The sequence below is a fragment of the Chiroxiphia lanceolata genome, chromosome 2 (genome assembly GCF_009829145.1).
Source record: "Chiroxiphia lanceolata isolate bChiLan1 chromosome 2, bChiLan1.pri, whole genome shotgun sequence".
Lineage (NCBI taxonomy): Eukaryota > Metazoa > Chordata > Aves > Passeriformes > Pipridae > Chiroxiphia > Chiroxiphia lanceolata.
In genome coordinates this window covers 37,017,955-37,080,623 of record NC_045638.1, presented here as the reverse complement: position 1 = coordinate 37,080,623, position 62,669 = coordinate 37,017,955, and the positions used below count along the sequence as shown (strand labels likewise).

Genomic DNA, 62,669 nt, shown 5'->3' with positions numbered 1-62,669 from the left:
CATAACTGATGCTTACTGACTTAGATGGATTCTTTATCATTTGTCCAAAGGGCAAGTGTGCCAGATACTTGAAACAGCTCTTAATATATCATTCACACCACAACAATGCATTTTCTGCACTTGGTAGAGTAAATACATATCTAGATGTTAATTTGCCTTCTCCAGGTCTATTTTATAACTGCAATTTTGGTTAACCATAGCTTCTTAGAAAATGAGCTTGGCTCCTCCTAAATACAACCAATAGAATTCAAGCAGCCTTATAAAAATCAGAAACGAAGTTTCTACACCCTAACCATGCATTTTAATTGTTTGACTTATTTTTATACCAATTCTCAGTACCACTCTGCGAAAACAAAAATATTTACATTATTTTGTGGTTTGTGATATGAGTGGTAGGAAAAAGGACCTGAGATCAAGCTTCCACACACCCCTCCCTTTATTATAAAAGGGGGTTCATGTCCTGTTGAGCAGAGCTGACGCTAAATCAGCACAACCCTTGATTCTAAGTGTCAGTCCAGCAAGAATGATCGGAAGCATGAGGTTGTTTCGCACAGAAACATCAAGAGGCTCAACACTCTTCAGCGGGCTAGCAAAAGGGTGGGATAGGGAGTGGGAGATAACCCTGAAATGCATGTTTGGTGGCACCAGCATGAGAATGGAATAGAGATACATGAAAGTCATGGTTCAACTCCAGCCAGACCAGCCTGTCAGTCTGAAACCATACCAAACCAGGCACTTCAACCATATCCTCCTGCCTTGGAAATGAGCCTTAGGCACACAGGCAGCTCCACAGTTCTCTTCTGAAAACACTCCCCTGTGTAACACAGCCCGGAAGGTGTTTATTAACTTGAATTTCACCTGCACTTGCACCGAGACCCTGCAATGACAGAGTTAAGATCCCAAATGCTCTGAAAATGTTTAAATGAGACACTGCACGCAGTTTAAAGTGAATAACCAACACCTCCACATTTGGTGTACGTCCAAAAAATGGCACACATTAATGGCATCACAAAGGGGATTACCAGCTTCAGGTAATAGAGAGGTTGAGGTGTATGAGATGGCACAAAGCTAAAGAGAAAAGGAGCGACATCAAAGATAAATCCTTCTTTTTCAAGACAAGATAGCAATGGATGAACTATCGATACTTTAGTGAGATTATACATTTAGTGAGATTATACATAGGTATGCTGTTGCTTGGCAGTTTAGATATCTCACCGACCTAACTGTCTCTGCTGTGCTAAGTGTCAAGGACTCCATCCCTCCAATACATTTCACAGCAGTCAGCTTTCCACTTGTACTTGGAAAAACAATGATAAACGAACATGGGAATTAGCAAATTGCCAAAGTAAGAGTACATGTTTAGCATGCTGCTCTGAGGCCTTCCATGCTCCTGCCTTTGCCAGACAGATGCACTGTTCAGTATTAAAATAATTATCCAGGACATTTATGAACAGGGGTTAGGGAAACTAAGATCTCTTCTGTTATAAGGGAAATGAATACTTCTCAAGGTAGGTGGCAACAAAAATGCCTACTGGCCTCCCTGGGTGAGTCAACAACACACAAAAACCCAGAACAAACTAAAAACTGTCTAACCAAAATTTGAAGTTGAAACTTCAAACTGTATTGGAATAAAAATAAACACCCAACACATTCACCAATAGCGGTTTCTCTAGGTAGGCCAATATCCTCTTGAAGATGGATGCAGGGAGCTCACAGTTTAAACACCACATGTCAGCCTAAACAGGCATGAAGTTCCATGGGAATATAAGAACATGCCAAGTTCTCCCAATCAAATGTCAATTTATCCCCCTCCCAAACTGTGCACACCTCCACTTTCCTAGAAATCACTATCCCTGAAGTACTACAATAATTTTAAAAAGAAAGAAAACCGCAGTGCAATGCAAATGTAACATTCGCCCACACTGAACCTACAAAGAACTATCTCAGAAACACAGAATGCTTTAGGACAGCAGAGACAGAGACTCCATCAACTGAACTTCTACCCCAACAGAGGGGAAAAAACCAAACCAAACCAAAAAAAAGCAAAACCGAAACCCTAGCTGTTTTTTGAGGGCAGGGGAAAGAGAAACAGGTATGAAATGGAGAAAGGCAGAATGGGCAATCTCATTAGGAATGAGCATTTTGTCCAAGAAAGCCCTAGAGGTGTGATTGAAAATAACCTTGTAACATCTAAGCCTACACAATGTTATATGTGGAGAACAAAAGTTGCTATTTAGCAGCAAATTATGTGATGCAGAACAAAATGCTTGATACCACAGCTGCACACATGATTACTTAGCTTCTTGCTTTTAGAAGAGGAAATGAAACTGCATAGGTCTGTTTTGAGTATTGACTTTTAATAGCTTGTTTCTCATAAGGGAACAGGGGATGTTTTCTGTTTTAGAAATACAGGTATCAGTTGATCTTTAAATACAGCCTGCTCCTGCCAACAGGTCACGTACATGATTTATTTGGCTTCAGCTTTTGTTTTTATGCATTAAGCAACTTTTAACCTTCTTTTGTAATACAATATATAGGCAAATTTAAGTACAATAATAGTGTAGGTATTTTACCATCTTCACATTTTCTTGACATGCTGGACAAAGTGATACACATCAGTCTGTCCCCCAAGCCCCAGTTTCATACAAAGCACGTTGAATACTGCTTTCAGTGGCACACTCAACTTGCTCCCACATTTAATTTGCCAAATCTACAGAAACAGACCCTTTGGGAATATCAGGAATTACTTCCGACTTTGTCCAGTGACATTCAAATGCTCAGGCAACTATTGGTAACTTTCATTTTATGGTTACTACAGATGTTGCACGCTGACAGGAAAAGAAAGTTTTAGAACTGGACAAGCTATAGTAATCCAGGTTTTGGTAGAAGAATTATATACAAAAAGGGGATTTATATATAGTTTTCAATCTGTAGTTTCATTTTTCAAAATAAAACCTGTATATATAAATGGATAATATTCAAGATCTGTATATGAATAACAGTTGCTTTCTGGCTAAAACAATATATTTAGACAGAGTCTCACTTTCTGTTTGTCACTTCAAGTATACTAGCCAGTCCAGTCCTTTGGGAGAAAAAACTTCCAATTTTAAATCCTTGAGGATCCATCAGATTCATTATTTGGTAATGACCTTAACTTACACAATATACTATATTATGAGGTGAACCGAAGGGGATTAGATATCGAAGTACCGGTCTGAGTGCAGTAAGCCGAACAGCCGTTTAAACATGATACTACAGCTGAAATAAGTCTCTGTCAGAATAAAAACCAACATTCATAAAAACAGCAGAAGCCATCAAAAACATTCACAACTGCAGGGATTTTTTTACTGTGTGTAATTTTGCATTATAAGTAGGAGAAGCCACAATAGTTTAAAGCAAAATTTAAAAAAATACCACTATAGTCTTGAATTTAATAATGTGAATTGTCACTCTTATAGCTGTTTATAGAAGTGTACTAAAAAAATTTACTTAAACATATGAATTTAAGACTTTCACTTTATTCGGCAAATTGGTTTATTTACACAATGGGGAACGCTGGTTGAATGCTGTCAATGTAATAAAAACAAATCTAACAGAGACAATACTGCTCTCTATGTATTCATAGCAGAAATGACAAACTATTTCCTTACCTGTATCAGGAACATCAAGCGCAACAACGGGACAGTATCATAGGACACTGATTTAACAATAAACCGCAGAGGTCCAGTAATACTATGGCAATTTACTCATGTATTTACTGACTTCAAAAAAAAACATTAAAAGTCAGCAATACCCAGTATAAAGTTCCGTCAATTATCAGAGTCAAACTCTGACTAGTAGGTCAGTAAAACCTTATTAGATCATCCACAATTCATGAAGTGACATGACTTGCTTCAGATCACCAATACAGAAACAAAATTCATGAAAACAGATTATGCTCTAAAAGGCAATGATGATCTGATAAGGGTTTAACTTAATGGAAGTTTAAAAAAAAATAAGAATTGCAGAGCACAGCCCCTATTAGAACAAGCTAACTTTCCAACTTTCAAAAAAGACAAAAAAAAATTGAGAAGAAAAAAAAACCAAAAACACTTCAACATGAAGCTACCATACAAAGTTTTTTTTTGTTTTCCTTTTCTTGTTTTTTTTTTCTTTTAGGAGTTCAGAGTTGAAATTTAATCCTGGCTTTTTAGGGAGAAGGACAGTTTTGGCCTAGACTTTCCTTTGCCCAGGATAATTTTTTGCTCTTCCTTTTGCTGACGTTGTCTCTCTTGTTCTAGTTTCATCCTCTCCTCATGAATCTTTCTTTGTTCTTCAACAATTTTCAATTGTTCTTCAGCCTATATAAGAAAATGATAAAATTTAGGCCAGCATATTTTGTAGTCATAAAAGCAATTTACAAGTCCATATTAACTTCCAAACAGGTCCAATCCTGCATAGGTATGTAAGCAGTTCTGCCTGAGCTAGATGCCATAGTTGGTTTCAGTGAAACTATTTATAAAATGGTTATTTGAATTGAGTTTATAAGAAACATTGAGAACTTCCTACAGCTAATGTATTGAAATCTTGAGTGCTTACATGTCATATTTTTCAGCACTGCTGTGCAAACAACACTTTAATTAAGGAAGACAACAGATATCTAAAGATATCCCGACGTGTAAAATGCAGGCACAATGAAGTAACACATCTTCAAGCAGACGTCTCCCTGCTCCAAAACCCATCCAAAAACCCCTCCTAATCCAAACCCATCTTTACTTGATTTGTAACTAGTCAGTCCTTACACTGACCAATGGTTCTTACAACTCTTCCAGTGGTCTTCTAAAGGTGCTTGTTTTGTTCATTACATCAGTTCATACTTTAAATTTCCTTTATGTCCTGTTTCGACCATATAAGGTTGAGAAAAGGGTAAAACAGAAAGAGATCTAAAGCAGGTGTAGTTCAAGCAAAGAGTTTTAAGAAGCCTCCTTTTTACATGAAAGAGGTGTAATTACCTGGGCAACTGAAACTGATAGAGTTCAATCAGGACTTAGAAGACACTTAGTTTGGCTTATCATCAAATGATTAGAATCAGCTAAATCTTATTAAATATTTTCATGTGGCAGGCACCTGATTAAATGGTCTTGAAGACCAACATATGCTAGACTTTTCTAACTTAGACATCTTAAGCTTATGCTGAAAGTCCCTTTCAGCACTTCTACATCAACGTTATACTCGACTCAAATCCAGTTTGTACTTGTCCTGCTCAACGAAACAGAATTAGTCATTTGAAGCTGAACATGTCTGCAAACTTACTTCAACCTTCCCCACGAGCTATAGTTAAAACGGACTTTTTAAATTCTGAAGGCAGCAATTTCCCTCTAAATTAACTGCATCCAAACTATAGTGTTACTGCTAAGGATCTGGTCTTTTATGCTCAGGGGAAGGAGAGCAATGCTACTGATACAACCAGCAATAGTTAAGTTAAACTCTACAAAGCGTGGATTTGTTCAACTGTGTTTCAAATCTAGCAGACACCTGTATTTCCCTACAAAATGGTTATCTACATCTTCACATACCAGTTTAGCTTGTGCTTCTGCAATTTTTCGATTATTCTCTTCCAGTATTCGCTCTAGTTCCTCACGCTTTGCACGCTCTTCTTCCTAAAGGGGAGGACAGGGCAAGATGTTAGTAAAGTAAAATATTCATTTCTGCATGTTCACTAATCTTTCTCAGAATTCTTTTGTGAACTGACTTAAAGTGGCAGCTTTACAGCCACCTATTTTGTCTCACAATGGTAAACTGTGCAGCCACTAAAACTGGTTTCTACTACTCAATTTAAATCATCCCGCCCAGTCCAAACAGCAACCAACTAAACCCTCCCTAATCATAGAATCCTGACAATTTATTACTAGAATTTTAATATCACACAAATCAACAAGGACAACTACAAAAACTGGATAGTATTTACCAAATTAAAAAGTAATATAGAAAATATAAATAAAGTGAATAGTTTGTCTCACCAATTAAGTATACCTACGTATTCTTTACCTATACTCCTTTAATCAGCATTAAAAGTTGAATATTTACTGTCTTGTCCAGTGTCCTGCAGAGTGTGCTCCTCGGCTGCCATACGCGCCAGCTTCCTCTTTAAAATGATTTGTACTGTTAGCTTGGCAATACCTGCATCAGCAGCTCAACCATTTATAAAGAAACAACATACAAGGAAGGCTGAGCTGAGGAATGCAGATGTTTATGGTAAGAAGGAACAAAAATATGTAAATCATTCCTAAGGCAAACAATTAATAAGAAAAATACATTTACTGTTAGTGAAAAATACAAATGGTAATCCATACTTCATGGAGCTATGGGCTTCTTTCATGGGGAGAATGGACTTAACATTCAGTATTTTGACAATTTTAAGACAGCTGAAACTGTCGTTTGCAGTATGAACTTGGAATTCAGGAGTCCAGGGAAGGCAAGATCAGGAAATAAAGCCTTGTAATTGTTGTTTTCTTGGTGAATTTTATGGAACTCTGTTATGCAACTCAAATATGAAGACTGCGTGAAAGTTTTTGAGGTGTTTCAGTTCACATAATATATATCCAAATTATTTTAATATTTGGAGGATTTAAAGTTAGCCAGAGGTTTGTGTCTGTGTAAGAAAAAAAAGTTAATACGAACAAAGCAAGCATATGAAAACTTCTTACTATGACTAGTAACGAGCTACTATAGCTAGCACACTTCACTCCAGGCATGGAGGTTTATTATATGTTACAAAGAACTGATTAGACTTCTCCACATGATATTGACAATAGCAAAAATACTTTTTAAAAAGAGTCATCCATCTGATCAAATGAAAATCTCTATCTATATATGAAGAATTTTCTGACTATGAACATGTAAATTCAATGTAAACTCTCTCATATTAAAGTCTGAATTTGCAAAAAAAGTATAATTTAATATTTTTAATATTTACTGTAAATCAGCATTCCATTTGTTTTCATTTAATTAAGTGATACTATGTAACTGACAAGTCACATTTAGTATGAAGGGGAAAGCTGCATTGCTACTGTCTCTCCTTCTGTAAGCCAATCAAAATATTAATTTAAAATAAACTGTGTAGGAGGTAGAGAATGAAAAAAGCATTCAACACTTATGACTATTTAGCACAGATTTCCTTTACAGTTTGAAGTTTGTTTTGAAACTTTTGGATCCTGGAATGATTGGTGCAGGCAGGCATCAAAGCCTTTAGTAGCAAATTACTGTCTCACAGAAAGACATTTTCAGCTTCTGCTCCAGCTGCTGATTAAAAAAACAAAACAAAACAAAAAAATCCAAAAACCCAAAAACCCAAGTCACACGTTCAGCTTGACTTCAGACAAGGGCAACCTGCTCTTTTATAACTTCTAGGGAGAAAAAAAGGAGTTGTTAGTAGTTATTAAGAATGGGTATAATGATTTGGACAGAGATCCTTCATGAAGACGTGAATGGGCTTATGCTCGAAGTCCCAGAATTAGTCCAATGTATGCTCAAGGAAAATGTTCATTTTAAAATGAAGAATAAGAAACCTATTTGTTAAAGACAGGTACTGCAGATCACTGCTGGACCCTGCTTTTTGCCTGACTGAAGGCAAAAGCCTCTTACAGTCTAGGTAAACATGAAACAAATGAAGGATACATAATTACAAGTTTTTCAATACCCTTCCCCAAAAATGAAAGGACTGCTGATAAATCCTGCAGCCATGGCAAAAGTTTCAAACAATTCTGAAATATGTAGGTCAGTTCCATTAAAAATCAAGTATCCTTGTTCAGGTTTTAGGAGAATAACTGTTTAAATATCAGTGAGCTCCTCTGAATAGGCTAGAAATTAAGTTTCGCAGCAATGCAAGTTTATATGAGAAGGGAATTAGATTTGCTGTATTCCATCTCTTTCTGAACCGAACAGGAGGCACAAACCAACACTGAAAGTTTTGCCATGGACTGTCTCTACTTTCCAAACGACCGAGCGTTACCTCTCTGGCTTTTTGTGCTGCAAGTTCAGCTTGTCGCTGTCGCTCGAGTTCTTCGAGCAACTGTTTTTCCATGATGCGCTTAGCCTCCTCCACCCTGCGGAGAACCTCTCGCTCAATTTCATCCTTTCTTTTCTCCAACTCTTCTTCTACACGTTTAGCCACGAGTTCTTCCACTCTTCGAGCAGTTTCTTCCTCTACCAGTTTCTCTTCAATTTCTTGTTGACGACTACAAAATGCAAACGTGAGGATTACCTTTTCAATCAATAAAGAATGTTTGCACTGAAAGGAACTCCTTCAATACCCAGCATCAGCCACGCTACTGAATAACTTTTGAAAAGTTTTATATCTTATACACAAACTATATACATAAAGAATATTTTGACCTACATTTAAAGAAAACTAATACTCAGGCAATCAGTGTTCCTACTATAGGGTATCCATTCAGCCCATACCATACTTAGCATCTCTCTATATACTAACAGACTAAGATTAAGAATACCTAGTCATACTATTTCTTCATCATAATTAGGGGGGAAAAAGGGAAAACCCCCAAACTAACAAATAACACCCCCCCCAAAACACAAAACAACAACCACAACCCCCCCCACCAAAATCCACATCCCACCCAACTTTGACTATCCTTAGGAATTCAAATGGTCTCAATTTTCAGCCATGTGTAGCAATAACATCCTGTAAAATCTTGCCCTAAAGTTACCACCTCAGAGGTACCAAACTCATCACTAGTAACTTAAAATAGAAGACAGAAGCAATAAAATTTGTGATTTGAATATTTTAACTAGAATTCCAGTGGTATACCCGTAATCTAGTTATCCAATCATTTACCTATCACATTTTGAGTACCTCAGCTCTCCTTAAGTTTTTTTATTGCAGCACTCTGTCTTACTGTAATTATCCAAAATAAATTATACCAATACCAAGCGCTAAATAAATCCTTGTGAACTACAGCTTTCCATGTTCTGAGTTTTGGAAACATTTTCAGACATCTTGTCTTTATTTTTGTTTAGCAGCAGTGTTATCACTTAGCCTGACTGCTGTTTTAAGTTTTCATTAAGGATACAAAGAGTTTAGCTAGATTTGCAGTTTAATTACCAAATGTAGGAAAAAAAAATTCCAGGTAGTAATCACTAGTACAAAACAGCAATTACATATCCAAAGATGAACAGTGAATACTGTATAGCTCTATTTTACACACTGCTATTTATCTGGAATTATTATGGGCTTTGTGGAGAAGACTGTTGCTTTTAAACTTGACATTAACTTCCATTTTAAGTATTCTGTGAAGTACAGAACAATCTTATAAAACTTATCTTCTGGATTGTTAGTGACAAAAATGCATGATTTAGAATAACAACTACAATTGTAATATCTTCATATCCTGTCATTTTCATAACGCTTGCATTTTCCTATCTCATTTGGAAAACCTTTCCTAATCTATCTTATTTGGAAAACAACTAATTTAAAAAAAAAAGAGTTACAGGATTTACCAACTTTTAGATTTCCCAAGGTACAATTTGCAAAGATGTACCTTGGGAAATGACGAGGTATGGACTACTGATCTAGACAGGCATGGGAAATACAGAGCTGAAAGGCTCCCAATTCTCCCTTTTCACGTGTCATCTTTTCAGAAGTGTACTCAAGTAAGTTAACTTCAGTTAAAAATTTTGGAATGCTCAACTCAATCATTCGGCCTGAGAACACAAATTTTATTCTTACATTCCTCAAGAGACAGCCATCTTACCTGGGGACACAGTAGGCCAGTATTCACTTTTCCAAAATTGACATAAAATACTTTGAGGTGATTTTTTCAGAAAAAAACAGACAACAAAAGGCAAACAAAAAACCTAGACCACTATCACCATCCAGAAAAATACGACACCCTAATTCTGATACAGCAGTATCTCTGCCAAGCCATGACCCTTTCTGGACAATTTTTTAAACATCCTTTATATACTAAATATTCTTTTATTTTAAGAGGTTTTCATTTCCTCTTACGAGGTTTTATTCAGAAATGAGTACTCTCACTGTCCTTTACCAATACTGCTTAGTGTACCTAAGAGGCTGTTCTAGAGAAAGAAATTGTCAGAAAGTTCATATTCTCGTGTTTTATTCAACTATCATAGCTTTATGTTTAACATTGGGAAATCCAGAACAAAAGTGAATTAATTGAATAAAGATAGTACATAGTTACAAAAATACCCATGACATTCATGTCTGAAATAAATTTTCAAATATGCTCAGCAATGGATGATGTACTCATACGTTTCATTCTTCTCACCCCAACAAATTCCATTTAAATTTAATTAAACCAATCAAATGTGTTTTTTAACACTTATAGGCAATGATGATATTACAATGCCTTTGACCTTATCAATGAAATTCAATTATAAACACAGATATAAATCTCAATGATTTATTCTGTAGTTTATACTATTTTTTTTTAATCACATGAACTTACAGTATTTCATACAGAGGTATAACTTTATCATCCTGGCCTACTGATGATTCCAGAGCAAAAGATAAGTCATTAAAGTAAAAAAGTATTTTTGGTATGATGCATTTACTTCTTGAAGACTAATTTTATGAAATCTGCAGAAAAGAAACCACTTTTATGTCAGCAAATTTCTGAGGGGAAAAAAAGTCATACTTGCAAGGCCTTTACAGAAAATGAGCATTATAGGAAAGAACAGAAGTTAGGCTATGTATTAAGATTTGAACAGACACGAGAAGAAGAAAGTCACTTTCAATAGCAAATATTGCTCAAATGTCATATTCCTCCTACACAGACTTCATGAGCATTTTAAAATTTTAAAACTAACTTAAATAGAAAATGTACTTACATATGAACTAAACCAGCTGTGAAACACTAAAATAAACTATTCACTATATTCTCAAATTGTTAAGCACATTCCAATTCATCACTGAAGATATGGAATGGATGGAATATTTCTTTAATTTAGGTACTGAATAAAATTATAAACCACAAAATTAGGATCACTATCTCCAAACCCTTCAATTTTAACCTGTTACTATGGAAGTTTTTGACAACATTGCTGTCAAAATCTCAAGTTAGCAAAGGAGATTATCAACAAACAAACACGAAACTGATAACTCGGGCTCACTCAGCCTTCTAAACATCAAGTAATATTTCATGAGAACGATAGTGCTGAAATAAAACTCAAAGTTCCACCTGAGAATTAACAGGAGTACTTGACTTCACTCATACAAACAAGTGCTATTTCTGGTCTAGGTGGTCCAATGAGCAAGGGTAGCATTCGAAGAAGAATCACCTGATCACAACTGTTCAAACCATTCTCCTCTGTGCTGCTTAAAGGTCTGTTTCATAACTTATTATGCCGCTAAACATCAGTGCATACCCAACGTTTATTAAAACAGAATTTATCTCTGCAGACTCAACAAATAGCCACACTCCCCACAATGTAAACTGAAAAGGGACAAGGTTTCAAACAAAACAAGTCACCGGCTGTCACTATCCCATTTGCCAAGAAAATAATCCCTCGGTGTTAATATAATAGCTTCACAGTGCTTCTTGAAACCCTCAGCCGAGCAACTCCAGATGTCTCCGCTCGACGTACAAGAAACCCCACGCCAGGGCGGGGAGGGGCGGGCGGTGCAGCACAAAGCCTCGGGTGCCGCGGCCTCGCCGCACAGGGAAGTTTGGGAGCAGCGCAGGAGCGAGAGCAGCGCCGGCGGATGGGAAGCGGCAGAGCCGGCGCTGGGGAGGCGGTGTGCGGGGGGCTCGCCCCCGAGTGGGCGGCTCCGAACGCACCTGAGGGAGCCGGGCTCTGGGAAAGGGGCGGATGGCGGGAAAACCAGCTCTCATTAGGCCTCAGCGAAGGCCCGAACGCCTGTACCCCAGCGGCAGGCGGCCCTCTCGCAGGAGGAAGGCACGGAGAGAAAGGCACCAGGGCACAGACCACCCCCCTTCGTCCCCCATCCCTCACTTCCCCCTCGCCCCCAGCCCAGGCCCGGAGCTCACATTTTCCGCTGCCGCTCGAACTCCGCTTTTTTCTCCTCCTCCTCCCGCTTCTGCTTTTCGTCCAGGCTGCTGCGCTTGCTCACCGTGCGCCCGAAGATGTCGATGCGGTCTGGGGGGGAGGAGGCGCGGTCGCGGTCCCGCTCCCGGTCACGGCGGGAGGAGGGGGCCGTGTTGGAGCGCGAGCGGGAGCGGGACTCCCGGCGCCGGTTCCGCTTGCTCTCCCGGGACTTGGAGCGCTTACGCGCCCGCTCCTTTTCCCGGGAGCGAGACCGCGATCGGCTCCGGTTCTTCTTGTTGTGCTTGGAGCTCTTGGTGTGCTTAGAGCGGGACGAGCTCCGACTGCGGGACCGACCCATCCCGGCGGAGAGGAGAGGCCGCGCCGACGACCGCTCGACCACCCTCGCCCCTTTCGCTAGCGGCGCCCGAGAGAGGTGCGAGGAGGCTCTGCACGCATCAGCACCCCCCGATATAGCCCCTCGTCCTGTCCCTTCCCACCGCTTTGAGCTGCAAGGAGAAGGAACAGGCCCCAGGAGCAGGAGCAAGTCCGGACGCAGCCAAGATGGCGGCCCTAGCTCAGCAGCGACTCTGCTTTCCCGCCCCACAATGCACCGCTCCGCGATCGAGCCGCTCCCCCCCTTCCGCCGCCTCGGGCGACGCGGTGGAGAAGCCCGAGAGGACTCGGCAATGTTCGGCAGCCAATGGGAAGCGCCGCTCGGACGGGGAGCCCCGGCCGGCCGGTCCCTTGGGCCGCTGGGCGCGCGGTGTGCGGGCAACCCGCGGGCAGCGCGGCCGGACGCCGAGCGGGGCATTGACATCTTTTTCTTTAGCTGATTTTCTTTTTTTTTTTTTTTTCGGTCTGGTGGGTTTTTTTGCTTTGACATAGGGGACACAAGGAATCTATCAGGAAGTTATGAAAAAACAGTTAGCCCCCCCCCGAATTGTGAAAATTATTTTTTCTGATCCCACTGTTGAATCACTATGGCGACCCATCCCTTAAAGGGAAGGGAGCGCCTAAGATTCGTAAATGCTTATTTGGTCGAATGCAACAACAAAACTCAGAGGGCCCACAAACAAACAGGAAGTTTTATTAGTAAATTACACACTTGGTATGGAAGTTGTTGTGTTAATTCCTACACCTACTACGTAAGGGGTGAAAGGAAAGAGAGGAATTAAAGAGAAAGACATGAATTAAAGAAAGAAAGAAAGAAAGAAAAAGGAAAAGAAAGGGAAAAGAGAGAACCAGTCCTGGTTCCAGGGTTCATCCCTGAGGTGTTGTCAATCCTGGTTTCAACATCAATCCAGCTGTGCTGATCCAGCTGATGAGATGTTCAGGGTCCTGGGGGTCTGTTTCCATGTAGCTAATGTCCAGTGTGGCACACTGAATGTCTGGTTTGGCTGTATTTATTGTGTATTTACATGCAGACGTTATTGTCCATTGTTATTAACAAGTCTGTAGGCAAAGGAAGTGCTTCAGGTCATGCAGAGAGTATGAACTAGTGGTTCTGTAGGCATCTCTGTAGCATGTTTTTATCACAGTTCTGCCATGTAATTTTTAGAATTTTCTGCTCTAACAATGTTTAGAACCGGTGTTATTCTGTTATTCTTGATTTCAGTAAACTGGTGCAATCTATAGATAGTTAACCTCACTTTTTACTTTGAGCAGAAATTTTACCTCCTTGATATCTTTCACAACTGGTGCCTTTTTTTTTTTTAATAGGTAAATATTTTTACTAAGTTTATGTATGGTTTGCAAAACATTCCTTAAGTCACTGGACAAAATCTAATCTAACTTAAAGGTCTTCTTCTAATTAATTTGATTGACTTGCCTTATTTTTCTTGAAGGAAGACTTTCTTATTTTGAAATTCAGACTTAATCTAATGAGTACCATAAATAAATAAAATGGAAACATCTTTCTGATAGATCACTTTGCAAGTAACAGCAGTGTAATGGATAGGGTCAAACCAGCATGGCAGGAATTCCAGAGTCGCAGACCCTGGCCACACTTGTTTGTCCCTAGCCTTGGGAAGCTCATGCAACAGGTAACTAAGGAAGTTGATAATCAGACCTTTTAGACCCTGAGCGGGTAGGTGAGTTTCTAACTGGCATGATTCCTGTAGCAACTTGGCTACAATTGTGTGCTGAAGCTTATAAATTCATATGGTGCAACAGTTCTGATTAAAAAATGTATCATAATTTTTTTATTACTACATTATATATTGGATGTACCAAACCTGACCTGGAATATACCAGAGGGAAGGGGCAGAACTACTTATTTTGCAGTCATAAGTATAAATGAGTTTTTAAAATATTTACCATAAACTGAGCTTTCTCCTTGGTAAATCACTATAACAGAACCTGTATTTAGCAGCTTGGTTGCCTGAAGAAATACCAATTTCATCTGCAGAATTTTATTCCTATTCATCTCTATTGACTCATCAGTACTATAAAGTGCAATATGCAATATTTTATGAGAACAATTCATTATGGTGGATTGCGTGGAATTAAGGAATTATATAATATGGTATAATGAAATAATTTTCTTCAATTCATTATTGTATTGCTCCATTTCATTTTTTTAAGCTCCCAAAGTAATAAGAGCAGAAGATTTTTAATACTTGTACTAGGTTAAGGTCATTAGTCTGCTCGCTTTGTTATTTAGGAGGACTAAATTCTGGTACTTCTGGAAAAAGCTCCTTTTCCCCTTTAAAAATACATTCCTGAGAGCTGAAAAATTAGTAGAAAAGCATTTCTGTCTATGATTTCTTTTTTACTTTGAAACTTGGTAGTTATTTGATTAGGGTATTTTTTTAATTCTATAATCTTATATTTCCCAACTTATTAGTAGTAAAATATTAATATTTAAGGGTTTTTTTTCCCCAGGTGTGATTACAATTGATATGGAATTACAGTACTAAAAGGAAGTTTTTAGTAAATACTAAATTTAAAAGCCTTGATAATTACATAATTTCATTTCTTGTTTTCAGTTAATTAAAAAAGAAGATGGTAATTTCCCTTGTTAGTTTCACTTCAAAGTTTTAAATATTTAAACTCATGCAATTTTTTTCTGGATTAAATAATACTAGAATTTTTGAGTTTTTAATGCCATGTGTGGGGTTTTTTTCACAGTTTGCTAGCTATACAGGATTTCCATCCACTCTTGTGTTTTTGCATTTTTTTTCCATTTTAGTATATCTCAGTATATTAAAATGCATAATTTGCTTCTTAAAACTGTTGCCTTGGAGTTGGAAAATACCTTATTTGACAGCCAGATTATGCCATAATTATAGCACCTCACCCTTCTTTACCTTGGCTACTGTCATCATATGAAACCTCTCAACCCATAGGCATTTAGGGGTAGCACCATGGAGATACTGTGCTCTCATAATCTCCGGATTGTACCTGCTCTTTCTTACACCACTGCTTCTGTCATTAGCTGGGTCAAGAGGAATCTTGGGAGATTAAAGGTGGATTATTTTGGGTTGTGCTAGTGTGGCACAGCTGGATGTAAGATCTTTGTAATGGGTCTAAAATGAAAGAACTCTGGAGGGTAAGCAGGGGAAGAAAGCAAGAGCATAATAGGATAAGGTGTTTGGTATATAATTTGCTGTCATCTGGTGTAGCCTGTCTCACGGTGGTAAGAGGGCAGAAGTAGCACAGAAGAACGAGGTTGTTGTAAGGGAAAAAAGTGGTTTAAATGTGTATTGGTTCTTTCAAAACAGATATTTCAACCAGAGTTTATTAAAAGTCAGAAACTATGAATACAGGTAGGGGTTTTTTATTTTTTTTTTTAATTTTAAATATGAGTCAGTGCTGCAATTCATGTCACAGAATCTGTAGATCACAGAAGCTGTACAGATGTAGAATTTGTATCAGTCACTGTGGTGACGTATAAAAAATAATGAAGTTATCAATAATGCCAAAGTTGCTTGTTATGCATTTTTGGTCAGGTGCTTTGTTTCTCTTTGAACAATGCCATGGAGTTCTGAGCTGCTAAACTGCAGAGATAGGGAGATGAACTATCCAGGAGAGTGGCAGAACAGTTGTGAGGAAGACATGACAGGAGCCTGGAACACCTGACAGAAAGGGAAATATCTTTTCTAAGACTTGAGAGAACAAGTCATTAAGACTGCTGCTGCAAAGGACTGTTGAAAAAGGGGAAAAAAAAAGTTTAATTGCAAGAGTGGAGAGGAAACCCTGTAAAATGAGAAATTAAATAAATGAAAAGGCTTTTCACATTGTACCTATACAGAAAGGCTGAGCAGATTGTATACATAACTATAGTTATTAGCTAAAATAACTCCTTTCCTCTTCTCTGTATGTTCAGTTGATAATCGTGTACTTGTAAATGAGCAGTACTGCACAGACTGCTGTTGGAAGTGTTTTGTAATTTGGATATGCAAAAAGACATAGCATGAGTTATCAGGACTAGTGTTTGGATATATGATAATCAAATTAATTTAAAACAATATCTATTTTCTTTCCCACATGGACTTATTTTTAGAAAATAAGTAAAATGGCCAAATCACGATCAATGTGGTAATTTAAGTATTACATTAGTTATCAATGTCAGAGGACATTTTATGATTTTTGTTTTATGTAAGCGTACTAACCACTTTTTTTAATGTCTGGACTACTTTCTTCTTTCTACATAGAAGAAAGAAGGAATGCTCATTCGCTTGCCTTGTTCACCTTGCCTAATCTATTTAGGTCCTAAATAAAAGCTCCTGAATGCTATTAGAAGTGGTGAATAAAAGTTTTTACCACAGCTTGAGACACTGATCTGCAAACCATAATGATGCATAATGAATCATTGTGCCTTTTTCTCACAGTATTTTTTTTCAAAATCATTGATACTATATGAAATATGCAGATTTAAGATCACATATAAGTATGTATGGACCTACGACTTGTTTCGTCTAAGACTGACACCAACCAACCCTCCTCAGCAGCTGCACAGTCATTGAGCTACTTTAATTCTGTAAGCATATTCTCATTTATCTGAAGGACTTCGTTGCAATTGTGGTGTTGGTATGTATAACTAGGGACTTAAGCCAATCTGAAATGGGTTGATGTGTCATCTAAGCCTCATGAGGGACTGATCCAATGTGGATATGTGGATAGTTCCTTAAAAAAAATAAAGCCAAAAACATGAACATAAGAAAACAGAGTAGCAATGAACACTGTTATTCAAAACCAGGTTGCTCATGACTCAGTGGTTAGCATAGTGGTTAGACTAGTTGGACAAGCAGGAAAATGGGATTCAGGTGTGTCCTCATTCATATCAATGTCTCTTCCTTCCCATGACCATATGTTAATCACCAGGCCAGTGTCTAGGCTGGAGTACAGTGAGAAGGGAGCTAAGGGCAAAGTCCCCCTCTGTGTCCTCACAGATCTGACTAAGAGAAAATAAATGTTCAGAGGCAGGAGGCAACATGGTTGTAAGCTAACGTCTGTGGTACTCTGGATGCGGGAGCAAGTTGCTCTGGATTTCAGTCTATTCAAAAGACTAGTTTTGAATTTTGTTACATAATCATGAGAAAAGAGACAGGGCTAATCTTGAAAGCTAGAGCACAAAACTTGGCAGGTGCTATAACTGCTTGGGTGTTGCATAACATACCCCCTCCCACAGCAGCTGCATTTCAAAAGGAGTGAGTAGTGTTCTGTTCTTCAAAGGCTACTTTAGGCACTGCCTCAGGAGAGGACTCCCAATTTTTGGCTCCTGAATAGATGAAGATGCCACCTTTGTGGTGCTGACTCAGACATCTTGGCTTTAACAGAGCGACAACCACACCTCTCTGTACAGAATTTCCTCTTGGCTTGGTGACTCCTCGTTAGCATGTGTATTTTATGAATTCCTAAGTCTTGCTTAATTTTGAAAAAAAGAAAAGTATTTGATTTAAATACTGTTCTGGACATTTTATATCCAGAACATTTTGCGTATTTTATTTGTAACCAGAATTTTTCCTGTTTTTCCCTCCTATTTCTTTAGACACACTAACATCTCTAGCAGTACCACTTTTTCAGTATGAAAATGACTGAGAGTGATTACTTTTATTTTAAAGTAGTCAAGAAGCAACTTGTTTATGATAAAAACAAGGTTGGAGGTATGGGAAAACCATCCTGCTTACACTTAAAAATTAAATTAATGCTACCACAATTTATGGGAATTGACCCTGAAGCATTTTTGAATGTTAACAGCTATTTTGTTAAAATTTTATTAAAAAAAAGGTCAGATGAAACCTTTTTCTTTTTTTCTTACCACCATGCAAATTGATGAACTTTAAAACTAAAACTTGTACATATTAATGGGCAGAAAATAGCAGTTATGTTTTGTTAAAAAGTGTAAGACAAATATTCTGTCTACATAAAGCAAGCTAGTTTAGCAGGAAGTCTTCTGAATGCCAAATTCTGCCTCATGTATTCACAAAAGTAACACTTCATTTTGCAAGCTGATTAATTAATTAATTTCCTTGACTTGTTAGGTTAAAGGTTGAAGGAATGAAGCTTTTGGGTGTGATGCAATTTTATTGTACAGTTTCATTTTAACAGAAGCTTTTAAACCTTTTTAAGTTTTTGAGAAAATCTCACTAAAATGGCAAAAGCTCAGAACCTGTACTTGTAGAGGTCTTTCTTACTGATCTGAAGAGAAATAAAATACTAGAGAGAAAACAGACATTTTGAAGTCCGTCATTCTGGGAGTTTTCGTTAGTGTTCATTAGCACCTCTTCACTCTTTTTGGAAGACTAAAAAAGTTCGGCATGTATTGTTCGCTTCTATTATTGTTCTTTATGTCTTTTATTTCTAAATTATATCAGTAGTCGAGGAGAAAAGACAACGCAGAAAGAACCGTGTCTTGCAGAATATACCACCTAAGGAGTCTTTCTGCTGGGCCTTTTGCAATGGGACATGTCTATCTCGTATTGGCCTCATAAACCACCAGCGTGCTTGCAACAAATGTGGATAGAACATTCTTAAATCTTCGTTCGCGAAGCCTAGCCATGATATCAGTAGTACTTGTCTGCAGATGGTTTGATAATTTTTAAACTGCAATGATAGCAATTCTGCAGGTCAAACTGAATTGTATTTTCATGAGTGATCTGGGTGACTTGTCCCAGCTGATGGTCTACCACAGAGCTGTAACCATAACCGTGACTTCAGCAGTACTAGAACAGGGCTGTCTTGATGAATCTTGGTAAAGCTGTTTTCAGGTTTCTGTCACAGATGCTAATTGTGGCTTTTCAAATTCTTAGGATATAATCTCTGTAATGTGGGAAACAAATGGAAGGGAATAAATCAATCTTTTGTCTTTATCTCTTATTTGTAGTATTACTAACTTTTGAATGGATGAAACATATACTTCAATTGTTTAAATCATCACAAATGCATAGTGTGGTGGTATATTTGTGCTTGGAAAGTTCTCTGTATTTTGCATTGTGTCCTGTTTTTGGAAGCAGCTAAGGGAAGAAGAAAAAACTGCCCATACTGTATTAAGACATTTGAAGAAATACAGTGTTAAAGTCAGGCACTGCTGATTGTGAATAAGAGTGGCACAACATAGTTGTATAGATGAAACTGAATAAATTTACAATAACAATTTGGCTAGGAATAAAGACTTATGTTTTTGCTGCTGAAGCAAATCTCTCAAACATCCATTTGATTGCATTTGGAGTGATCTCAAAATGTGTAACCTGGATTAATTTTGGATAAGACTAAGTCTGAAATAAAAACTGAAATATAGTAGATTCTGTTTGAACATAAACAGGTTTTTTTACTGTGAGGGTGACCCAGCACTGGCACAGGTTGTCCAGAGAGGTTTTAGAGTCTTCATACTTGGAGATAGTCTGGGCAACCAGCTCTAGGTGGCCCTGCTTGAGCAGGGCAGATTGGAGATGACCTCTGGAGATCCCTTTCAGCCTGAACCATTCTGTGTTTCTGTGAAATTGGATGATGTGTTCTAGAACTCTGTCTGCTATTAGGGCTTCAGTCTGCAGGACTAGGCCAGAGCTAGTGGAAAGTAAAACTCTTGCCAAACGCAGGTCGCGTGGACATCTGGTTCTCAGCAGCCGCTATCTTAGTTCACAGGCTTTCTATTGCTAAGGGCTACTTGCCAATGCAGTAGCATCATGTAGAGCTGAGTTAGCAAGTCCTTCAGTGTTGGTTTATTTGCTCAGGAGCACATAGATACAGCAGAAAGCGCAGGCCAGAAATTGATACAATTAGTTTGCATATTGGATCTGTACAGACATAGCCCCTTAAGACATTTGTTTCAGGTTACAAGGCTGTGGTGTTTGGCTGCCAGCATCTGATAGATAGGCACCAGGCCAATCTAAATGTGTATGGCATTGGAGTATCCAGCCAATCTGAATTTGTAGACTTTCCTGCTGGTTGCTTGATGACTTAGCACACCTTAGACTCTTTTCATTTAGCTCCATGTTGGACAATTATGTATTCTTTATGGCTGGCCAAAGTAAATGGAAGAAATGAATAGGAGAAGATAATACTGAGGTTGAATGGCACAGGAGACATGGGAAGAGATGAAAGTATTGCACTAGATGGTGGGGGAGGATGTATATAGCTTAGACTGGTATGATGAAAGTTCATCTGCACACAGTTCTGGAGCTTCTGCTGTGTATATTAGGTAATGGAATAATGCACTGACATGCTCTGACTGCTCAAAACAGGACTTCCAGGGCAAAATGCCATCCATACTTACTCACCCTGCTGGATAGCATTGTCTGCAATTTTTCTCAGGCTGTTTCTACAGGTATTCAATCTTGGTGGTGCAAAGAGACCTGGAATTCTCTAAGACGTTGTACTTCAAGAAAAGGTGACTTTGCTGCATCTGTATAAAAGCGCTACTGCAAAGAGCAAGTGTGAAAAAAGTCTGGAGCTTCCCTCAGGCTTGAAGCCAAGAGCAGGCTTGCAGCTGATTGTGAGACATCTGTCGTCAACAGGAGCTGCCAGTAGTGGAGCTGGGGGCTACAAATGAGAATGACAGAAGTACATGATGACCTAGTGAAAGAAAAGGATTTTCTAAGACAAAGGCTAGTAGTTCATGACCAGAAGGCAAAATAAACTATGTATGTGAAAGAAGACGATCAGGTATCTGTGGGCGGGTGGAGGAATAACTAAAGCATAGAAAGCCACACCAAGAAATAGGCTGTGAGTGAGCAGTATTGGGTACAGATAGTAAAATGCATGCATTGGTGAGAAAGGAAAGAGCGTGGTGGGAAAACAAATAGGAAATTAAGAGGAAAAGAGCCAAGAAATGAAGGATGCAAAATCCAAGAAAACACTCACTGCATTAAGGGAAGAAAAAACCCTCAAAAATGTATATGTACTATAGTAGTGTATGTATACACTACTTTTCTATGGGGTCTGTTGCTAATATTGCCAGAATGAATGTCAAACAGTTTAAATGCAATGGTGTTTGAGATGAACTCTCTTCAGCCGTACGTCTCCTAGGCAAATGTGTGAGAACTGCTGATCTGTTCATCTTGTTCAGATCACATGAATGTGAACACAGCAGAGCTTTGACTTGGTGTCCCTCTCTACAAATATAGAGGGGAAAAAAATGGAAAATGGAAAGAGAAGCCTTTCCTGGGAAGAAAGGGAGGGATCCCATTATTAACGAGAGTCATACAACATCCCTTCTGAAGGCGTGTTGAAATTTCCCATGGGAGGAAGAAGAATAAACAAAGGTCGGTATTACTAATAAAAGAAAAATAATTGGCAGCCAAGGAAACAATAATTATTTGATCACAGTGTCCTGAAAAGCTAGCAACAGAAACAATACTATGTTAAAAGCAACAGGCTGAATGCATCTCACTTGGAACCAACCCTATCTGTTGTTACACAGGGATGTGTTTGCCTTACTGCTCTGAGAGTAGTGCTCTGCCATGAAAATAAATACGCCCTGGCTTTTCACCTTTGCTACTTTACTTCTTATGACCGCAGTGTTCCTAAAGGTTTATTGTGTTTTACTTCTCAACACTATTGTGAAACAAGCAAGGAGTAACTATTATCTCTGCTTCACAAATGAGGAACAGAGCCTGCAGGTGAGCTGCATTTACAGCTGCACAGCTTATGGCAGGCAAGGGACTTTCCAAATCACAGGCTGGTAACTTTCTTTGCTCATTTTTTGTGGTGGCAGAATCAGTAATGGAATGTTAGTATTGGGAGGGCAAATATAATGTTTTTTCTTGAACAGTCAAGCTTACTTGACAGGAAATAAATGAACAAAGTTTGTTATTGAAAAGAAAATTTAAAAAAATCCCCAGATTTCAGCAATTTCAAGAGATCCATATAGTCTTGAAAAATACATTAATAATTAAATATTTATGTTTGTATTGCAGCAAGACGCTATTTAAAATGAGTACAATTTCGTTTCAAGTTCAAACTGTCAAAGCCTGTTAAGGCCAAATTGTAGCAGGCATTGTTATTTATTAACAGAGAGGTGTGTGGTGAGCTTGACAAAAGAAGGCCATACAATGCTCTGGCCATGTTTCCAGCCTGCCTGACGATGGGACTACAGCCCTAACTCTACCCTCAGTCAGATGTAACCTCTTTGAATGGAACCATCTAGTTTAGCTTTGTCACAGCGCAAACAGTTGTTCTGCATTCTCGGTGATCTTATCTTTCCTATCAGCATATAGTGAGCTGTGGGAAGGTTTGTTCCTAGGTCACTGGGGGCTACATAGAAGACACTGTGCTGTGGCAAGTGTCACTTTCTCAAGTTTGAGTGCATGCTAAGAGTGACAGAGGCAGTACTCTGGAAAGAGTTCAAGCTAATGCTGTTGGGAAGGGTGAGGTTGTGTAACATACGCTCAGTCCTCTGGGCTATAGAGTGGATGGGTATTGGATGTTCCCAACACACGAATTACTACCCTTCTGTGGGGACTGTAGCACACTGCTTTTCATCTTCAGGAAGACAAAGCCCTGTGGCTAGATCTTTACTGATTTTTTTTGTTTGTTTGTTTCAGTGATGTCCATTTCTTATGTTACTACTCACATTAGGGTATCTTCAAGAGCTTCAGAGTCATCTTTGCTTTCTTTAACTGCGTCTTTGAGTTTTTCTTCTATCTCCTTTGTATCTATGTTGAGCATCTCTGCCCGCTAAATGGGATCAGTCTTTTAGGATTGTTGCTTCTTGTTAGAGCGGTTACCTTGGAGAACAGAAGAGAAAGAAAAACATCACTTTGAATTGTCAAGACTTTTTGTTACAAAGTCATTATAAAACTGAATAGTGGTTACAAGCATAGTCATCTTTTAGAACTTAGTTGCTGCACAGGAGCGAAACATACCATGCAAATTGCTGTTTCTAATAATACTTGATGATGATGATGCCTCTAGCTTTTTAGGTATTTTAATGTTCAATATATTTGTGTTATTGAAAGAAAATCAAACCTGAAGCTAAGCTGATAGCTGAAGACTGATAGTGGTTCAGTGGTCATTGTTCTGGGACCCTTGCATATGGCTGTGTATGAAATTGATTGTGTTTCATTTTGTAGTGTTAATTTATGATAGGAATTTATACTATATATGAAGATAACTGCTCTTACTTCTGACATAGTTCTGCTAAGTTAGATATCAGCACTATTTTCCAAAGAGGTTGTAAATTTATCTTTCATTAGACATTTGTGTGCAACTACTTAAAAATGTCAACATCCTGAATTAATATGAAAGCAATCAGTTAAAATATGCCATTTTAAATGGTGATTCGAAAAACAGCATATTCCTGAAATATTTTTTCCCTTTTCAGTAACAAGTAATTTTCTTAATTGTAAGAAATAAAATAGCCACATTTTAGTTTCCTCTCTTGGTTTCCCTCTCTGAAAAAGGATGATAACAATGCTTCTCAATCTCCTTGCAATTCTTTGAGATATTTGAAAGAATAGTGCAAGAAAATAATTCAAATATTTTTAATAGTACTATATATGGTTTATTTTCCTTTGACTGTAGAGTATGCTTGAAAATCTGTTTTCTTCTTACCTGTTTCAAGAGGGGATAAAGAGTTTTTTTTCTCCCCAGCTAGATACTTTGATTAACATTAAAGATGAATGCCAACATGATTGTATAAATACTGCATTAGCATGCACTTCTAAAACCAGCCTGAAAGACACTCTTGGATTGTGCTACTCTAGAGTGACTGACATGGGTATAGACTAAACACGCACGTGTGTACCTGTGTGCTCGGACAAGAGCGCTTTGCACACGATGGGGCTGCTGGAGCAGCCGGTGGATGGTCCCAGTGCCAGGAGATGGCACCCGAGAGCACATCCCCCACTCCCACAGGTCAGGCGAGGGGTTGGTGCGACTGATTCCTGCCAGAAGTTCTTTGCGTGCTGTTCTTAGTGAAAGCTGCTCCTGTGCAAGGCCTGCTGCTGAAAAGGGGCCTAGGAAACTCGCATTTCGGAATTGTCACCCTGTGGATGTGAACTGTACATTATTTTTTTCTACTGAAAGTCACCAGTTTCTTTCCAGTCTTCAACGCTTGTTTTGCTTTTGCACTTTTTTCAAATCATATATTAAATGAATGCGTCCATTAGAATATATAAAAGGCTGCAATGAGGAGAATTGGAATGGTACAATTAGAGGAACTCTGCTTCCCATTTTGAACAAAAGCAGTGTTGACAAAAATCTACAGGAGCAGGTCAAGCTTTGTTGAAAAACATTCCATTTCCTGTTTTATGGGCACTACACTAAATGCAATCCTTTGCCTTTGATGGAACTAAGCACGCGGTTTGTCAGTCCTAATGGAAGCAGAATTCTTGAATGAGCCTAAAGTTCCCTTTTATAAGAAAGCAAGTAGGTAAGAACAATCCTTGGTGACCAGTCTGTCGCCTATTATTACTGGTTTATCAGAGCCTCCACCCATTCTATGTGGATAATGGACTCAATCCTTAACATAATTATTAGTCTAGACTGGAGACAAGTCAGGTTAATAGTTCCACAGAGAAGGGTTTTCCCCTTTAAAACCAGATGGTAGCTTGAGTCATGGTACTAAATCTGGAACATGCTCCTAAAGACTCTGATTTGGTCCCGTTGGCAAAGATTACTATACTGGGAACCACTCCCAGAAAAGGCAAAAACATGAATCACATGCTGTTTGATTCCCTGTTGAAAGGACCTAATGAAAAAGTCTTAAGAGCATCATAGGCTAAAGGTATTTTACATTAACAATGAGTTTCATTTCATATTTGGCCCCAACCTACTGCTGTACAGAAATTACTGTACCCAAATATCTGACTAATTTCTGGAAGTGTCGGATAGTACTTTTTGCTAAACTGTAATGTAAACCATACTTGATTTGATTAGGTTGCTATTTCCCCAGCTTGTATTGGATAGATAATCTGAAATGCCTTCAATTTGCCCCAAAAAGAGGAAATTAACTTTGCAGTTATATTTTGGCCTTGGCAACATCTTCAAAGGATGATCTCATAAAAAATAATAATAATAAAAAAGTAAAGAGTGTAATTCCTGCTTCATTAGCACTTCTTATAATACATCTTCACTAACGACTTACAATAATTCCTACTTCAAAACTATTCTGGGAAGTCAGGAAATTTGTGAGATAGGGATTTCTATGCTTATATCTGTACTGATCTAAAAAGCTGAGGAAGGTGGTCATTCATTTTTGGTTATGGAAGCAGAGTTTATCAAAGAAATCTTCTTTTTTTTACAGACTGTCTGAGAGCATTTATGTGTCTAGCTAGCATGGGTGAAGTAAATAGTTGATCAGCATTTCCATTATGAACCTTCATTTTCATTATTTAGTAATAGTAGGAATCCCTACTTTTATTTTTTTTCCAAGTGGAAACCTGGCATGTATATTCTCAGTCCAATTATTTTTGTATTTTTTGAGACAAATCAGTTTGTCCATTTTTAAGTTTTATGGGAGATCATAAATGTTTTTATGGCTTCAGATGCCTTATTGCATTCCTGTAGCGGTGCAGGAATTAGTTTAAAAAGAGTTCTGCATTAAAAGGAAAGTTTTCAATATATACTGTTAACCCATGATTTTTCTTGGGGTTTTTTATATTTTTCTTTTTTAATTAGAAAGTGACACATGGTACTATGTGCCATGTCTTATTTAACATTTAATATTATTTCACAGAAGTGTATTTGCTTATTATTGACTGCTTGGCACCATCCTGCCAGTGATCTGTAAACAAATACCTATTTTAAGTGTTAAGAGTCTGAGAAATTTGCAATTAGGTCTATACTAGGAAATGCCTTTGAAGGTAGTCCAAGTTCAGATATGGCATTGCAGTGTTATCTTAGACCTTTTTCCAAGCTAAAATCTAGGACTTTTTTTCCCCTCTCCTTGATTCACCTATCTGGCATCCATTCTCAGTGTCCATCAAAATTAAATGTGCCCCGTTAAGCTAAATTAAAGACTATTAACCCACACCTTTGTGAGGTAAAAAAAAATGAGGTTAGCTCATATTTGGACCAAATAAAACCAGTCTAGAATCATTTTCTTAATTTAAATAAACTCTTTCTTGTAATGTACAGTAGTAGAATGAAACAGAAATTAGTTTTAGTATCTCTAAATTTCTTTAAAAATTTATTTTGAGAGAAATAGAGTATGCTTTTAAGGGTGCAGTCACTGAACAGTGGTGCAAGATTAGATCCTCATAAATAAAAACCCCACCGTAATTCAGTGTACTTGAGTATGACAGCTTCTACTTGCTAGTAGTTGGATACAAAATATTTTAAGAGATTAACAAGATAAAAAGATCTAAAAACTTAAATTCTATATAAAATTGCCAAATGAAATGGAGTATCATCCTACTTGCTGGCCACGGTTCTTTGTATGATAAAACCCCTTGTAAGCAATACCTCCAGAGTATTAATGTTAGAGCAGAACGACCAGAAATTTAATAAGTTACAGAAATAAGTATTTGTCCGCACATTGGAATCCACAATTCTCTGAAAAGCTTATTAACTTCCTTGATGAAGAAATAACTTCATCACTGGGTTAAAGTAGTTTTTAATTTATAGAAATAAAGTGTATTTGCAATGCTAAGTAAGTCTGTAGATAAAACAGCCTATTTAAAGTCTGTAGACTTTTTCCTGATCAGTGTTTTCTTTGCCCATCCAATTTCTGTACTTCATTTTAATAGTGAGTCATAATGGTAACAGCAATGACAATGAAAACAATAATGGAACTTTATAAAAATACAATGTGTCACTTCACAAAAACGTTGGAAAGCAAGGGTATTCAGTGAACAAACACAGCCTGATACTCTGTTTTATATCACATATGTTTTAAATACACTGGAACTCTTGTGAAATTGGGGAACTTCAACAAAGGATGGGTCTCAAAAAGACAGGTGAAATGGTTGGCTGGGTGCCTGTCTTTATAATTGATGTTAATAGGCTCTACAGTTACAAAGACCTATGACAACAGCATTTGAATGTCCCTACTGAGCAGATTCTTGCAGAAACCAAAGTGTGCCAGCAATCCATGGTGATCCTGCTGTGGTCTAATTTCGGGAAAACACTTACAGTAAGTTTAATGATGACTCAAGCATTATTATTTAAGATGCTGGATTTATCTGTTCCAAACACATTATTGGTATCATCATCCTCATCATTATGAATGGTACAAAATCAGGCCTCAGACTGAGTAATCCTGTACGGTTCCAGGGAAGATGTTGCAGCTGAATGTCTGTCTTATTATTCTGTGACTGTGAGCATCAGTGTTTCCTCTCATGCCCCTCCATCTCTTTTTTTTCTTATATATGTGATTAGGTTAGGCTACCACGGTAGAAAATGAAGCCACCTATTTTAGGTTTAGAAAAGGCAGAGGCTGTTTTCACTAATTCAGGCCCAAAGAATATATTTTGTGTAGCAGCAGAAGGGTGAACTACTCATCCAAGAACCCTAGAACTCGATCTTTTATAAGGTGTAGTAAAATTTTCCTTTAAGTGAAATGTTTGGGTTTGTAGTACGTTGTCTCAGTAGCATCATTATAACAGAATTTAAGACCTAAATGAACGTAATTTAAGCAGGACCTCTTGTGGCTCAGTGATAACTGCATTCCTGAACCCTCCCTTGGCCATTGACTTTCTGCAAGTGAAAGAGTGAGAGAATCTTCACTGTGATTGACATCAAGAAGGGATCATCTCCCTGGGATGGTGATTGTGGGTGACTCACTGTCATCCTTCCTGCTGGACTGCAAATATGTATAATAATAGAGCTCTGAGAGGAGAAACATTCTGGCAGTGTGCTACTTGTGTCAAGCCACAGGGATTTCGGATTTCCTTGGGTAACCTTACAGTAGTATTCTGAACTGGCAAACCTGGTAGAAAAAGAATTATTCCAGTGAAGCAATACCCTCTTTTATGTAATGATTTCCTTTATTAACAAGCAAAACATAAAGCATGTAACTTTAAAAAAAATAGTCTGTACTAGAGTCATGCTGACGTGAAATCGTGTAAACACGGGAACATATGAAACATGAGAGAGTGGGCAATTTCATTACACAGAACTTGGTTCTTGGCAGTCGTATCAAATTAGAAAGTTTGTTTTTTCTGAGGCTGCCATTTCAGAGACATTTATTGGTATATGATAACCTGCACAAGAAATGAAACCTTTCTGTGGCTTGGCTGTTGTAGCTACTATTGGACCACTGGTGGTGAAAAGATGATGAAACATTTTTCCTGAAATCATTTTGGTTTTGTAATAATACAAAACCAAATTTCATAACCTTGCTTTAGAATCAAAGGCTAATTAATTGGTTTTGTTTTATTGGGATATATTGTAATGCTTGTATCCTACATGAGCAATATATGAGAGCAAGAGGGCACAGTCTTAATCTATGCCAGGAGAGGTTTAGCTTCGACACTAGGAAGAAATTCTTTACAGAGAGAGTGACCAGATGTTGGAATGGGGTGCCCAGGGAGGTGGTGGATTCACCATCCCTGGAGGTATTTAAGAAGAGACTGGATGTGGCACTTAGTGCCGTGGTCTAGTTGACAAGGTGGTGTTAGGTCAAAGGTTGGACTTGATGATCTCAGACATCTTTTCCAACCAAGTTGATTCTCTGAATATAATAGAACTAAAATTATCCTTTAGAATTCAAATATTTCTGAACATTTTTGTTTGTTTCTTTGGGTTTTTTATTTGTTTGGTTGATTTTTTTAATATTAGTTAATTGATGCATGGCTTAGGATGTTTAACTGTTACTTTATTCATAGTGTAGAACTTGGAGTGAAGGAATTCTCACCTAACTTTAGGGGTCAATTAAGTCCCCTAAATAGCTGATGAGAAGAGATGGAGACCTGCTGAAGTCCTATCTTAGGAAATGTGTGGCTGTGTAAGTGGAAACGATTATTCCTGGCAGCTGCCTTTCTTTTACCCATGAGGGCTATGTGGGAAGTTTGTGTCTACCCAACTGCCTTGAGCAACGTTTTTAAGCTGAGGTTTGAATCACTTTATAAATGTATAGAAATCAGGGACCAGTTTAAAAAGTGCAGATTTAAAAAAATAAGAAATATTACCTCTGTGGTTTTTTGTTGTTTGGGGTTGGGTTTTGTTTGGTTTTGTTGGTTTGTTTTGTTTTCTCCTGAATGCATGGAGTTTATTTTTTAAATGTTTCTTAGAAGTTTCATGGGATAGAAACTTCAAAATTAAACCTGAGGGGTTCAGTATCATCACAAACACTGGGGGCTAAGTTTTTAAGGAAAAGATATTAAATATCCCATGAATCATGATGAAATTGTGAAGAGTGTGCATACTGATAGGCAGAGAGAGCTTTTTGATTAACCATGTAACTGTGACCTGTTATTTTTTTGCTCATTGCTATCATTCTTACTGATAGTAGTGGTGTTCTCATTGTTAGTAGCAACACATCATTGCAGACCTTATTAAGTGCAAGGGCAGTTGGACTTATTTTTTGTGATTGATTCCACAAGAAAAGGTCTTTTGTTGTGGAAACAAAAATGCCCGTTATAAGATTTTTGTTTGTTTCTTAGTTGATTGTGGATTTTTTTTCTTGGTCAAGCCTTGTGTTAGGACTGGAAAACATCTATTTTGTAGCATTGAAAGGCTTAATAGAGCTGTAATGTAATAAATTAACTTTATTTAAAACTTTTATCAGGTTTGCTGTATAAAAAAATGTTACCTCTTGTCCATACATAACAGAATCTAAAGGGAATTTGGCAATAAATAAGGACATTAAATACATTCACATTTTAGTATGCAAAACAGTTAAACCAACTGATATCAGGCTTGAAGGCCTGGCTGAAAATATTATCAAAACACATCTGAAGGTGTTTCTGTGAGGAGATATTCAGTACTACTGTTGAGAACTTATATCACTGTTGCTGAATTATATTTTACAAAATTAATTTATAATTTATGACATTATTTTTAAGTGCATGTCTTGGAAAAGCTAATTCTTTAAAATTAAAACAAAAGCGCTAAAATTCACATTCAGCGTTGTCACTGGAGTAGAAGGTCTAGTCTAGGTCAACTTCTACTCATAGGAAATGATCTGAAGGGAATAGAGCTTTCTCTCAACCTCCTTACCATTATGGCTTTTTATCGTTTCCTCTATTCTTGTGGAAAGCTATGAAATGAGCTATCTGGCTGTGTCAGTTTTGATGCTCATTTATGATTGGAACTGGTAGAGGCAAAGTCTAGTGTCCTTGTTCTGGATCTATGCAACTTCAGATGGCACTGAATTTGTCATTGATTTCTTCCTGTGGTAGATGGTGCATACTGGAATAACAACTGTCCAGAGCAGGCATGTGTGCTGCACGATTGCACTTGAGTTGTACCTTGAGGAAGTCACAAAGTTAGAACAGATATAGCACTGCTCTGAGAGATTTTCGTCAAAATTACGTATCTCCAGAGGCAAGGGTTTGTAAGAAATTTTTTGCGCAGGACCTAATAAACTTTGTCCTGTAGATTTTATGAGGGGAAAGGACAATCCAAGACCTAATGTTGTTTATCTCTGCCACTCCCCCCCCCAAGTAACCTTAGTTATTGATGACTTGAATAATGAGAAAAGGGTTGGCAAGTGAAATAAAGTCAAATAACGACATGTATCTGTAAAAAAAGAAATATAAAAATGGGCCAAGTGGCTTTTTTTTGTATAGTTTTCCTGTCCTTACTCAGAAGGAAAAGTGGCTTTCACCAAGAAATATTTAGTATTTGGGAGGGGATGGAAGACTGGAAGGGTCCTTTATTATCCTCTTTTACAGCTCTTTATGTAAAGTGCAAAGAGCTCATTTGGTAGTGGTCATGCTATACTAATATTTGTTTATTTCTGGAGACAGAGGCAAGATTGCTGATTTTTTTAATACTGCTGTGGTTGTCTTTCTTGCTCTGCTAACCTTTAAATCTTTATTCCCTTATGGCACTGTATGTAGAAGATGAAATTCATGACTTAATATGCTTTCATATTCTCTTTTTGCCATTGAACTCAGAAACAAATAAAATTAATGATTTTTACTGTTGAATTTGTCATTTTCTTGTAGAAATTACATTGGCAGAATTTTGCAGAGGGTTTCTCTCCTTCTAGAGTTGAAATTTGCTGTTCCCCTGAATGAAAATAAATTTGTTTTTCTTGATCTGTTTGCAGAAAACAAATAAGGAAGGGGATGTTAAATATGAACACACACACACACAGCTTCCACTCTTAATAATTAACTTTAAGACAGGAGCGTGTGGACTGCTTTACATGGTAATGGATTAAATTAAGAATTTGGGTGTGAAATGTAAATAATTTCTTCCCATTAGGTGTTTGCACAGAATCTCTACAGCACTGTAAACAAGTGAAAAGAAAGTGGAAAAAAAAGAAGCTTTAAAAATAAGGATAACCTGATTTTGTAGAGTGTAATTCTACTCAAAGAATTTTAAAAATAAGATTTACAATTACAAGGAGTGCACATCACAACTGAGAAGCTACGTTAATATAGTTTCAACCCACTTTTCCACTCTTATTGAACTGAAATAAAGAAATTGTTCTGGGAAAACCAGTTCTTTAGGAGAAAACTGCAGAATAAGGAGCTATATGACCACAATCTCAACGCTGTTTTGGTGCAGCAGACTGGCAGTATCAGAAGCATTTCATACCACCACAGATCTTGTGCAGTGAGGACCTGCCTGGGAGCCAGTAGGTCATATTTAGAACAGCATTGTAATTTGCCTTTTGTAGGAAGATGTTTGGTCTTGATCATTTAAAGTACTGGCATTGCTTCATTGGTGACAGCTGTCCAGTTGGTTCGCAGCGTGTGCAGCGATGCAAGATGGGAGTGAAGAATGCCTTTTCCAGCTGAAGCTGCGAAATGTCAGTCCTCTGGCCAAGCTGCTGTGGAAGCTGCTCCGCTATTGAACTCTGATCATAGTAGTACAGTGGAGGCCAACACTGTTTTTCATTTTTTTTGGCGAGGATGGTTTGGTAGAGTCACCAATGTTTAGGAAATCAGTCTGAAAACATGGTCCAGTTGTTGGGAGAACAAAGCTTGTGTGAACAATTTCTCCTGCATTTCTGTAGCCCTTGCCTTGGCATGGCTGGGTGCAGACAGTAAAAACTGCTGCATAGTTAACATGGCTTCAGCCTCTGAAGCTAGAACAAAGGAGGATCACTGCTAAGGTCAAGGAGGAGTCCTGAAAGGTAAACAAGTTTTCTCATCTCATACGGACACCTTCGATACTCCAGTTAGCACTGGACAACAAAGTATGTTTCTCTTAGGTATCCAATGCTGTGGAAGAAGAATCATACGTCGGGGTGTAGTAGCAGTATATAAAGAGTATCCTTCTTGTAATAAACGGACATTTTGTCGATCACATTGGTCTGTGAACAATCTGTCTCAAGCCCCTCTGCCGATACCCAGTCTTACCGTGGGATTGCCTTGTGGGCTGTGCTGTGTTGTTCTGAATTGGAAAGAAGAGTTCTGCTAATGCCTTACCTTCCCTGAAGCACAGAAATGAAATAAAATATATGTATTTATTTGCTTTTCTGCTCTGCTTATGTCTAATATGCGCTGTTGTCCAAGTTGTAGCATAGCCTGGTGCTACCTGAGGTATGTTGTTTAAGAAAAGCCTACTTTGGCTTACTATCTGTATATTTCTCTTAGGTAGAAGCCCTCTTAGGTTTCCACCCATCTCCCTCCACTAGTATATTTTCAAACAGTGATGAACAATAGCTCTGATTACTCCACACAGGCCGTGTCCCTTCAGAATGTATTATCTCAACAGGGACTCAAGTGAAAAGCAAGCTATTTCCTTGTTTTCTAGCAATAAGTCAATGGACTCTTAAGAGGACAAGCTTTGCCACAGATGCAATTCTTAGGCTATGAGCAAGCAAAAGATAAAAGAGATCAAAAGCTTGAAATTCTGGTGAGGGGAAAAAAGCTGCTGTTAGCAAGGGGCCAAAAGCTATAGCAACACAACCATTCTCTAGGAAGTGAAAACTTAAAAGGAACTTTAAATATGTGTATCAAAAGAAGTCTAGTGTATGTTCTCTGTGGACAAAGAGTATATGCAGGCTCACCACGTTCTATCTCTCAGTGAAATGTAAACAAAAATCTCGTTTGATTGGTCTCTTTTGTATTCTCCTGGTTACATAGAAGACAGTGGGGGAAGGAGCAGCTTAGGACCTGGAAGGACTGTGCTCAGGAGCTGAGTTTTAACTGCTGCATTGAATTAGTATATAAAATATAACTTTACAACAACTTATGTTTTATTAGAGAATTATATTTCATTTGATCACAGTTCTCTTTTTAAGGGTTCAAAACTTCTGCTGACCTAAACAACAACTGAATTTGAGGGAGACCACTAAATTATCTCTGGCACTAAAGCACTTTTCAGGCTGTCATTTGAAGTATCTCATATTTCTTTCTTGCTGTACATAAAAGCGTTTGCTGCAGAGGACTTTGAGGTTTGTTACATTAGCAAATACATTAAGTTCTGGAGATGAAATCTATCTTGCTAAAAACTTTAAAGTAATTATGTAATTAATTTACATTTAGATATGTAATCATATATAATTTGTGAGTCCTTATAGTCTTCTGTGTGTTTTGTACAGAAGCGGGTTGCTGTTACATATGACCAGGAGATGCAGTTGTCATCACTGGAATATATGCTGGATTTCAGAGATACCACTTCTCACACTTTTCTTGCAGGCCTCATTAGGAATAAAATCTTTTAGTGCAATTGACAACACAGGAGAATTATGCGGTATGATATTTCATTCTCCCAAATTTTAGTTGTAGTCTTGTATTTTTGGGGAGCAGTGTTACCTAGCCATTTTCTGTTCTGTAAAAGTAAATAGGGAAACTACTGTGCCTCTGAGGTCCTAAATTTGGAGGGAAAATTCTTCTCAATTTGCTGTCTTTTCCCATTGAGGGAAAATGCTTGCCAATTAATTGCAGAGTTTATGCAATGGTTGGTGGAAAGAGATTCAGTCTCCATGATCAATATGTGAGAATATTATCAGAGGTGTCACAGGAACTTTTGCTTGTTGTACACAGAGTGGGAGAGACAGTGAACTGTAAAATATTATGAATCTAAACCCTTTATGCTTTTTTCTTTTATCCATCTGAACTGGGTTTGGTGATGCTGCAATTTTTTGTCTCATTTTCCTAACGTGAAGTATTTTGTTATGATGCATCTTCTGAAACACTTGTCAAGCCTATGCGTGTTCAAAGATGTAAGAGTCTGAGTAAAATTTGATAACTAGATGTAAAAATTTTTTTTCACCCTCATGTATACATATGTCTACCTAAAACAGCTCACATTTTTATATGAGACTGAGTATTGCTTTATCAGATCACAAAATATTTTGTTGGTCAAAAGTTCAGTGTTAATAGAATGATAGAATGAGAATGACAAATCCCTAAATGTTTATCTGGTTTGATTTTTGTTTGTTTATTTCATTCCACTCAAATGGCACCAGACAAAATAGGATGCTGCTTGAGGTCCTTTTTTGTTATTTCAGATGTGACATTCTTCATGTTGTACTACTATAATCCTGAATGATTCCCTAAGCCTTCAGAAACATAGCCAGACCTTTTATAAATCCTTAACAAAGACTCTTACATCACTATCAGGGAAAGTGATCTTTTTTTCCCTTTCTGATACCTGTATGCCTTCTATAGCAGTAATCCTTTAATTTAATAAAGATAAAAATGCAATAGCTTGGTTAAATAATACAGGACACATAACAGCATTCCTGGTTTATCTATCTGTTTAGCCTTATTGATCTAATTACAGATTAATTATCCACATGAGTGCGCTGGTCTTCTATACAGTATGTAGATTCATTTAAATCTGCATTCCTCTAAAACCTTTGCAGAAAAAAAATGCTCATGAGTCAAATGTCTCACTGGCATTCATGGTCCAGAAATTCTTAAGTTCATTAATTACCTTGGCTCAGCATCCCATGTGGAGCAATTTCATTATGGTGATCAGCAAACAGTGCTCTGTATTAATCCTGTGTTAGCCAAATGAACTATCTTGGGAATTGGAGTCTTAGACTTTCTGACCTATATCTTAGACTTCAGAGAGTGTAATATGCAAGGCTGAGATGTTGAACTTGCAATGTCCTTTAAATTTCACATTACTTTAACATCATCTGGATATAAATATACAGCATGGAGCCTTCCTTAGCTAGCAGTAGAGGAGAAGGTCTGCTTTATTTTAATTGGCCTAATATTTGTTTCAATATCTCTTGTATGGATTTTAGGGTGTGGTACTGAACATGATTAGTTGGAGCAGCCCAAAACAGAGCAGGGACTGAAATAACAGTTAAGCAACAGAGATGGTCAAGTTTCATGCCTGTGCTCCCTCCCTAGCTTGCCTTTATTTAGCACTATACCTCCATCCCTTGAAATGTTTACAATATGTTGGATGTCTTTCTTGAAGGTTTCTTACTGTTGAAGTTAGAAATTTGCTGAAAAGATAGCTGTCAAGAAACTTTAATAATTTATGCATAAAGTCAGTCTAAATATATAGTGTGACTCGTCTTACCTTTGATGTGTGTGAGCGTATGTGTAACGACTGTCAGCAGAGCATTTCTCAATAATAAAGATACTTTATATTTCACTCTGAAAGATTAAGAATCCCTATCTGGTCCTCTTTCTTTCATATAGCTATAGAATTTGTGTTTTGCCTGCGGGGTTGTAAAATTGCATATGATCATCCTTGGCTTCTCTACACTTTTCCTGTTGGGCTGTACTACCTCCTAGATGCATTCAATTTTAATTTAACTGTTGTGGGGATATAGACTGCAGCTAAAGAAACAGGAATATTTGTCCTTTGTTTCCTCCAGGAGTTAAATATTGCAGATGTTCTTCCTTTTCATGCTTTTTGTTCAAGTCTTCAATTCACTACTGTTTTCATCAGCTGTGTAGTTTGCTAGCCTATTCTATGTCTTATCTTTAATGTTCAAAGGCATTGTTTAACTTTTAGTACAGTTCCTGGGTTGTTACAATACTATCGTTTGTATTTGTCAGGCTGGGGAGTTTCATATCTGTGACTTAAATCATGTAATGACTTATACATGCCTTTTATACAGTGGAAATTCTTGCAGTTTCAGTGGGAACAGTCACAGGGTACTAATTTTATGGAGCGACAAAATGTTGGTAAATGTTTGCCAATAAGCAGCATTTTTCATAGTGAGACAATATATTTCTCAAGAGCTGTAGCTTCAAATGCTAGAGGCACTTCTACCCTACTGTGTTTTTTTCCTTTATCTGCAGTTGTATGTTTTTAGTCCAATATATGAGTACTCCTCTGATTGGCTATTGTTTTTGAAACACTGCAGTGGGTTTCTGATGAGCTAGACAGGGAGTAAGCTTAACTACGTGGAGAAGACTGTAGTTGTGCCACTGACTTGAGAAAGGCCAGGGCCAAGCCCCTGAAATTTGGTGGCTCATTGAAATGCTGCTCATCTTCCTGCCCTTTGCCATTTATCAACTGCACATTCTCTAAAATTCTTACCATCTTGTGCTGTGAGCCGCGTGAGTAGCCAGGGTGTGGATAAATGGCCAACGTAATTGTTGCCAAGAAAACTGGAAGTCCCAGTCTTTTCTCTGTATTCTTTTGTACTCTTACTCCAATTTCTAGCCATATGTTTCCACCCATTCCTCTGTGTCAGCTTTTGCAGTAAGACAAATTCGTCTTACTAGTCTGGCAGGAAGCTAGTCAGGTTTTCTTCTGCTGTATTTTTCTGCCAGATTAATAAAATGCATTGGCTTGCCAAAGGATCTGATGACAGCTTACTTTCCATACTGACAACTGTCTGAGAAAAGAGCTCTGACAAACCGCATGCCATCTCTGAAGCAAGCTTCCCCACAGCCCAACTTCTCCCAAGAGCCCCTGAACTCAATTTTGGGGAACACATGCTGGATGTAAGTAGAGGCCAAACACAAGTCTGCAGCTTTGAGAGTGCCATTTTCCCACTGGAATTTCCCTTGTGGGCAGTTGTATAATCAGAAAAAGAGGTCTCATTCATCTTGATTTGAAGGTCAGCCCCAAGGGACACATGTTGTGTCTTTAGTGCTGTTCTGTGCTGCTTAGAGCCAAGGAGTGTAGGTGCTGCAACATCTTTGGAAGGTCTTTAAAGAGACCAACATTTTTGTAATGTTGGCTGCTTCTTCTGGAGTCTGCTACAGTGCAACACAACACAGGCCTGACTCTGGGTGGGCTTGATTTTAGAGTAGAGGTTGCTTGGAGGAAGAGACTGTCCAGTCTACTGCTACATGTTTTCAAGGTGACTAAGGACATTGAGGATATAGTTTGAGGGCTGGCAGTGAATGCCTTTTCTTCAGCAGTGACAAGAATAAGGAGGGCAATGTACTTGCTACAGAAAAAAAAATAATAAACAATAGGATTTTTTAATTGTTATTATTATTACATTGAAGGAAGTAACATTTCGTTTTCTATTTGTCTTCTAATAGAAACTCCAAGAGAACTGGTATTATCCGTCATTAATTCAATTTTCTGACCCAAACATGCATGCATATGGTCCTACCCCTTATTCCCTCCAGACTAAAGAGCTATGTTTCTGCATGCTGCTGTGATCTATTCATCCTGATCTAGAAGAGAGTCTTGACTAGGTGTGGGGCACCTGTGTTCTCAGACCCATAAATGAGAAAGGCACACCATCTTCTTCAAGTTGTCTTTAGACAAGATGAATTTGCAAGTGGGAGAAGACTGAACCTGTAGGGTGTCTTCTTGCTGCCCACTCCCATGCTGACACCTGAACACATATGCTTCTGAGCAAGGAACCCAGACTGTGGCCGAAGTTTCCTGCTTTTGTTGAGTAGTGCTGGCAGTTACTGATATGAGTCACACAGGGAATTTTGTGTAGGCCATGGGCATGCCAGGTTGCTGGCACACAGATGCAGAAGAGGGAATGGGACCAGCCTGAGAAAATTTTGCTGGCTCAGAGGTAGAGGATAAGTACTGTCTCTCACGGTGTGCTGACCTAGGTGCACTTTTTCCACAGTGGCTCCAAGAGCCAGAAGTGAAATAGTCTACTCCATTGTAGTGCCATAACAGAGACCTTATTCAGGAATAAATCTGCCATGGAAATGGCCAAAGAGAATGAAAAGTACATTTCTAAAAGAGACATTTTCTGGCTTTGAAGGAAATTATTTCTTAGAAACTTTCATATGAGACGTTTTGTAATACTCCACAGACAATGTGGATTGAGCGAAGGTTGCCCAGTGGAGAAGTTTCAGGCAATCAAATTCCAGAGTTTCAGTATATTTTCCCTGGCAGGTCACCAAACTGACAGCCCAAGTTTGATTCCTGGGAAATGAGTTTTTAACAGAAAAACTTTTTTTGTCTTTAGTGAGAGGAAGAAACTTTCCTAAATGCTGAAAGCAGTATTCTGGTTTCCTAGTCTGAGTGGAATCAAACCTGTTTAGAATAAAACTAATAGGGTTTTCATTTGAATATCATATCATAAGTATCTTGAAACTTCAGATATACATCTTGCCTCACATCTTATCCGTAACCCAGAAAGGCCACCAGTTCTAATCAGAGCAAGGTTACCGTTTTTCTAATATTCGGTGACATCAGGTTTTGGAACAGAACTAACATATCCAGAAAAAAAAAATATTGTTCTACAGTAATACAGCCTTTTGATTTTCTTTTGTTAATTTATCAGCAAAGCTCCCATTGTTGTTTTACTGATGATAAATTACACTTTTTTATGGAGTGCCGAGTCATAGTAATTTCCTTGTTCCAATTTCATTGACTTCCTGGTAGTATTGTCTGGAGCAACCAGATGCTGATGTGTAATCCAACTGTTTCCCTAGTATGTGGGAAGCAGTAAACTTTTTGTTTATCTCATAAACAGTTCTGGCTATATATCTTTGGCTGGTTCTTTCCCATGGCTGGATTAAGACTGGCCTATGCGGTATTCTTATTGGCACCACATAGTGCCTAGAAACAGGGACAAAAACATCCCAGACCTATGTCATTAGTCTGGTTCACAGAAGTTGAGTGAATTTGTTTTGTTTTTAAATCTGTCTGGGTTATGTTATTTTTACATATAATGTATACATGAACAGTCTCTGGAAAGCTGGAACTTTACAGTTAATCATAAATTAAATATAATTTTATATAACCTTCATTAAAATCTTTTGCAAAATCTTTTTTGTTAATCTTAACATCTTAAACCAATGAAAAAATAATAAGCAATATAGAAGAGAGACATTTTCTCAGTCCTCACAAAACATCGGAATTGCAAAGCCCAAAATAACAAGACTTTTAAATGAGTGTTGTAAGAAATAGTCAATTTGGATCTATTACAAATATTTACTGCTTTAAAAGTGATTTTGCTAGGTATTAACCTGAATTTGAGTACATATCTAGATTTTGTATAAAATCTGTAAAATACTCTTGAAGATTAATGCTTTTGGTTTTGAACATCTCTTTCAAAAACTTTCATAAATGTTTTTGGGCTAGTCTTGAAAGGATTTGAAGTCTTGAGTTACCATTTTTGTTGGTATAGCCAGTAATATCAGGACCATAATTAATCACCTATGAATTATATTTGTAAATTCCTTGGATACTTTGGGATGAAATATCTTTATTTTCCTTAAGAGTAGTTCAAAATACAGCAGATTCTGGCACTCTGTCCAAATTATTCTGTCAAAGTTGGATATTTTTAGAAACAGCAAATATGAGTAACTATATGCAACTATTGCAATAAGATATACTTTCATTTCTTAAGTGTTGAAAAGGTTACTTGAAAAGAGAGCAGCAGGGGGAAAAGATCAGTGCTTGCTGGTTTGGAATGTCTTTGCTTTATGTACTTTGAGATAGGCTTTATGAAAGACCATGCTCATAAAAGTTTGACAGTGTTACTTTCATCTAGATGTACTTGAGCATTCTTGACCTGATAATTTATTTTTTTTTTTAATTTTTACACTTGTTAATAATGAGTTTTGGAACCTAGATCAGAACAATTTGAATTTAAACACCTGAATTATATTTGCAGGGTTGGCGTTATCTTATTCTGTAACTGTGGAGTGCCCCTTTGCTTTATTTTAACTGGCTCAGAAATAGGCACTCCTATGCAGAACCAGATTGAGATTGGCGTTCAGGCTGATTTTTACAGAGTGTGGCACATTTATAGCATTTCTTTTAGATGCAGTAAGATTGTGAAGTTGGCTGCAACTATATATAACTATGTATGTATATAATATAACCACTTGAAGATCTAGGTCCGCTACTGAGGTTTAGGCACCGAAGCTCTCCTCTTTTTGGGTGCCCAGATTTGTGGTAGGCCAGAACTGGACATCTAATACTCCTATACAATGTGCAGGGAGATTCAAGTGCCCTGGGAAGATAACTGTGTTTATGCAGCAAGGTTTCCATCACTGGCAATAAGGAAAAGGACCAGGAGGGAAGAGGGAGAATCTTCATCTGCGTCAAAGACCACTTTGGAGAATGTAAGTGGACTTTGGTACTTGGGAATTCTTCTCAGTTTAGTTGTTTCAATGTAAACATTGAGAATCTGCATAGCTTTGCAGGGGGCTTCCAGAGCTATGAATTGGAAAACAGTAAGTACAGTGATATATTTAAAAACCTGTATTCTCTATTGCCCATTTCTGGGCTGTTGGTAAATGCCCCCAATATGAAAGTGATATTTTGTACCAGGCCTTTGCGTTGGCCTATATTTTGCTTTAGATGCCTGCATTCTCCCTTGGCTCTCACTCTTAGTTTTGTCTATGAAGTACAGTAAATTGTATTATAGAAATACTGGAACTGGTTTCTCCAAAAGGTAAGTTACTCTGACTGGAGTATGTCCATAACACAATTGTACTTTGTCTGCTAATTTAAATAGTTTATTTAGAGTTAGCTGTCTTTAGGTGGAACTGAGCCATAAAGTCTATTCTGCTCTATCAAGAAATTTGGAGATTGGAAGCAACTGCAGTTCTATCAAGGCAACTAGAGCAATGCCAAAATGGCTATTATTATGCAAGTTCAAAATTTATGCTTGCATAATTTATTACTTTGGTTCATAAACTGTCTGCCAGAATGGGCATAGCCAATGGAAGTTCTTACTATGGTTTCTTTTTGTTTCAAGAATGAATAATAGCCAAAGACACTGGATTTAAGCTTTTAATATGCCTTGGCTTAAATTTTTAATTTGAAACATCTATTTATAGGTAAAAAAGGCATTTGTGTCTCATAAAAGTGGTAGTCATGAAAACCAGTTATATGAAGTGATGTTTCTATTCAGTTGCAGCTATTTTTATCTGTATTATTTATACACTTATTTTCAGTCCATTTGGTAAAAAATGTAAGGTACTGTTTCAAAAGAAACAACTGGACATGGCACTTAGTGCTATGGTTTAGTTGTCTAAGTGGTGTTAGGCCAAAGGTTGGACTTGGTCTTGGAGATCTTTTCCAACTTTAATGATTCTATGACAAGTAAATGCAATAAGTATAAAAATATTTTAATTGTGATAGTAAACATTTTCCTAGAAGAAAAATGCAAATTATTTGTATTAAAAATTATTACAAATTAGATGCAGATCTTTCAATTTTACTGCTAGGAGGTAAAATCAGAAGACTCACATACTGCAGTTTCTAGCCTGTTGATATTTTTCCACAAATTTGATTAACATGGACTGAGTGAGACCTTTTTCTTCTAATCAGATCCACATTGCAGGTATTTTTAAAATTTCTAATGGTGGGAGAGCTAATTTTTCCATCTAATTTTTATAATTTTAAACTATTAAATTATATTATGAAAATAATAACTGAAAATATAAAACAATGTTTTATTAAAATCTTCCTACAGCTACTGCTTAACAGTTCAGTCCTGTAGGAATTTATTTAAAAATGCATAGTCTTCATTTAAAGATGCTCCACAAAATGGATCTGATTAAAGCAGAACTGCAAGTCTGAGTGTTTTCAAAATGTTTGTATGCAAAAAGCCTCCTGCCTATAGAAAATTGTCACACTGACTGTAAAAAAATTATGGTTTTGACAAAGAACAAGTTCCATGTATGGAGTAAATACGACATCTCCTTTTTATATTTTTCACCAAATGCCAAAGTAGGACATAATTCGGGCATGTTAGTTTGGAAAGATTTATACTCTCTCTCTCTTTTTTTCAATATTATTATATTCTTGAACACATGGAGCTGTATGCCTCTGTCTCATCTGCTGTGGTGGTGGAACATCTCTTCCAATGCTTTTGATGAGCACAGAGGGAAATAAGGTGGTTGGACCCTTGTCCTTGTAAGGGGACAAAGTGTGGGGGAGCTGAAAGGGAAGGTAGAAACAATACTGGATTCAATGCGTAAATCTCCTGAAATTTTTGAATGCACACAATACAAAGACATTTTTTCCCTTCTGTTTGCTGGTCATACCAGAACAGAACTGTGCTGGTTTGAAAGTTAACCAGCAGAGGAAACCAAGCCAACTCAAAGAGAGATTACAAGTCAGAATAACAATTTAATAAAATAATACAATAAGTACGACCACACAGACAAGCAACAGGCAATAACCCACAAAACCCAAATGTACAACCCAGCACCCCGGGGCACAAACGAAGCGGTGCTACCTGGGCCCCCCCTTGAGTCCAAAACAAAGGGAGAGGGGAAAAAAAACCTGCTGGTGGGAGAGCTGCTGCAGTCCAACCAAAAGTGGTAATTGTAGTCCGGCCAAGGGTGGTGAAGAGCTGCAGGTTGAGAGCGATGAGCTGCGGTCCTCCTCTGGATCCCACGAGTGGTCCCAAAGGTTCCGAAACTCCAGGTTTATATACTCTCCAGTTCAGGTGGGAATGTTCAGTCCTCCCCTCAGAGCGGGGAATTCCATAAAAGGGTATGAGGGTGCTCATTCCATAAAAGGATATGAGGGTGCCCAGGAACATTCCCCCCCCCCACCCCCCCTCGCAGGCCTCTACTGACAACAGTTTCTGGGAAATGGCATGGAGGGCTATAGAATACACAGTTTGGGCTATACCCATTCAGTGATGAATCGGTCCCAGCTGTTCTAACCAGGACATTATCCACCCCTTATTCTATGCCGTCCATGTCATGCCCAAATTAACCCCCTTAAAAACTATGTCTCCTTAAAACTATATACACTTACATATATATATATATATATATACAATGAAACATTACAGACCATTCTCACTCAAAATTAGGTCCCCTTGTGGTACACAACGTGTCTCCCCATCTTTTTGCATTACCCACCAGGTGGAACCAGGTCCTTGAGCAAAAACAATCCCTCGGATGGGTTTGCCTTTGCTTGAGGTGGGACTAATCCAAACAGTCTTCCCTAACATTCCTCTCATATGCACCACAGGGACTTTATCTCCATCTACAGTATGTAAAAGTTCTGATTGAGCAGGGCCAGCTCGATTGATGGAGCCTCGGGTGTTGACCAACCAGGTGGCCTTTGCTAAATGCAGCTCCCAGTGTTTGAAAGTCTCCCCACACAGTGCCTTCAGGGTGGTTTTCAGCAGTCCGTTGCACCGCTCAACTTTTCCAGCCGCTGGTGCATGGTAGGGGATATGATACACCCACTCAATGCCGTGCTCTTTGGCCCAGGTGTCTACGAGGCCATTCTTGAAATGGGTCCCATTATCAGACTCAATTCTCTCCGGGGTGCCATGTCGCCACAGGACTTGTTTTTCAAGGCCCAGAATGGTATTCCGGGCAGTGGCATGAGGCACAGGGTATGTCTCCAGCCATCCAGTACTTCCTTCTACCATGGTCAGTACATAGTGCTTGCCTTGGCGGGTTTTGGGGAGCGTGATGTAGTCAACTTGCCAGGCTTCCCCATACCTGTACTTTGACCACCGTCCACCATACCATAGAGGCTTCACCCTCTTGGCCTGCTTGATGGCAGCACATGTCTCACAGTCATGGATGACCTGTGAGACAATGTCCTTGGTTAAGTCCACCCCTCGGTCACGAGCCCATCTGTATGTTGCATCTCTCCCCTGGTGACCGGAGGCATCATGGGCCCATCGAGCCAGAAATAATTCTCCTTTGTGCTGCCAATCCAGATCTACCTGAGAGACTTTAATCCTGGCAGCTCGGTCCGCCTGCTCGTTGTTACGATGCTCCTCAGTAGCCCATTTCTTGCCTACATGAGCGTCTACGTGACCGACCTTCACACTCAGCTTCTCTACCCGGCCAGCGATGTCCTGCCACATCTCTGCCGCCCAGATGGGTTTCCCTTGGCGCTGCCAGTTGGCCTTTTTCCATCGTTCCAGCCATCCCCACAGAGCATTGGCCACCATCCATGAGTCAGTGTAGAGATAGAGTCTTGGCCACTTCTCTCGTTCAGCTATATCCAAAGCCAACTGAACGGCTTTAAGCTCTGCAAACTGACTTGACCCACCTTGTCCTTCAGTCGCTTCTGCAACTCGCCGTGTGGGGCTCCATACGGCTGCCTTCCATTTTCGGTTTGTCCCTACCATGCGACAGGAGCCATCCGTGAAGAGCGCATATCGCCTTTCATCTGCTGGTAGCTTATCATATGATGGGGCCTCCTCAGCCCGTGTCACCTGTTCCTCTTCTTCTTCAGAGGATAGTCCGAAACTCTCACCTTCGGGCCAATTGGTGATAATTTCCAGAATCCCAGGGCGATTAGGATTCCCTATCCGGGTTCGCTGCGTGATCAGAGCGATCCACTTACTCCATGTGGCATCGGTGGCGTGATGTGTAGAAGGAACTTTTCCCTTGAACATCCAGCCCAGCACTGGTAGTCGGGGTGCCAGGAGGAGCTGCGCTTCGGTGCCGATCACTTCTGAGGCAGCTCGAACTCCTTCATAAGCAGCCAGAATCTCTTTCTCAGTTGGTGTATAGCTGGCTTCAGATCCTTTGTATCCCCGACTCCAGAATCCCAGCGGTCGTCCGCGGGTCTCCCCAGGCACCTTCTGCCAGAGGCTCCAGGAAGGGCCATTCTTCCCGGCTGCAGTGTAGAGCATGTTCTTCACGTCCTGTCCTGTCCTTACTGGCCCAAGGGCTACCGCATGGGCAATCTCCTGTTTAATTTGTTCAAAGGCTTGTTGTTGTTCAGGGCCCCACTGGAAATCATTTTTCTTCCGTGTCACAAGGTAGAGAGGGCTTACAATCTGGCTATACTCGGGGATATGCATCCTCCAAAAGCCCACAGCGCCTAGGAAAGCCTGTGTTTCCTTCTTGCTGGTTGGTGGGGACATGGCTGCTATTTTGTTAATTACCTCCATTGGAATTAGGCGGCGTCCATCTTGCCACTTCACTCCTAGGAACTGAATTTCCTGAGCAGGTCCCTTGACCTTACTCTGTTTAATGGCAAAACCAGCTCTTAGGAGAATCTGGATTATCTTCTCTCCTTTCTCGAAGACTTCGCCCGCTGTGTTCCCCCATACAATGATGTCGTCAATGTACTGTAGATGTTCTGGAGCCTCGCCCTTTTCCAGTGCAGTCTGGATCAGTCCATGGCAAATGCTGGCACTGTGTTTCCACCCCTGAGGCAGTCGATTCCAAGTGTACTGCACACCTCTCCAAGTGAAAGCAAATTGTGGTCTGCACTCCGCTGCCAAAGGAATGGAGAAAAAGGCATTGGCAATGTCAATGGTGGCGTACCACTTGGCTGCCTTGGACTCCAGCTCGTACTGGAGCTCCAGCATGTCCGGCACAGCAGCACTCAGGGGTGGTGTGACTTCATTGAGTCCACGGTAATCCACTGTCAGCCTCCACTCTCCGCTGGACTTACGCACTGGCCATATAGGGCTATTAAAGGGTGAGCGAGTCTTGCTGACCACCCCCTGGCTCTCCAAGTCACGGATCATCTTATGTATAGGGGTCACAGAGTCTCGGTCGGTGCGGTATTGCCGACGGTGCACTGTTGCTGTGGCTATCGGTACCAATTGTTCTTCAACCTTCAGCAGTCCCACAGCAGAGGGGTCCTCTGAGAGACCAGGCAAGGTGTTCAACTGTCTGATTTCCTCTGTCTCCACAGTAGCTATGCCAAAAGCCCAGCGAAGTCCTTTTGGGTCTTTGAAATACCCACTCCTCAGGTAATCTATGCCAAGGATGCACGGGGCCTCTGGGCCAGTCACGATGGGGTGTCTGTGCCATTCCTTCCCAGTCAGGCTCACTTCAGCTTCCAGTACAGTCAGCTGTTGGGATCCCCCTGTTACCCCAGAAATAGAGATGGATTCTGCCCCTACGTATCTTGATGGCATTAAAGTGCATTGTGCGCCGGTGTCCACTAAAGCCTTATATCTTTGTGGCTCTGGTGTGCCAGGCCACCGAATCCACACTGTCCAATAGACTCGATTGTCCCTCTCCTCTACCTGGCTAGAGGCAGGGCACCCCTAATCCCGGTCATGGTACTCGTTGTGCTCTTCTTGTGAGTATGACCTGGAGGTCCCTTCAAGAGGATCAGACGTATCATCATTCCTGTACCGTCTGGAGTCTTGCCCACGAGAGACTGGAGCAACATTTACCCTTGAAGAGTTCCTTGTGGCACTTGTTCCTCTTTTCAGTTCACGTACCCGGGCTGCTAAGGAAGAGGTGGGTTTCCCATCCCACTTCCTCATATCTTCTCCGTGCTCACGGAGGTAAAACCATAGATTGCCACGTGGAGTGTGTTCTCTCTCCTTAGCTGGGGGACGCTGGCTCCTAATAGCAGAGACTCTTGTTTGTCCTGGCGCGATATGGAAGATCCCTTCCTTAATTTCTTCTCTTAGCTTCTGGTGTCCCTCTTCAATCTTCTCTTCCAGGCTTCGGACATGTTCGGCCAGTTTGGTTTCCACACATGAGACGTGGGCTCGCAGTGGAGCGGTGACAGTGTCTTCATAAATCCTGAGTTTACTGACCAACGCGCCCACCTTGTCCTCTCCTTCCCTCCATTGCAGCGTTGCTAAGTAGCGGGAATACATTTCTGGCCCGAGTCGTGCAAACTTTAACCACATCTGGGATGTGCACTGTACAGCATCTGGACTTTTAGGGAATCTTTCATCCTCTGAAAAGATTATCTCCAGTACAGCTAATTCTCTTAAACACCGGATACCTTGTTCCATCGTGTTCCACTGTCCTTGCTGTACGTGGAGGTCCTCCTTACAAAGGTATCTCTCCCTCACACTGGACAACAGTCGCCGCCAGAGGCTGAGAGTTTCCTGCCTCCTTCCAATCCCCTGGTCAATGACTACATCTCGAGACAGGGATCCCAGCTGTCTGGCTTCACTCCCATCTAGGATTGTATCGTTAGCTGCGGCATCCCAGATTCGGAGCAGCCAGGTCAGAATGGACTCATTCGCCTGTCGTGTGAACTCTCTCCGGAGCTCACGTAGCTCACCCAGGGATAGGGACCGAGTGATTATTTCTGGCTCTGTCTCCTCCGGTGGATGTGAAGGTCCTGCCTCTTCATCATCATTTGCTATACGGACTGATTTAGTCTTTGATTTCCTTTTCTGGACAGGGGCGACTGCTATTGGTTTGGGTTGTTCTTCTGGCTCCTCGATGGTTTGTGTGGACACGGTGCCGGTTGATTCATTTCTTTCTCCCTCTGACTCAGTTGTGGTTTGGGTGGACATAGTACCTGTGGATCTGCTCCTTCTCTCCTCCCCCTGACAGCACTGTACCATGTCAAGTAGTGTCCGGTAGGCAGTGGCCAGGGCCCAGCAGGTTGCTGTGAGCTGACCATCTCTGGAGCTGCCAGAGCATTTTCCCTTCACCAGTCTTATCATGCTAACAGGATCCTGCAGTTGTTCAGGGGTGAATTTCCAGATCATTGGAGGAGAAAACTTCTCCAAATACTGGCCAATGTCCTCCCACTTCCCGTGCCACTCAGCATTATCTGCTCCCAAGGTAGGTGTCCAAACAACCTCCCTAGAAGGCCCTGTTCTGACCCTAAACATGGTGTAGACAGTACAGAGCAGACAAAACAACACTAACAATAACATTATGCTGTCCTTAACATCAAAAGGGAACTCAATATTTCCAAAAACTGTTGTAGCAGGTCTGAAGGGGAAGAAGGAGGTGAGAGGCTGGAAACAACCATTCCCCCCTGTTTCCCCAAAGGGCTGGGTGCGATTTTTAATGAGGCCCCAGAGGTAGCAACCCAAACCAGGACAGGCAAACAGGACTGAATACACATTTACAATGAAACTCATTGCTTCTGATGTTATGATGACATAAATATAGTAAACTAATAAAGCAATTTGGATCCCTCTCCCTGGTTTTAAAGAGAGCATCAAAACAGGCAAATAGTTCCCCATTTGTGGAAATATGAACATGCTCAGATACAACATCCACGTGAATGCATCAAACAACATGGTAATCAGGGAGTTTCTATATCCAAATAGACAAATGCTTAAAATGAAATTGTGATTCTGACTTCTCTCTCTCTGCCCCACGAGTGGGCGCCAAAAATTGTGCTGGTTTGAAAGTTAACCAGCAGAGGAAACCAAGCCAACTCAAAGAGAGATTACAAGTCAGAATAACAATTTAATAAAATAATACAATAAGTACGACCACACAGACAAGCAACAGGCAATAACCCACAAAACCCAAATGTACAACCCAGCACCCCGGGGCACAAACGAAGCGGTGCTACCTGGGCCCCCCCTTGAGTCCAAAACAAAGGGAGAGGGGAAAAAAAAACCTGCTGGTGGGAGAGCTGCTGCAGTCCAACCAAAAGTGGTAATTGTAGTCCGGCCAAGGGTGGTGAAGAGCTGCAGGTTGAGAGCGATGAGCTGCGGTCCTCCTCTGGATCCCACGAGTGGTCCCAAAGGTTCCGAAACTCCAGGTTTATATACTCTCCAGTTCAGGTGGGAATGTTCAGTCCTCCCCTCAGAGCGGGGAATTCCATAAAAGGGTATGAGGGTGCTCATTCCATAAAAGGATATGAGGGTGCCCAGGAACATTCCCCCCCCCCACCCCCCCTCGCAGGCCTCTACTGACAACAGTTTCTGGGAAATGGCATGGAGGGCTATAGAATACACAGTTTGGGCTATACCCATTCAGTGATGAATCGGTCCCAGCTGTTCTAACCAGGACAAGAACAAAAAAGAAATTAGTGTTACCTTGCATTTCTCTGTCGGTTGTCTTTTTTTTAATTTATTTTTTTTTAAGTTTACATAGAAAGCTGTTTTACAAACAAAAGGGGATCAGATTAGAAGGTCATAATGCAACTGAGGAAAGGAGCTCAGAAAATGCCACTTGCTGAAAAGCAGTATTGTTAATTGCCTCTCCCACTATAAAATTCTGGTGTCTGAGTAAAGCTGGAATAGCTACAAGTAGTGGTGTTTTAATCTGTCTTCAAGCAGTTGGTGCCAGCAAGGGTAGAAGACAGCCAGCAGTATGTTTTTTGTTTTTAGACTTTCTTTTCTGACACCAGCTGGCACTGAAGCACTTGATGTGTTTAACAGGCAGGAAGGATAGCTATGGAATGGTTTAAAATAAGTTTGAGGAGTACTGAAATCTGTGTAAAAACTAAACATATGAAAGATGTTTCTATATTTGATAGGAACTGTAGATGAAAAGCTGAGCATTTGTGACTGTTTAGAGGTTGAACATCCTGAATTTTGAGAGCCTGAATCCCTGGCCAGATTTAACTGCAATCTGGAACAAAAATCTCTAGAAAATGTGCAGTTGAGATGTCCAGAATTAAACCTCAGCAAAGCAAGTGCAGTTATATTTTTCATTGGTTTAGAGAAATGGTTATGACTTAGAGTTGTACTTTGCTTGTTTTTTGTTAATCCTTGTTGACTGCCCTTATACAAATAAGTTTATTAATTATATTTGTGGATAAAATTTGTCCTTGCTTTGTTGTGATGTCTTCAAATGCTGTGGAGGGTCTGTGCAAAATTACACACAGAGAAGGACTGTTTTGTTTAACAGTTTTTTGGTGCTCTGCACTGCCTAGCCTTTTCATTTTGGAACATGAGTGTGATACGGTAGTTCTATAAATCTAAATAAAATTGTCTGAAGTGGTTAGTCGGTCATAGGTGTATTCTAATCTGGCTTTTACATTTTGTCTGGCATTGAGGTTATTTGTGTCTCTAATACAGCTAACTGCTAGATCTCTCAGCTGCTGATATGAGTGAAAATTAAATTTTTCCTTTCTGTGGTTTTCATATGTACATTTGACTGCAAGTGTGCAGGAGACTTACAAGATTGAGCTTGAAGATATTTTGTTTGGCAGTATCATATAACGTGCATATATATAAACTGAGATTTACAATTGTGTCAAAATAAGACATGCCTACAGTTAGTATCAGAGGTAGTTCCAGATTTCCGTCAAAACCAACAGATTCACATAATATTTTTCTGAAAATCCCATCATCAGATGTAGAGCTGCCTCTCCACTTTTGGGGCAAAAGAGCATTTTGTTTTTTTCTTTAAATGTGATCATAATACATTTTTATGAAGTCTCTCCCCATAAACTTGTCAGACAGACATGAAATATATAGAAATTTGATGGCTGGACTGAGAGAACACTCCAACAGATTTTGAGCAACATTGGCACCTTAACTGAAAAGATTAATGTGCAACTGATATTTTGTTTTGCAGTAGATGGAAGCAGTATATGCAACATTCTAATTTGTATAGGCAGCATTCATGAAAGAACATCAGCAGGTGCACAGGTAAGTAACTTTGTATTGTATGTGGAGGGAAAGTTATTGGGTAGTGATTGCTAATCCTGTACTGTCAACTCATCAGCAGGAGATTTGAAATGTTATCCCATCTCTTATATTTCTCACAAAATTCAAAATAAACAATCGCAAACTAATGAATAGCTGAACAAGTTTATGATTATGTACAATAAACTATTTAAAAAGTTAATAAGGGTAATTAAAGTATTCAGTCATCAGCATTACTTTTCTAAAGGAAAAATAAAGTAACAAATGCATTTCTAAAGTGCTTCTGTTACTTGATTGTAATTTTTGAATTATTCTTCTAAGCATGACCTGATTTAAATTGCGTTAAAGGCATTCAAACAAAAGCCATATTTAAGCAGTAAGTTATGCCCCCCCATTATTTTCATCTATTATGTAATAGTAATATGTGGAACAAATAAGAAACTACCATGCTCACAGAGCTGTAGATATCACTGATTTTATGGGCTTGTAAGCATATGTGGTAAAAACCTGGCTAACAGTTTTCCTCCCTTTTTGGACTATTTACTGGTGAAAATGAGTGATCTGAAAATTAACTGATAAATAATGGAGATTTTTTTTTTTAGGCATTCTTACTTGAAGGCTTCTATTTTTTTTCATATTAAGCATTGAGTGTTTTTCTGATATTACTGCAGAAATACTTGTGATGTGTGAGAGAAAGGAAGACCCGACCTTTCTAACATACATTGCATGTTTATTTGCAGTGCTTTATGAGACTGCAGTGATCTTAGCCCCTTTGGCAATGTCACTATGGTGTCCTGTAAAAACCTATACCTGGTTGAGAAAGAAGAATGTTGAAGACAGAATGTTTCTAGCAAGTTGAAACAATGTGTTCATCAATGGAGAGAAAGCAAAAGAATATGCTGGGCCTAAAAACATGAAAATAGGAAACTTGGCAAATGATGTAAGACCTCTGTATGAAGTTTTAAGTAATGGCATTTGGCATTATGTATTTCAAAACTTCAGAGGAAACACAAAAAGAGAAAATTACCACTTTTTGACAAGGAGGGGAATTTAGATTTGAATTAACAGTGCACTAAAGGAGAATAATAGGTGTGAATTGAAACTAATCAGTGTTTCAGATCATTGAGCTGCTTGAAAATAACATGTGTGGTGAGAACTGTAGAAGTTAATTCTCTCTTAAATGCCTAATTTACCACAGTTGTGTCCTGCAGAGGAAAGAAAAAATATTATGTCACTTACTGCTTTGTTCTAAACTGACTGATTTAAATGGACAGTCAGTCAAAAGATTTAGCTTCTGTGTGATAAAGTTCTCTTGATTAGGCTGATCCGCTAGTCCAAGGAGATGTGATGCCCTGAGGCATCCAGCTATAGGCATAAAGATGGGCATAGGTATAATCAAAGTTGTCCAAAAAACATTGTGTGAATCAAAACGAGCAGGTGGTTGGCACAACTGATGAGCATTTTCAAGTGTATGATTAATGTGAGTGCAGAAGTCCTGTAGCTGAGTGTCTAAACTGGCTTACACTCTGTGGCCTGATTTAAGCACACACATATGTGAGCTAGAATATGACAAAGATACTAAAAATTAGTTTTTCACTGGAGAAATATCCATTAAAAAGCATGGAAAAACCTCACTAGAGAAATATCTTTTAAAAAGCATGAAAGAAACTGAAAGAACCTCCTTTCTATTCCTTTGAAAAATGGCTGACAGATGATTAAACTTATGTAAAATAAATCAGACAATTTGACATGTAAGATCCTTTGCTTTCCAACAAACTATTGAGTTCACTGGCTGCAATCCAACAGAGAAAACAAAACGTGCAAAATAAACACTGTCTATAGCAGGTGGAGGTAATACCTTATTAAATATAAATGATGTTTTGTGTTATGTAACCTGGGGACAATTTAGCAGACAATTTTGTACTTAGAAAAATCATGGTTTTGTGCAGAAAAGGAGAACCACGATTAATGAATTGTCTACATCTGAAAATACCACACTAGATCTGAAACACATGTCCTACCACATTGTCTTATGATTTCAAAAGCAGAGGAAGGAAGAGAGATTATTAAATTTAATTTCACTCCCTCATATCACTTTAAAACAGATGTTTAAAACTAAAAACTTATCCCTTCTTCCCAGTGTTTATTCTTACATATTTGAATACCAATGTTTTGTAACTCAAGATCAAACATACAAACAGTGGCCCTTATTCATCATGCAACTAAGAACGAACTATTGTAATTTTGTGCATGAAAGCCTCAGTTTAACTGTAAAAGAAAATAAAATAAGATAATAAAACAAAATGCACGCAAAACACAGCTATGAGAAGCATGGGTTGTATGTGTGTACATGTATGTGGTGCAGGTGTGGCTGGCTGGCTCCAGGGGAAGCTGATCCCTGAGGTTTACCTTCCCCAATAGTTTTCTACTTTCAGTTCCACTCAAGTGCCAGCATTTCCAAAGAAATATGGGTTAACTGAGGTGTGAATTATACTTTTAAGAATTCAGGAGTCATCTGCTGTATTTTCCCAAGACCAAAGCACATAGACTTATTTCTTGTGCAGTTTAGGTGGTTGTAAGTTGAGGGAAACCTACTAGAGCTTTCAGACTGCTGATGTTTTATGCAAATGAGTCAGTTGTCTTCACATTCCTACAAAACTGGAAAGGCAAAATTATGTCCGTACTGAGGTAGGTAACTGGAGTACTAGAGCCTACATCACCACATCACCAATAGGTTATTGCAGTTCTGTGTTTCCAACTTTGAGATGAAAAAGAAGAGGAAACAGACTGGTTTCCAATGCAACATATTTTGCTGATTTCATCCAATTTCATAATTATCAGCAATACCAATTTGTCTTCCAAGTGATTTATAAATTTTTTCTCACAATTGTCACAACAATCTGGATTTTACTCTCTGAGACTAAAAAAAAACAACATTGAAGACAAGGAAAAAAAGTCAGTCAAATACTAATCGAAGGGTTCATTTCCTCTATGAAGTCAGCCTCAAAATGGCATTAGATCACTTCTGGGCAGTCCTTATTCCCAGTGCAGACCTAGTCATTAGGCACTTGTTCACTTGCTCATTTTCTTTGAAGCTGGTTTCTCTGGAATCTTACTGCCAGAGGAGGGGAAATGAAAAGAATAGAGAAGGTTTCTATTGTTAATGCAGCTGGTTTTGTAAGTTTACTTCAGATTCATTTGCACCCTTTTCAGTTAATGTTTTGCTCTTCATATATTGAGGTGGAAACATTTATAGAAAAGATCTTTTCCTACAATTTAGTTATCCCCTCAGGTATGGCATGTATAAGTATTATCCAGAAATTTTCATTCAGGCAAGTGCAAAATAGCTGCTCTTCTGTTCTCTGTAGCATCACAGAAAATACAAAGGAGTAAATGAGACTACGGAGTCACGCTCAGCTCAAGCCCTAAGCTCTCATCAGAAGATCTCACAAAGGTGTCCTAGGTTACATTCTCCTTCACAACCTGGGCTGTACTTCTCGGAGGCACAGGTTTCCCCACTGCTCTGTCCTGCAGTGGCATGACTCTACAACCACCTGAAAGGAGGCTCTACTGAGGTGGGGGCTGGTCTCTTCTACCATGTCTGCAGTGAAAGGACCAGAGGAAATGGCCTTAAGCCGGGATAAGGGAGTTTCAGATTAGATACTAAAAACCAAATTTTCACTGTTAGGGTGGTCAGGCATTGGAATAGGTTGCCCAGGGAGGTGGTGGAGTCACCGCCCCTGGAGGTGCTTAAGAGGCGTCTGGATCGGGGTGATGTGGTTTAGTGGTTTAGGGGTCACTGAGATAGTGCTGAGTTGATGGCTGGACTTAAAGGGCTCTTCCAGCCTTGATGATTCTATGACTTCCCCGTCACCTGCTCCTGTTACAGCTGGTTGTCACAGTTGAGCCTGTTGATGGGAGTGGGAGAAGAGGCTCTTGCTAAGCATGGCTGGTAACAGTGGACGTGAAGTGTGATAGCAGTCCCCAAAGATCTTACCCCTTGGTAACAGATCAGCCTAATGCCCTTTGGTTAGTTAAGGCTCATGGAAATGTAATGCAATGCATGATGATTATATTGAAAGTCCTTGTTACTTAGAATGTTGTTCTGCCTCTGGGAGAAGTGCTTTTTCCTCTGCCCTGTGTGTGGTGTGAATTAACTCGATGAGTAGAGTTCCAAACACAACTAAGTACTTAAAAGCTTTTTTTCTTGGCAGATGCTTTTTAAAACGTGAAATATCTTCTGTGTGTATATCCATGTGAATGCAATAGGATGTTTAGCAATCCAATTTCCATTTTCCTTTAATGCTCATTTAATAATCACAAAAGCTTTACTTTTTAAACATTTGCTTAAATTCAAATATTAAATGTTAGCAAGGTTTTAATCTGAAAAAAAATTGTCAAAGCAGTTCTACTTTTATTTTCCTCCAACCTTGTGTTCACCTTGTACCTATCACATAAGGAAACCCAAAACATTATTAGTAGCTATAATTTGTGAGAAGCTTATCTCTGAAGCACATTATATGAGCTCTAAAAATGTGACTTCCTATTTCGTACAGGACAAAGAGTTATACTCATTCACTGGGGCAACAGATGGAAATGGCTATTAAATAACAATGTTTCAAAGTTTTATAAACCTGCTGTAAAAGATTCAAAGCAGCTAAAATTTTTAATGTTTAGAGGAGTTGTTCAGGATTTTAAAACAGAAAGTGCAATTTAAACAATGGCATGCTAATACAAATTAGTGGTTTTCAACCCTCCTTCCTGAAAAATGAGATATTCTTTAAAAATTCACTGAATTCTCCAGCACCTGCCACCTCTGAGACATTGTAGGTTATTGTTAAAAGATGACCGGAATACAGAGCCACTGAATATTTCATTTTAATGATAATGTGTGCTGCAGAAGGTTTGAACTTTATATTGAGATTTGAATTGACTTCTGATAAAAGACATGCTGGATTCTCTCCCCCCTCCCTTTTTTTTTTTTGTACATTAACTTTGTGCCAGGACAGGGGTCAAAGCTAGCATTTAGATTCAGACTTTTCTCTATTTATTGCTGGTAAAATGGGGATATCAGGGGATTTATTTGTTTTTAATGTAATTTTTAAAAGTTGTCTGAATCAAGTTAAACTAATTAGATGCGTTTTTAAAGAGACGGATGGGATAAATGTCAAACTGTTGCAAGTCAGTTTTTTAAGTGAAGTATACCCTACTACACTGAAGTCAAAGGTAATTTTACCATCCCTAACACTTTGAATGTTTTTTGCTGTACTGAGCCATGCTGTGTCTTACCCAACTACATGTATTTATTAGTCAGAGAATCAGCATTAAACACCAGTGACATAAGAGCCAAATGTCTATCATAGTCAAATGGGCTGTAGTTCAATACACTTCGTAATGTGTTTCCTAATTTTCATGACTGACTACAACACAAAACCAGGTATTTCCTGCATGTCCAGAGTTGTTTTTTCTTTTCTTCATTTTTTTAAAGGAGTTTCAGAAAAAAAATGTTCTTTAAGCTTAACATGGGCAAGTCTCACCAAGTTCTCTTTCAAGAGCATTTTACAGTCAGAGTCCCATTGTCCGAAGTTGTTTCTCTGTATGAAGCAGCAATTAATTTTTGTGCGGTAGATGAAAAAAAGTGAAGGTAATCTTTAGGGCTGTACGTATGCTTCCTCATATATTTATTTCACCCTCACACCATTATTGTATGCTTTCTATAGTTGAATTTAAGTCTTACAAATATAAAAAGTACTATATGTTTTTTTTTTTTAAGTTATAAATTATTTCAGAATGTCCTGATTAATCTTACAACATACAAATAATAACTTACCACTCACACAGTTCTCCTTTTTGGAAGGATTCCCAGGAAAGTGGCCATGATTTCTATTTGCTCTTAAACATTGTTTTAAGAAATAAGACCCTGCATTTGCCCCAAATAAGATGGTTAATTATAAGTGTTCTAAAACATAACTATTTTCAGGAATTCAGTGACTGATTTATAACTTAGCAGAATGGAAAATTATACTGGTTTGTTGTATTATTGCAAGGTCAGAGTGTTGCTTATTATTTTGTAACTCCTTGAGCTGGCTGCTTGAGATCTTGTAAGACTGGTTCTGTTTGAAACAAAGAAATTAGTTCAGAGTTTAAAGAAATGACAATCCAATCAATTGTATGCTCCATCTCATATCTGCCTCTTTTCAGAAACTAGAATATACTTTACTGCTACTTCCTTCGGTTACCCACATTGGTTTTACACCAGTGAAATAGAATGAGACGGTTGTCACTTTTTGTGCCTTAACTACAGAAATGGGAGCCATCATGCAGTCACTTACACTCAAGAATTCATAAGAGGAAAATGCATTCAACAACACAGAATTTTGAGCCTTGTGAAACAGATAAAATTTGGGGCTTTAATACCACCTTACTTAAAGCAGATGTCTAAGTTTTTGCTGTCTGTAGTGGTACAGGATGGGGCAGAAAGAGGAAGTTTGGGACTGAAGGATGATGTGAAGGTCTTTAAGAGGTAAACAGGAAATCCCAATCATGGAAAGAGAGAAGAAATGGGAAAAAGGAACCCAAACAAACAAACTCAGAAAGCACAAAATACTGTTTGCTTTGCAATACTTAACTGAATGAAGTGTAGAAGCTACAAATTTGCTTGGTCAAGTCAGGAAAAAAAGAATGGAGAGGATGTCAGAACACATAAGCGGATGTGCAGCTGCTGCAATTAAGCTCTTTAAAGGGCATGTGTTAAGTTGTAAAAGTTTGAAATCAGAAATGTTTTTTTTGCACACTCATTCATTGTACTGGGAGATGAACATGTATAGCACTGTACAAACAAGTGCATTTTCTCTGTTTGTCCCAACCACTGACATAAGTGCTGCGGGTGTTGAATTCCTTCACTGCTCAGGGTCTGTGGGAACAGAGAGTGAGGGTCCTGCCTGTTCTCTGAGCAGTAGGAACAGAGTAGTTCTTGCTGCCACCAGCGCAGGGACATAGACTTCTGAGTTTTTCTCCACTTGCCTTAAGAAAAGACATTTCTACCTCTTTGCTGTCTGTGCTATATACTACACCCAATTGCAGAGTAAATTATGGTGCTGTAATAACACACATCATAGTCTATTAGTTGGGTATACATATATTATATTCAAATTGTCATGATAACTTGAATCAACTCTGAAATTAACACAAAGCCTTAAAGAATGCATTTAAAACGCTACTGTATGGGTTTTATTGTTCAAGTGTAAGCAGTAGAAAGGAGACAGAGGAGGAGGGCAGCACCAAAGTTAGTATCAAGGCTTCACTAAATGTACAAATTCTGGTCTTCCAGATATTCCTCAGATGTTTCATTATAACCATTGACAGTAGTACCATTGCTTTTCTCGGGGTCATTTGTGAGTTTGAAAATACAGCAATGAAGCATAAAGTATCAGGATGAAAAATGGGAGAGGAAAAAATAGCAACCCTTCTTTCAGCCTTCTGACAAATACATATTTGGTGTTGGATATATTGAGCACAGTACAAAAGTGTCTCATGAGAACTTTGTGCAAGGAAATGCACCGTGTCAGTCACTAAAAGAAAAAAAGAAACATGTCATCACTCCAAGTGGTATTGATTAAAACAATAAGGATTTCCTGGTGCCAACAGTTGAAAATACTGTGTGAAAAGTAGTGAAGAGGTATTACTGTATTGTTGCAGCTTTCTCAGGAAAATTCCAAATAAACTGAAGGATTCCTGTCAATATTTGTATAAGGAAACATGCTGCTGCCTGATTCAGAGGCACTTCACACACATACACACGCACACATGCCCCACTGCATGCAAAATTCTTGAGAAACTTTATTACAGCCACACACAAAAAAAGGACACACAGAGTTTGGTGCACTCTTTCTCATGCTAATATTTACAACATCGATCTCTTATTGTCGGTATTTGATCTACATTTCTCCCAGCTCTGGTCAATGGAAGGCACAGCTGCTGAAACCCCATATTGTGCAGGCAGTGTGCCTTTGTGTTCTGCAGCTGGGGAGTTCTCATGTCCACAATAGCCAATCTGAGCACACTAAATTAGGAAAGATTATTGTTTCATTTATTGACTACACAGGTTTGAAACAGCAAGTATATAGTTTGTTTCATGTTTTATTTGTTAAGGTCATTTTCACCAAAAGCTGGGCACATGGACACAACTATAGGGCAGCTGTACTTCCAGCCACCTCAGTAGGAAGAAAATTCCAAACATTATTGAAATGAAATTGGATGGTTGGTTGCTTTCATGTGGCACAGCCTCCCACCTGCCTTCTCCCAGCCATTCATTTGTGAAGTCTTGCTGCAGCTTTTTTTTCATCCTTTTGCATCCAAGTTCCTTCCCAATAAAGTGTTTATCCTACTGTACAGTTCATTTTAAGAGAAGCTGGTTTAACAGTGGAAGGAAAGACAAGCGAATTCAATTTTTGAGCTCAGTTCTCCAAACGTTTCTTTCACTGAATGGTCTTTAGAAAAAGGAAGGCAGCAATTTTAGCTGAAAGTAAATATCGCTTCAGAGTAACAAAAAAAGAGAGGGGAGAAAAGGGAGAAAAATCTATTTAACACTTTAGGATATAATAGTATTCAAATAATATATTTTTCTGCCATTTATTCATTTGTGAAGGAACTCAGTGAATAGTAATAGCTGCTGTCAAAGATATTTATATTTAAGAGGGTCTTTATGTAAAATAATTTTTTTTTATCGGGAGCGATTTTTCTCCAGGAGAAGTCTGCCATCTCCTAGCAACCAATATGGCTATCTTTTTTAACAGACGCTGCAATAACAATGGGCACCTAACCTTTATACGGAAGCATTTGCACATGTACAATCAGACCGCTTACAAATTCAAACTGAGCTGTTAAAGTGCTCCAAGGGAGACACTGGTTACAACTTTATCTACTATGCATCTCATCTATCCAGGATTTTAAAATGGCAGCCATTTTAGCTGTAGCTGAGTACCTCCCAGTGAGCTCCAGTAATAAATCTGCAAATAATCCACAACTTAACTTACCCTTTTCTTCTCTCACCACAATGAGTAAACCAGGTCCAGATCAGAAAGAAAATGAGCAACAATTGCAAGTAAAAAAAATTCCCTTAAAAGCTCTTCCATCAATTAAGTGCAGCTAAACATTGAACTTCAATGCCTCCACCCTAAACTTGTAGTTCAGTCCTCTATTTAGTAACTTCATAGGAAGCTATGACAAATCCCCAGGTGTGATGACAGACTCTACATTAAGCTTCAACATTCTTCTCCAATTGCAGTTTATCCTCCTCCATTCTTCTATCCATTCCATTCAAAGTGATGCTTAAGACTCATAGCCTGAAAATATGTACTTTTTTTTTTTCAATTTGTAGTTGATCCAAAGTTTGGTGGAAAACAAAATCGTCTTGTATATATATATTTTTTTGAAGGTCAGAAGGGCTGAAAAATAGGGCTTAAAATGAAAGTAATCCACTGTGAAAGAGATTTTACTTCCTTGTATTACTAACAACATTCTGGGTTTTTTTTCGAGCTCAAAACTGAAATTTTTACAATCAATTTGCTTTGATTTGCCTTTTCGTTTTCTCTAATTTTTTAGCCAACTGCAAATTCTTGTCTATATGTTTTGATATTCTTTGTTCGGGGGTTGAGCATTTTTCAAAGCAACCTTCTGGATTCTTCCTTTAAGTCAGAATATAGAGTTTCTCTTTCTCATTTTTGATGTCTGTGTGCAGGCATTTCCAAGCTGATTAAGTGTGGTCTCTGCTTTGCCACAACCTTTAGTGTTTTCCATTACTGATGTTCTCTTCTTCATTTCCACTGATAAATAAGACTATTGTGCTTGTGTATCTACAACTTTGGGATCAAAATTTAGATGTTTGCCTATAACTTTATATATATGTATCTTTCATCATATATAAATAGCTCCCATCAGAGAGACTGGGTGCTAGGTAAGTGGAGTGCCTGGAAGATGTACCAACACACATGAGTTCTTACTTTCAAAGTACATTTTAACTTCAGAAGTTTTTGCATAAATCCTTGATGGAAAATTGGTGTCCCAGAAAAAGAAAGGAAAAAGAAACCTCAAAATCTTGATGTCAGGGAAGTAAATAGTAGCCAGCATTCTCTGAGAGTCTGATGCATGTCATTTGAGTGTTTAACCACAAATTCTTAAATTAGTCCTGCTGAGAGAATTCATTAATATTAGATGAACTTCATTTACTGCTTGAGTTATAGAATAATAAAACTTGTGAATAATTTGAAGTGGATATTTTACTTATAAAATGAATTTGACAAATTTACCCTCTTTTTCTGTTTGTGGAATACCAACCAGTGCTGACAGGCCTCTCTATTTGTTAAGGACACGAGATGTCAAAGGACATCCTGGGTAAAGGGGAGCAGTTACAGCCTCCTGGGTAACAGCTCTCTGGTCTTGCTGGCAGCCATGTTGTATAATTTATTTTAGAAATTTTTCCAGTTTGATCTCAGAAGCAGTTAAGCTGCTATTTTAATCCTCTGGCAATTAGAAAACTTCTAATTTTCCAGTCTAATCTTACTCAAGAATGCTTTGGTTTTTTGATCATTCCTGGATGAACTTCGGTTTCTCAGCTTTATTAGCTCTTTGTCTTCTCTAGTGTATACTTGTTTCTCAGCATCTGGTTTGTTAAATTAAACAAGACTTATCTAAATTTTCTTTCTATTCCCTGGACCAACCTAGGAAGTCTTTTTTCCATTTGTTTAGATTTCTTACTTTTATTATTGTTTGACTTAATTCAGCTGTTTTTGCTAACTTCAGAATCAGATCATGAACAATTGGTAAGTACTTAATAATCAACAGTCACTGTTGATTTGTATCAAGTATTGTTTTTATTCATAATCTTCCTCTAACCCACCTCATAATGAAAGGATAGAAAATGTCCCATTGTTTTATCTGTTGAAGATATACTACTTGCTGAATTACCAGATGAGTGAAAGTAGATAATTTCAGAACCATTTACAGATTTTTTTTTTCTGGGTCATGCATATCTTACCTAGGATTATTACTCTAAAAATCATTCTGGTTTATTACAAATTTATAATGGGTGATGATTCAAAATATATATGGTCTACCTTCTGTGTCTAGCCTCTCCTATGTCTGTTAAACCTTTGTTTCAATCTTTCTGCATGTTCTTGTTACCTGCTATAAAACTTCTAGACAGCAATGGCTGGATTAATTATTCCTGACTGATTTCAGTAGTATTTTGGTTTTGCTTATAAAATTAACTTCTTTGCCCTTTTACTTGCATGTGTAGCTACTCTATAATTAGCTGCTTCTTTTTCAGGCATCCAAAGTATCTCTACTGGATTTCGAGTTGAGTGAGTGCAGAACCTTGCAACACATGAGGAAAGAGCTGCAAAGAGGAAATGTGATTTCTAGTGGTGAGTTTGTTGCTAAATCACAGACCAAGGCATGGTTTACATTAGCATATAGGGCCACAGAACAAGAGAAGATTGTGGTGCTGGTCTGCAAACACATGAAGTAAAGACCTAATGAAGTGAAAAAATGAGGCAGAAAGCAGTTGTGTGTGGTTCTC

General features: G+C 38.7%; 1 protein-coding gene across 2 annotated transcripts; it reads right to left on the bottom strand.

Moving 5' to 3' along the window:
* Nucleotides 1-2,338: 2,338 nt before the first annotated feature.
* ARGLU1 (arginine and glutamate rich 1) lies at nucleotides 2,339-12,635 on the bottom strand. Of its 2 annotated transcripts, none has more exons than XR_004355654.1 (4): nucleotides 12,009-12,618; nucleotides 6,067-8,216; nucleotides 5,556-5,639; nucleotides 2,339-4,340 (listed from the first exon to the last, which is right to left on the bottom strand). XR_004355654.1 is itself a non-coding variant. In XM_032680886.1 (4 exons), exons 1-4 carry the CDS (start codon nucleotides 12,362-12,364, stop codon nucleotides 4,176-4,178), a joined length of 831 nt encoding a protein of 276 aa, XP_032536777.1. In that variant the 5' UTR covers nucleotides 12,365-12,635; the 3' UTR covers nucleotides 2,339-4,175. The 2 variants fall into 2 exon arrangements, 1 of the variants encoding a protein (XP_032536777.1); XM_032680886.1 differs by having other exon boundaries at nucleotides 7,991-8,216; nucleotides 12,009-12,635.
* Nucleotides 12,636-62,669: the final 50,034 nt, after the last annotated feature.

Bases quoted from the DNA above. Each gene is read 5' to 3' on its own strand.
- ARGLU1 (XM_032680886.1), bottom strand. From the start codon at position 12,364: ATGGGTCGGTCCCGCAGTCGGAGCTCGTCCCGCTCTAAGCACACCAAG. The intron at 8,217-12,008 runs GTGAGCTCCGGG...TGCATTTTGTAG, and splicing joins TTCGAGCGGCAGCGGAAAAT to TCGTCAACAAGAAATTGAAG. The intron at 4,341-5,555 runs GTATGTGAAGAT...TTTCTTATATAG, and splicing joins CAGAAGCACAAGCTAAACTG to GCTGAAGAACAATTGAAAAT.